A 71,377-nucleotide genomic window follows, 5' to 3' on the forward strand; every position below is an offset into this window, starting at 1 on the left:
CTTTCTCTCTCTCTCTTCCTTCCTTCCTTCCTTTCTCTCTCTCTCTCTTTCTTTCTGTTTCCTTCCTTCCTTCTTTCCTTTCTTCCTCTCTCTCCTTCCTTTCTCCCTTCCTTCCATTCCTTCTCTCCCTCCCTCTTTCCTTTCTCTCTCTCTTTCTTTCTCTTTCCTTCTCCTTCCTTCCTTCTTTCATTTCTTTCTGTCTCCTTCCTCCCTCCCTCCCTTCCTTCCATTCCCTCCCTTGCTCCCTCTTTTCTTTCTCTCTTTCTTTCTTTCTTTCTTGATGGAGTCTCATTCTGTCACTCTTTCTTTCTTCGAGATGGAGTCTCATTCTGTCACCCAGGCTGGAGTGCAGTGGCACAATCTCGGCTCACTGCAACCTCCGCCTCCTGGGTTCAAGTGATTCTCCTGCCTCAGCCTCCCGAGTAGCTGGGATTACAGCCATGCGCCATCATTCCTGGCTATTTTTTTCTATATTTTTAATAGAGATAGGGTTTCACTATGTTGGACAGGTTGGTCTTGAACTCCTGACTTCAAGTGATCTGCCCATCTCAGCCTCTCAAAGTGCTGGGATTACAGGCATGAGCTATCATGACTGGCCCCAATCTCTTCTGATGTCCAATCAGTCATACTGGATGAGGCTGCACCCTAAAGACCTCATTTTAACTTAATTATTATTTTAAAGTTCTAATCTCCAAATACAGTCCCATTCTCAGGTACTGGGGGTTGGGCTTTCAACATATGAATTTTGGCGGGACATAGTGCATCCCATAACTGGAAGAGAAAGGCAGGCAGTGTGGCTGGAGGTAAAGGGGATTAGGAGGGATGCCAAGGAGAGGTTTAGAGAGATTGGCAGAGGATTCAGGGCCACAGGAAAAACTTGGTTTATTTGCATGAAATGAAAAGGCACAGGCTGGCTGAGCATGGTGGATCACGCCTGTAATCCCAGCACTCTGGGAGGCCGAAGCAGGAGGATTGAGCCCAGGAGTTTGACAAGAGCCTGGGCAACATAGTGGGACCTCATCTGTATAAAAAAATTTAAAAAATAGCTGGTTGTGGTAGTACACACCTGTAGTCCCAGCTACTCCAGAGGCTGAGGTGAGAGGATTACTTAAGCCCAGAAGTTCAAGGTTACAGTCAGCTATGACTGAGCCACTGCACTCTAGCCTGGGTAACAGAATGAGACGCTGTTTCAGAAAAGAAAAGGAAAGAAAAGAAAAGAAAAGAAAAAAAAGAAAAGAAAAGAAAGGAAAGGAAAGGAAAAGAAAAGAAAAGAAAGGAAAGGAAAGGAAAAGAAAAGAAAAGAAAGAAAAGAAAAGAAGGAAGGAAGGAAGGAATGAGGGAAGGAAGGAAGACAGGAATGAGGGAAGGAAGGCAGGCAGGCAGGCAAGCCACTAGGATGTTCTTAGAAGGGAATAACATGTTCTATGTTTTGCAAAAGCCCTATGCATACAAGGGTCTTCTAAGAAGGTGACCGGGACACCAAGGAGGAGGCGCCTTCAGTCATTCTGATCCCTGGGCTGGGATCAGAAGGATAGAGAGAGGTGGATGACTCTGGGGGCATTGAGAAGGAAAGGACTTGTGAATCGGTGTGCAAAACAGATATGAACCAGTCGAAAGTTCGTGATGGAAGAAACATGTCTATACAAGCGAAGTGACGAATCTACCTTCTCAAATTAAACCCTTCAAGGAGGATCTGGTGGGCAGAGACGTCATTTTTTTTTCTTTTCTTTTGAGACAAGATCTTGCTCTGTTGCCCAGGCTGCAGTGCAGTGGCACGATCACGGCTCACTGCAGCCTCGAACTCCTGGGCTCAAGGGATCTTCCCACCTCTGCTAAGTAGCTGGGACTAAGGTGCCACCACACTTGGCTATTTTTTCTTTTTTTGAGACAGAGTCTTGCTCTGTCACCCAGGCTGGAGTGCAGTGATGTGATCTCGGCTCACTGCAACCTCCACCTCCTGGGTTTAAGCAATTCTTGTGCCTCAGCCTCCCGAGTAGCTGGGATTACAGACAGCTGTCACCAAGCCTGGTTAATTTTTGTATTTTTAGTAGAGACGGGGTTTCACCATGTTGGCCAGGCTGGTTTCGAACTCCTGACCTCAGGTGATCCATCTGCCTCGGCCTCCCACAGTGCTGGGATTATAGGAGTGAGTCACTGCGCCCTGCCGAATTTTTTTGGATTTTTAGTAGAGATGAGGTCTGGCTGTGTTTCCCAGGCTGGTCTTGAACTCCTGAGTGCAAGTGATCCTCCCACCTTTGCCAAGTGGCTGGGACTAAGGTGCCACCATACTTGGCTAGTCTTTTTGATTTTTAGTGAGATGAGATCTGGCTATGCTGCCCAGGCTGGTCTTGAACTCCTGAGCTCAAGCAATCCTCTCGCCTCAACCTTTCAAAGTGCTGGCATTAAAGGCGTGAGCCACCATGCCATTTCTTGTTTGCTGTGGTTTCCTTAGATTTTGGCGCAGTGCTGGGCACATAGTGGGTGATCAATGAATGTTTGTGGGATCAATGTATGAATGACTTAAATCAGAATTGAAGAAATCGGGGACCTGGGAGGCTGAGGGAAGAGGAAATTGGGGAACTGGGAGGCTGAGGCGAGAGGATCACTTGAGCTCAGGAGTTCAAGACCAGCCTGGGCAACACAGCCAGATCTCATGTCTACTAAAAATCAAAAAGATTAGCCAAGCATGGTGGCAGACCCTGGGGGTGTGTGTGGGCATGGAGGGGGCGGTGGTAGGGGTCTTGAGTTCTTGGTGCTCAGGGTTAGGGGCGGGTGGCAGGTGGAGGCTTACCTATCAGTCATAGGAGGAGGTGAGATTTCTAACAACAGCTTTGAGGTAGTGAGCTCCCCATCTCTGGGAGTGTGTAAATGGGAAGAGCACTTGTCCAGAGGGTTGTAGAGGAAAATTCTGCCCCAGGGAAGGTCTGGAGCTGAGGAAACAGGGAACCTTAGTCTGGTCTAAATGAGGATTCATTGGGTTTCCTAGGAGCCCAGGGGTGACAGGGTTTCTGCATCTCCCTCACTTTCTGTGGCATCTGAGACTCAGCCTGTCTCACATACCTTCTGTGCCTTGTGGCTGGAGCTTGGAGTGGGTCTCACTTGGGGTCTGGGTGTCTGGCTTGCTCCAGGCATCATCGTTCTGAATTCCATGCCCTTGAGCTTGGAGGTGCTGCCCCCTGGTGTGGAGGAGAAGAAAGGTCTCCTCAACATCCCACAACCTCCTGGTAGGGGATTCTGTCCATTCCATAAGTTGAGTCTACCTTGGGGAGAGCCCGGCTGGGTCAGAGGGAGTCCAACCCTGAATATTTGTGACCTGGGGATCTTGGCCTGTCAGTGGGGGCCCCTCACCCCCGAGCTGAGGATCTCACACTAACCCAGGGTGAGCCTGGAGCCACAGCCTAGTCTCCAGGACACAGTGGGACAGAGTGGACACAGTGGGACAGGGTGGGTGGGGAGTGTCCCACGGCTGACTTGGAGGGTAGGTGAGGTCGCCTCACTGCTCCACAAATAAATGCATTTCCACTCTGGAAAATTCCATCCATAAGCGTGGTTCTTGCAGGTGAGTGAATCAGACGGAGAGGGAGAGAGAGAGAGAGAGAGAGAGAGAGAGATAGAGACAGAGACACACACACTGGTTTAGGGAGAAAGAAACACATCAAGTGAGGCCAGGTGTGGTGGCTCACGCCTGGAATCCCAGCACTTTGGAAGGCAGGGGTGGATGGATAGCTTGAGCCCAGGAATTGGAGACCAGCCTGAGCAACATGGTGAAACCCCATCTCTACTAAAAATACAAAAAATTAGCCAGATGTGGTGGCATGCACCTGTAGTCCCAGCTATTCGGGAAGCTGAGGTGGGAGGATCACCTGAGCTGGGGGAGGCTGAGGCTGCAGCGAGTCATGATCGTGTGTCTGCACTCCAGATGGGGTGACAGAGCGAGACCCTGTCTCAAAAACAAACAAACAAACAAACAAACACAGCAACTGAGCACAAAACTCCTGAAAAGTTAGCAATGCACAGAAAGACATAGCAGGAGCCTACAGAGCCTGTGAGTGGTGCTCCCTAAATAGTGATCGGCTGAAAGAATGAATGAATGAGTGAATGAATGATTTCTTGGGCTGAGCAAAAAGAGGACTTGACACAGACATGGATAACCTCCAGCAGCTCCTGTCCACTGTGTTGATAAACTGAGGTTTGTGTCCAGACTTCTGGCTGGAGGTCCAGATGTCCTTCGGGCTGGGCTAGGGGGCATGGAGACAGAGGGTCCTACCTCCAGAGGGGACCCAGGGTGCTCCTCATCCTGAGAGGCTGGATTCCCCCTCCCGACCCTGGCAGGGACAGGGTGGGGTGGGAGAGGCCTCCTTGAGCATCCTCAGTGCACAACCTGGGGAAAGTTCATGGGGACTCAGAGGAACAGGCTGAGAGATGGACTTTTAATGGAATGGAGGGAGATGGGGATGCATAGCCTGGGACACATGGGCCCTGGGTGCCTGTGCTGGGGCGAGTGAGAGAGCCAGTGTCCAGGTGAAGCTCCTTGCCTGGGGTATCTGCCCCAGGGCTGCAGTGGACTGGGAAGCCCTTAGGAGTGTCACTACCCACTGTTGTCCAAGTCTTGCTTGATAGTATGGTGTCCAGGGAATGGTCTTGGGGAGTGGGTTCCGGAGAGCCTGTGAGAGTTCCAGGGTGGAGTGTCCATCATGGGGTGCCTGGGAGGGTATCTTTGGCGGAGTCTGTGGAGGAGGGAGTTGGGAGGTGTTGGAACACAGAGGAGGGCCTAGGGTCTAGTGGGGTCGTTATAGGATGCTCTTGGGGACCCGAGCATGACACTTGGGAGGCTGGCTCTTTCTTGGGAGGAGCTGGGGGCTGAGGAAGAGGGTCAGGAAGTGTCCTGTGAGAGAGAACATTTGGGAGTATTTCGGGCGAAGACGCAGTGCAAGAAAGTGGTCTTAGAGCAACAGGGGTCCACCTTGGGGTTTCGGGGGTGGATCTCAGATTGATGTGTTTTGGGAGGATGGATGGGGGATGGGTGATGGGAGCACCTGGTCGGCGGAGGTGGGGCCAAGGGAGGTCTGGGGGAAAAATCCTGAGGGGAGGGGAGAGTTCTGCGGGGATGATGGATGCCAGGGGCATCCCATGGTGGGACCATTGTAGGAGAGACCCTTGAAAGTCAGAATTCAGGTCTCTGTGATGGATCTGGGGGGTCAGCACTTGTGGGGGGCATCCTAGGGGAAACCAATGAAGAGGTGGATTTGGGGTGCTCAGAACCAGGGGTATCTTTACAAGTGGAATCTTGACAAGTGGAATTTAAGAGTGTGTTTTGGGGGGATTAGAAATAAGGGGAAGATTATGGGGGTGCACCTAGGGGTTGGAGCACTCATGGGAAGATTCTGGGAGGAGGTTGGAGCATTCCCAGGTAGAGAGTGGGTTGGGGGGTCCCTGAGGAGCATATTAAGGGGGGTGGAAGTTTGGAGGGTTTGGAGCCTAGGGGTATTTTGGGGTGCTATATCAAAAGCAATAGATAATGGGGTGAGACTAGGGAGTCAGTATTTGAGGATGTCTTGGGCACATAGTGGGTAATTAATGAATGTATGTGGGATCAATGCATGAATCACTTAAACTAGAAATGGAAGGAATTGGGTATGTGGCTTGGGTATGTGGCAGACCCTAGGGGTGTGTGTGGGCATGGGGCGAGTGGTCAAAGCCTTTCATGTTCTTCATGCTTGGGGTTGGGGGCAGGTGCCAGGTGGAGGCTTATCCATGACTCACAGGAGGAGGTGATATTTCTAACAATAGCCTTGAGGTAGTGAGCTCCCCATCTCTGGGAGTGTGTAAATGGGAAGGGCACTTGTCAGAGGTGGTCTGGGGAGGGGGTGTCCCAACCCAAGGGTGCCTGAGGAGGGGCACAGATCACAGGAGGATGGGCTAACAGGATTAGAACTTAGTGGTCTGTTGGGAGTTGTTCATGGGGAAGGTGGGTTTAGGGGGTCAGGACTGGGATGTCTCAGGGCACGCATCACAGGAGGTGAGTTAGGTCAGCCTGTGGGGCGAGGTGTCCGGGAGTGGATGGGGCAGGCCCTGGAGGAAGGACAGGACAGAGCCGGCTGTAGCAGAGGCTTTACTGCCCCCACGCCCTCCCCAGCTCTGCCCTGGTCAGTAGCATTTGCGGTACACAATATAGGGACCCTGTTCCTCGTACTGCTCCCGCAGGACCCAGCAGGACTGGAAGGCGCGCAGGGAGGCCAGGATGGAGCCCCCGATCCACACGGAGAAATTCCTGGTGGGCTGGGCAGCCACCACCACGTCGGTCTCGGCTGGCAGAGCGCGCAGCAGCTCTGCCCGGAAGCGACCCTCGAAGCCGGCGAAGAGTGAGGACCCCCCGCAGAGAAGCACGTTCTGGGCCAAGTCCGCGCGCATCTCCAGGGACAACTTGCGGAGGCTCTGCTTGGCCATGGTGCAGAGGCCGACAGGGGACAGCCCCGGGACCTCTGGGGGGTTGAACAGCAGCTCCGGACACTGGAACAGCTCCTTGCCCAGGGTGACCGTGCGCCCGTCGGGCAGCTTCAGAGTCCGCTTGTACTCCTGCTCCGGCCGGGCCTGCTCCTTCTGGAAGTCAGAGGCCACGTAGCAATAGTGGTGCTTAATGTTCTCCACTAGGTCCAGGTCCTGCTGTCCCAGGGGCAGGCCGGCCTGGAGCAGCATCTCCGCCAGGAAGGCGGTCAGGTGGTTGCCCGCCAGGTCCAGACGCTCCGTGGCGTGGAGCAGGTTGTAGCCCTGGAAGACGGGCACTGTGTAGGAGACCCCATGTCCCGTGTCCACCACCAGCCCGCTGACACGCCCATGGGCGTAGACAGACAGCACCGACTGCGATGCCACGTACATGGCTGGGGAGCGCAGTGACTCGAAGGCCACCTCCACTAGCTTCTCGCGGTTGGTGGCCGGGCTGAAGGGTGGGTCGGAGAACAGCAGCGGGTGGTCGTGGGTGGCCACTCGGAGGTCGTGCTCCAGCAGGTGGCGCCAGATGAGCTCTGCGGCATCCCAGTCCACGACGATGCCGCTGCGCAGGGGTTGCACCAGCGTCAGCTCCGGGCGCACGCGGGCTGCCTCGCCGATGAACGTCTGCAGCCCGGACTGCCCCGAGGTGGCGAGTTTCTTAGGCTGGCAGCCCAGGATGGTGGCCACGATGTAGGTGGGGCTGGCCTGCCCAGCAAAACCTACCTTACAGGTGCCTGTGCCCATGTCAATAACCACCGCGCTGGTCTTTGGTGGCAGCCTGTCGGCCACCATGCCAGGGGAGTCCCGCTGCAGGAGCTTGTTCACTACGTTGGGACTGGGGTTTGGGCCGGGCCTGGGGGCCTCCAGGGAGGACTGGGATTCCGAGGGCTTGGGGAGACTTACATCCATGGTTGCAGGACGCCAGGTGAGGGGGCTTTTCCTCTGGGGTTGGGGTTGTGGGGAGAAGAGGTTGAGGCCCGGCCAGTGGGGAGGGCAGGCAGAGAGGGGGAGGGGGCGGGCCCGCAATCTATGACGTCACGGTGCACCCTCAGTCTTCTTAAGACATCACAATGCAGCCAAGAGAATGGGTCCTTGCCTAGCCCTGCCTGCCCCAAGGCTGTCATCTCTTCTCCGAAGAGCCAAATTTGGAGGAGGAGATGAGCGTCTCAGAGCAGGGCCCTCTTAACACATTTCTGCCGGATGCGCTAGAAGCTAATATGGTGGCACCTGGTTTTTGAGAAAAGACAAGCTTTTTGTTGCAAATCGACCCACTGGGAGCTAGGAATCCAGCTCAAGTCTGTTTCTCGGCTGGCTTTAAGGCAGTAATTTTATTAGAAAAGTTTTGGGGCCGGGTGCTGTGGCTCACACCTGTAATCCCAGCACTTTGGGAGGCTGAGGCAGGCGGATCACCTGAGGTCAGGGGTTCGAGACCAGCCTGACCAATATGGAGAAAGCCCATCTCTACTAAAAATACAAAAATTAGCCAGGCGTGGTGGCGCATGCCTGTATTCCCAGCTACTCGGAAGGCTGAAACAGGAGAATCGCTTGAACCTGGGAGGCGGAGGTTGTGGTGAGCTGAGATCACACCATTGCACTCCAGCCTGGGCAACAAGAGTGAAACTCCATCTCAAAAGAAAGAAAGAAAGAAAAGGTTTGGGTGGGGGTGGATTCTGGGATTAGCAGGTGATTGGTGGAAGGAAAGGGAAAGTCTGGGAAGTCCTGGAGCATGCACAGGTGTCTTCATAGGCCGCATGTGCAAATTTACACAGAGTGAAACATGCAGGGGAAATTCATGGTGTGATGTCAGCAAGCTCTTTCTGCATCGACTCCAGTTGGCTATATTGGTTCCAGCAGATTTCTGCCAGTTAAAACCTCACAAGTGGGGCCGGGCATGGTGGCTCACACCTGTAATCCCAGCACTTTGGGAGACTGAAGTGGGAGATCACCTGAGGTCAAGAGTTCGAGACCAGCCTGGCCAACATGGTGAAACCCGTCTCTACCAAAAAATACAAAAATTAGCCTGGCATGGTAATGCATGCCTGTGGTCCCAGCTACTGGGGAGGCTGAGGCAGGAGAATCACTTGAACCCAGGAGGTGGAGGTTGAAGTGAGCCAAGATCATGCCACTGCACTCCAGCCTGGGGGATGGAGTGAGACTCTGTCTCAAAAGAAAAATAAAATAAAAGAAAAAAAATTAGCCAGGCATGGTGGCACATGCCTGTAGTCCCAGCTACTAGGGAGGCTGAGGCAGGAGACTCTCTTGAATCCGGGAGGTGGAGGTTGCAGTGAGCCAAGATCACGCCACTGCACTCCAGCTTGTGTGACAGAGCGAGACTTGTCTCAAGACAAACAAACAAACAAAGAAACAAACAAAAAACCCTCATAAGTGGAAGGTGTTTCAGCAAGTTGTTTCTTTTTTGATCTGCCATTCTGCAAACTCAAACATTTCTTTCAGGCATGGTTTCGGTAAAGCCATGCAAAACTGGTTTCTGTAACTCTTTGGGCCATGCTTTCAGGAAGACCCAGGAATCCTCCTCTGGGTACCTCGCCATGAAGCTATTTACAGTGTAGTGGCAGAGAGCTTGCCACAGGCCTCCCTACAATATTAGAATATTCCTCCTCAGAATATTAATCAGAAGGCGGCAGGCTAGCATGACTTCCTGGTTTCCAAATGGAGACAGAAGCCAGCCTTGTTTGGGAATGGAGAGAGGCAGGGAGAGAGAGACAGGAACACCCCTGTCCTGGATTCTTTGCTTCCTCTGCTATGTTTACTGCCTGGATCATTCTCCCTGTCCCATTCCTGCCAAGAAGGAATTTGCCTCTTCAAATCTCAGTCTGATGCCACCTCCTCCTGGAAGCCAACCCTGATTTCTACTCTGTACTCCAACTAGATGGGGGATGGGGGAAGTCTGCCTTCTCTCCAGGGGTTCTTTTCTGCTTCCTCCTGGCAGGAGAGGGGCTCAGTGAGATACAAGAAGGGGCTTTCACTATAGATAAAAGGGGAGAGGGTGGATTTGGGAGGAAGGAATTGTCTCAACAATAAATAGCACGCTTCAAAATGCATTAGGAGAGTTGCTTCAAGACCGTGGCTGTTTTTGGTGGTATGTATCGGGTATCACCTGTTAGTTAAAGCAAATAAAAACGTTTTTCTCAGTGTATGTTCATGCATGTGGTGTTAGAAATCACCAGGAATAGTGCTAGTGAAAGTCTTATGGACATCTAAATGAAAGAGGTTTAATTTTCTAGTTGTGCCTAGATTTATTACTCTGCCAGATTGGGGTTTATTGAGCATTTTAATTAATTATTGATTTAGTTAATTACTGGTATGTGTGGTCTAGTCCATGCTTTTGGAAATACTTACTCAACTATTTATTGAGTGGCTGTTTTTTGGACTGTTCGCAACAACCAGAAATACACTAAGTGATAACACTTTATTGTTTTGAATTTTTTTTTGAGACTGGGTCTTGCTGTATTGTCCAGGCTGGAGTGCAGTGGTGCAATCACTGCTCACTGCAGCCTCCTCAACCTCATGGTCTCAAGCAATCCTCCCACTTCAGCCTCCAAGGTAGCTGGGACTATAGGCATGTGCTACTATCCCCGGATATGTCTTTAATTTTTTGTAGAAATGAGGTCTTGCTATGTTGCCCAGGCTGATCTTGAACTCCTGGGCTCAAGCGATCCTCCTGCCTTAACCTCCCAAAGTGCTGGGATGACAGGTGTGAGCCACCATGCCTGGCCTTTCTTCATTTTCTAATTTTAAAACGTGGCAACTTCTTACGGCAACTTTATGACTTAGGAATGGGTACTATGTCTATTTTTTTTTGATGGAAAATAAGCTCAGAGAGGCCAAGTGATGGTCCAAAGTCACAACTGGCATGAGACAGAGGCAGGAGTTGAGCCTACATCTTTGACTTACTTCAGTGGCTGACTGTGAGTCTGGGAAATTGTGAAATCTAAGATCCACCCAAAACAGCCAGGCATGGTGGCTCACATCTGTAGTCCGAGATACTAGGGATGCTGAGGTGGGAGGATCACTTGAGCCCAGGAGTTGGAGGCTGCAGTGAGCCAAGATCACACCACTGCACCCAGCCTGGGTGACAGAGCGAGATCCTGTCTCAAGGAACAAACAAACATACAAACAAACAAGAAAAACCCACTAAAAATAGAACAGAAGCAAAGGTTGGGTCTCTCTGAGCCTCCATTTCCTCTCCTCTTGGATAAAATGAGGATACCGTGTCTGGCACTTAATAGATGCTAGCTTCTGAGATACTGAAGCAACAATACAGGAAAATATCGTGATTATAGGCAACAAAGCCATGATGTGCCTAAGGCCACAGATCCGGGGCCAGGCTTCTGGAATTTAAGCCCTGATTCCTCTGCTTAATAGCTGAGGCAAACTACTAACTGTGCCTCAGTCTCCCCATTTGCAAAATGAGAGTAATAATAGTGCCGCCTTCAAAGTGTAGCTATGAGGATGGACAAGTTATTATTTTCAAGTGTTTAGGTCAGTGGTTCACACATAGTAAGTGGTATGTGAGGGTTTGTTACATCACTGATAAGTACTGGCTGGACGCGGTGGCTCACGCCTGTAATCCCAGCACTTTGGGAGGCTGCGGTGGGTGGATCACCTGGAGGTCGGGAGTTGGAGACCAGTCTGACCATCATGGAGAAACCCCGTCTCTACTAAAAATACAAAAATTAGCTGGGCGTGGTGGCACATGCCTGTAATCCCGGCTACTCATGAGGCTGAGGCAGGATAATTGCTTGAATGCGGGAGGCGGAGGTTGCAGTGAGCCAAGATCGTGCCACTGCACTCCAGCCTGGGCAACCAGAATGAAACTCCATCTCAGAAAAAAGAAAAAAAAAAAAAAGAAAAAAGATAAGTACTGTGGTCTTTGTGTGTGTGAATGTCTGACAACTGGAACATCTGAGCAATTTGAAATGGAGTCGGGAATTTAAATGGGCATTTATCTAGCAACGGCATCTCTTGCACACACATCAGGCAGATTTCAGATACATGCAGTTGATTTACTTGAAGGCTGCATAGGCCAGATGATTTTTTCATCCAGTCTGGGATCTCCGAGAGGTAAGAGGTACAGTCTCCTGCCTGCCAGCAGGGAGTAACCAAGACCCCATCTCTACAAAAAATAATAATACCAAAAAAACAAAAAAGAAAGAAAAATTAGCTGGACATAGTGGTGCACATCTGTAATCCCAGCTACTCAAGAGGCTGAGGCTGGAGGATTCTTGATCCCAGGAGGTCGAGGCTGCAGTGAGCTATGATTGCACCACTGCACTCCAGCCTGGGCAACAGAGCGAGGAACTGTCTTAAAAAGAAATCTTCCGGCCGGGTGCAGTGGCTCACGCCTGTAATCCCAGCACTTTGGGAGGCTGAGGCGGGTGGATTACGAGCTCAGGAGATCGAGACCATCCTGGCTAACACGGTGAAACCCCATCTCTACTAAAAAAAAAAAAATACAAAAAATTAGCCAGGCGTGGTGGCGGGTGCCTGTAATTCCAGCTACTCGGGAGGCTGAGGCAGGAGAATGGCATCAACCCTGGAGGCGGAGCTTGCAGTGGGCCGAGATCGCGCCACTGCACTCCAGCCTGGGCGACAGAGCGAGATTCCGTCTCGAAAAAAAAAAAAATCTTCCTAGGTCAGCCTGCTGTGCATTTAGTGCCGAGAACCACCGATTTCTTGAGCAGTCTTGCCACAAACCCTGGAGAACAAAAAGGAATTCTGTATTCATCGTCTTTTTATTCTGTTCTTTCGAGGCAAAAGAAATGCTGTATTCACCTTCTTTTTATTCTGTTCTTTCGAGGCTGGGGCATTTTGGAGCCTTGCTGAGCCTTGCAGAGACTGCTCCTCCTGACTACCCAATGCTTAGAGATAGTCAATAATTTGATTACAACTTCAGCTTTCCTGTGCAAACAAACAAATCCAGAGCCCATACTCCCCACCCATCTCCTCTGTCAGGCTCTTGCACTCCACTCCACTCTCCTCTTGCCCCAGTCACCCCAGATAACCAGGGACAGCTCCCACACCCCAGAGCCTACTGAAATGATTCATATTAGCCAATTCTAAGCCCGCTCACCCTGCCTTGCCTGTTCCTTCCTGGGGAAACCACAATAAAATCTCTTGCCCACAGTTTCTCTCACTCACTTTGCTTCCTGACCACCTATGGTGCTTTCCCCGTGTCCCGCCCCCGCCACCCACCCCCCACACACTGCCCCCGGCCCTATGGCATGGTGTGCCTCCTCCTCTTAGAAACTGTAGTAAGTTATCTTTCAATTGCAATCATCTCCCAGTCTGTTGGCCTTGCCATATCTGCATAATAATAAAACCTACATTTAATTTTTTTTTTTTTAAGACAGAGTCTCTCTCGTCACCCAGGCTGGAGTGCAGTGGCGTGATCTCGGCTCACTGCAACCTCTGCCTCCTGGATTCAAGCAATTCTCATGCCTCAGCCTCCCAGGTAGCTGAGATTACAGACACCCGCCACCACGCCCAGCTAATTTTCATATTTTTGGTAGAGATAGGATTTCTCCATGTTGGCCAGGCTGGTCTTGAACTCCTGACCTCAGGTGATCTGCTCACCTCAGCCCCCAAAGTGCTGGGATTACAGACACACGCCACCATGCCCAGCCTAATTTTTGTATTTTTAGTAGAGACGGGGTTTCTCCATGTTGGCCAGGCTGGTCTCGAACTCCTGGCCTCAAGCGATCCACCTGCCTTGGCCTCCTAAAGTGCTGGGATTACAGGCATGAGCCACCGCGCCCCACCAAAACCTACATTTAAAACAGAAGCCTTCACTCATTCTTCTTACTTGAAATGCTCAGCGATGTTTAATTATCCAACACTTCTTGGATATTCTCGGCAAACCTCCTTCCTTCATTCCTGCTGTTGATTAAAACCGAAACTAACAGTTTTCTCATGCTCTCCTGGGGCCAATTTTAGATATAGAGCACCTGACTCCCACTGCAATTAATTTTTTTCTCTGCAGTTGAAACGGGAGGTTGGAAGAGGATTTGAATGTAATGCCTTTATCCCTTGACAGTAGCTCAATACTGCTTGAGTGAAGATGGTGCTAGTGGGTTAAGCACTTGGAAACAGTTCTTATCTCAGACATGCAACCACAAGCCCTCATCGTTTGTGCCTTCCAGCTCCTGTTTTGTCTGGGTTTACAAAAGTGATTTTAGGCCGGGCGCGGTGGCTCATGCCTGTAATCCCAGTACTTTGGGAGGCTGAGGCAGGCAGATCACTTGAGGTCAGGAGTTTGAGACCAGCCTGACCAACATGGTGAAACCCCGTCTCTACTAAAAATACAAAAAAATTAGCTGGATGTGGTGGTGCCTGCCTGTAGTCCCAGCTACTCCAGAGGTTGAGGCAGGAGAATGGCTTGAACCTGGGAGGCGGAGGTTGCAGTGAGCTGAGATCATGCCACTGCACTACAGCCTGGGCAACAGAGTGAGACTTTGTCCTGAATAAAACACACACAAAACAAACAAACAACAAAAAAAGTGATTTTATCCTGGTGTTCCCTGAAAGGGCTAAATATGCAAAGTGGGCCCCGAATGCTGAAAGACCTGAGAACCAAAGAATGAGGCAGACAAATCCAGTCTGTAGGTAAAGATTGTTTGATTGGGGAAAATTACAGACAGAAGCGTGGTCTTGCGTGGCTGCAAGACAGGTAGGTCTCTGCACTGTTACTCCTGAGACCCAAGGTTAATACCATAGAGAAAGACTATATCTGCTCAAGCAAGACAAAGAAAGGCAGCCCTCCAAAAAAGGCAGGAGAACTACATGCATCATAGCTTATAATTTGTGCTATAGTGACATCAAAGTTGACATGTTCTTACACAAAGGACAGTATTAAATGAAGTTCTGATGGGTGTCTCTCACTGAGTATGCTCATGGGAATGCCTTGGTGGGCTCAGAACAAGGTCAGGAAAGACATGTGACTTTTACTTTTGTGCAAAAAAACAGGATATGTAGGACTGTGCAATGCTGGAGGCTGTCTTCCCAGACTACGGATAAAATACCTGGGAATTTCACAGTATCATTCTTTTTTTTTTTTTTTTTTCGTTTTTGAGACAGAGTCTCACTCTGTCACCCAGGCTGGAGTGCAGCGGCACCATCTTGGTTCACTGCAACGTCTGCCTCCCGGGTTCAAGCGATGATCATGCCTCAGCCTCCCGAGTAGCTGGATTACAGGCACCTGCCAGCACGCCCGGCTAATTTTTGTATTTTTAGTAGAGAACAGGTTTCGCCATGTTAACCAGGCTGGTCTCAAACTCCTGACCTCAGGAGATCCGCGCCCAGCCTTCACAGTATCTCTCGACCTCAAGTCCACAGCAGTGTGTATTTTGGGGAAAGGCAGGGATTCAGACGTGATACAGACAGTTCCACCCTCATGTGTGTGTCCTCCTATCACCTGTGTTCAGGTGTTGTTGGTATCAGCAGTGAGTTTTGGATAGTTGTGTTGGTAAGAGACTGAATCTTTTTCTCCCCAAAGCAGCATTCTCGGTTGGTGTGTGGAAGTTGCAGATACCAGATGTGGAGACAAAAGTGATTCTATCTCGGTTGATAATCTGCTGGGTTGACTTCTGATTAGCCTCAGTTCCATGAATGCTTCCTGCTCCCTACCTTCTTTCTTTATTTATTTTGAGAGAGAATCTTGCTCTTGTCACCTAGGCTGGAGTGCAATGGCACAATCCTGGCTCAGTGCAACCTCTGCCTCCTGGGTTGAAGCGATTCCCCTGCCTCAGCCACCTGAGCACCTGGGATTACAGTTGCCTGCCCCCGCGTCTGGCTAATTTTTGTATTTTTAGTAGAGACACGGTTTTGCCATGTTGGCCAGGCTGGTCTTGAACTCCTGGCCTCAAGTGATCCACACGCCTCGGCTTCCCAAATTGTTGGGATTACAGGCATGAGTCACCGTGCCCTGCCTCTACTTTATTTAATACTGTCCTTAGTGTAAGAACATGTCAACCTTGATGTCACTATAGCACAAATTATAAGCTATGACACATGTAGTTCTCTTGCCTTTTTTGGAGGGCTGCCTTTCTTTGTCTTGCTTGAGCAGATATAGTCTTTCTCTATGGTATATAAACCTTGAGTCTGGGGAATAACAGTGCAGAGACCTACCTGTCTTGCAGCCGCGCAAGACCACGCTTCTGTCTGTAATTTCCCCCAATCAAACAATCTTTACCTACAGACTGGATTTGTCTGCCTCATTCTTTGGTTCTCAGGTCTTTCAGCATTCGGGGCCCACTTTGCATATTTAGCCCTTTCAGGGAACACCAGGATAAAATCACTTTTGTTAGACACAGAAAAAATAGGCCCCGGAAGACACCAAAGAGGAGGGCTTGTGGTTGCATGTCTGAGATAAGAACTGTTTCCAATAATTTCTAAAAACCCCACAAGAAATTTCTTCCTGTCCTTCACACATCACCTGCATTGCAGACTTGCATGTTTTACATGTATGCATATATTTCTATGACAACATTTATCACCAGGCATTCTTTAGGAGTGTAGTAATTCAGAGAAGGTGCTCTTGGAAGGACGTTTGCCCGGTAATGGCATCTCCACTAACGAACTGATAACAACTCTGGCTTTGAGCCTCTGGAACCAATCAACTCTGTTTCCAAGCAGCTTACAAGAACTTCTCCCTTTTCGCCTATAAGACCTTTCCTTTACCCTTCCCTCACTGGGAAGGGTATATATATATATATATATGAGAAGCTCATATATATATATGTGAGAAGCTCATATATATATATGTGAGAAGCTCATATATATATGTGAGAAGCTCATATATATATATGAGAAATTCATATATATGAGAAACTATATATTATGTATATATAGCTGTAACTATATCATATATATTATGTAATACATATTATATTATACATATTATTATATATTATTCTTATATACTTATATATAATATAATATATACAGTTATATATAATATATATGAGAAACTATATATTACATTATATATAATATATAGTTACATGGTTATTTATATAGTTTCTCATATATAGTTTACTTTTATATATAGTTTTCATATACATGTTTAGATACAACCATGTATAGTTTCTTATATAAACTATGTATATATATATAAGGTTATATCTATACATACATTATATATGTGAAAAGTATCTCCAAATATGTTGAATTTATTCAGGAATGGAAAAAGAGGATTATAATCCAGCGTGTCTATTTATATATCTTATATTTATATATGAGAAACTATATATAAATATATATTTATATGAGAAAAATAATATATATTTATATACATGAAACATGATATATATTTGAAATATGATACATGATATATATTTTTTATTATTATACTTCAAGTTCTAGGGTACATGTGCACAACATGCAAGTTTGTTACATATGTATACATGTGCCATGTTGGTGTGCTGCACCCATTAACTCGTCATTTACACCAGGTATATCTCCCAGTGCTATCCCTCTCCCCTCCCCCCACCACATGACAGGCCCTGGTGTGTGGTGCTCCCTACCCTGTGTCCAAGTGTTCTCATTGTTCAGTTCCCACCTATGAGTGAGAACATACGGTGTTTGGTTTTCTGTCCTTGAGATAGTTTGCTCAGAATGATGGTTTCCAGCTCCATCCATGTCCCTACAAAAGACATGAACTCATCCTCTCTTATGGCTGCATAGTATTCCATGACGTATATGTGCCACATTTTCTTAATCCAGTGTATCATTGATGGACATTTGGGTTGGTTCCAAGTCTTTGCTATTGTGAATAGTGCTGCAATAAACATACGTGTACATGTGTCTTTATAGCAGCATGATTTATAATCCTTTGGGTATATACCCAGCAATGGGATGGCTGGGTGAAATGGTATTTCTAGTTCTAGATCCTTGAGGAATCGCCACACTGTTGTCCACAATGGTTGAACTAGTTTACAGTCCCACCAACAGTGTAAAAGTGTTCCTATTTCTCCACATCCTCTCCAGCACCTGTTGTTTCCTGACTTTTTAATGATTGCCATTCTAACTGGTGTGTGAGATGGTATCTCATCGTGGTTTTGATTTGCATTTCTCTGATGGCCAGTGATGATGAGCATTTTTTCATGTGTCTGTTGGCTGCATAAATGTATTCTTTTGAGAAGTATCTGCTCATATCCTTTGCCTACTTTTGATGGGGTTGTTTGTTTTTTTCTTGTAAATTTGTTTAAGTTCTTTGTAGATTCTGGATATTAGCCCTTTGTCAGATGGGTAGATTGCAAAAATTTTCTCCCATTCTGTAGGTTGCCCGTTTACTCTGATGGTAGTTTCTTTTGCTGTGCAGAAGCTCTTTAGTTTAATTAGATCCCATTTCTCAATTTTGGCTTTTGTTGCCGTTGCTTTTGGTGTTTTAGACATGAAGTCCTTGCCCATGCCTACGTCCTGAATGGTATTGCCTAGGTTTTCTTCTAGGGTTTTTATGGTTTTAGATGTGACATTTAAGTGTTTAATTCATCTTGAATTAATTTTTGTATAAGGTGTAAGGAAGGGATCCAGTTTCAGCTTTCTACATATGGCTAGCCAGTTTAAATATATATATCAGTTTAAATATAAATAATATATTTTATATACATGAAATATGATATATATTTGATATATGATACATGATATATATTTGATATACGAGATTATTTACATATATGAGAAATGATATATATTATATTTAATGTATAAGCTTATGTGTTTATATATTTATATAACAATACAAATATATATAATATAAATATATATTGAATATATTCTTGAATATAGTCCTATTTCTCATATATATGAGAAACTCTATCTATCTATCTATAAGGTTATATATATATATATTAAGTTGCAAAGTGTTAAAGAACAGGGCATGGGGATCCATTCTTGGTCAGGTCGTCGTCATGGAGAAATAACTAATCACATTAACCTTCTTTTGACCTCTTCTTTCACTAGAGTGTTAGGATTTGGGCATTGTTAGGTTATTCGGAGCCCTGGTTTGAATTCCTAAACCCCAGAATTGTGTTTCCCGCTAACGCAGGGGTTGGATCATCCGTATATGGAGCCATTAACCACACACAACAGCTAGGGATGGTGAGAGAGCCCCAGCTTTCCTCACCCTGTTGAAGGAAGCATGTCTTGGAGTTGTTCATCTCTTCTGCACCTTTGCTTCTCTTTCCAGGACTTGATATCTGCCTTTAACAGGTTCCTGCCCTTTCAGGTTAAATGCCGATTCCTGGGACTTAACCCCAGGATATATTGGCTGATTTGGCTTGACGCTTAGCACTTCTGGGTATGAATAGCACCGTGGGTGACATTGGAAAGCAGCAGAGGCTTTCTCAGCCCTGAGATCAACTTCAGTTCTGACCTGCTTGGGAAAAGGGTATGAGATGCTGCAGTAAAAGAGAAACATCTTCCTCAAAAGATAAGCTGAAGTTGGCCAGGTGCCGTGGCTCATGCCTGTAATCCCATCACTTTGGGAGGCTGAGGCGGGCGGATTACCTGAGGTCAGGAGTTTGAGACTGGCCTGGCCAATGTGGGGAAACCCCCGTCTGTACTAAAAATACAAAAATAAGCCTGGCATGGTGACACATGCCTGTAATCCCAGCTACTCGGGAGGCTGAGGCAGGAGAATCGCTCGAACCTGGGAGGTGGAGGTTGCAGTGAGCCGAGATCACGCCACTGCACTCCAGCCTGGGAGACAAGAGTGAGACTCCGACTCAAAAAAAAAAAAAAAAAAAAAAAAGATAAGCTGAAGTCAAAACCACAATGAGATGCCACCTTATCCTCATTAGGATGTCTACTGTAAAAAACTCCCCCAAACCAAAAAAAAACAAGTGCTGGCAAATATGTGGAGAAATGGAAACCCTTGTGCATATTGGTGGAAATAGAAAATGCTGCAAATATGATGGAAAATGTATGGTGGTTTCTCAAAAATTTAAAAATAGAATTACCATATGATCCAGCAATTTCACTTCTGGGTATATACCCAAAAGAATTGGAAGCAGGATCTTAAGGAGATGTTTGTTTACCTATGTTCATAACAGCATTATTCACAGTAGCCAAAGTGTGGAAGAAACCCAAATGTCCACTGATAGATAAAAGAATAAAGAGGCGGGGCACAGTGGCTCACGCCTGTAATCCCAGCACTTTGAGAGGCCAAGGCGGGCAAATCACCTGAGGTCAGGAGTTTGATACCAGCCTGGCCAACATGGTGAAACTCTGTCTGTACTAAAAATACAAAAATTAGCTGGGTGTGGTGGCGGGTGCCTGTAATCCCAGCTACTCGGGAGGCTGACGCAGGAGAATGGCTTGAACCCGGGAGATGGGGATTGCAGTGAGCCAAGATTGGCCATTGCACTCCAGCCTGGGTGACAGAGTGAGACTTTCTCAAAAAAAAAAAAAAAAGGATAAAGAAATGTGCCATACTTATACAGTGAAATATTATTCAGCCTTAAAAAAGAAGGAAATTCTGCTCATGCAAAGCCATTGAATAAATCTTGAGGACGTCATGCAAACTGAAATAAGCTAGTCACAAAAAGTCAAATACTGTATGATTCCACTTATATGAGTTATCTACACTTATACGAGTTTTATGAGGTCAAACTCATAAAACAGAATGTTGAATAGGAGGTGCCAGAGGCTGGAGTTGGGGAGGTGAATAGGGAGTTATTTAATGAGTACAGAGTTTCAGTTTTGCAAGATGGAAAAGTTCCGGAGATTTGTGGCTCAACAACATAAATATAGTTAATATTACTGAACTGCACATTTACAGATGGTTATGATGGTAAATTTTATGTTTGTGTACTTTACTATTTGAAAAATAATCTGAGAAAGAAGAAAATGTTAACAGGCCAGAGGCAAGGTAGAAGTGGATTGCTTACAAGCCTCACAGATAATGACAGTAGCAGGGTATGGTGGTGTGCACCTGTAGTCCTAGCTACTCAGGAAGCTAAGGTTGAAGGACCGCTTGATCCCAGCAGTTTGAATCCAGACTGGGCAACATAGCAAGACCCCATCTCTAAAAAAAGATAGTGATAATATCAAACACTGTTACAGCCTCAATGTTCCTAGTTACTTTCTGAGTGGGTTACAACTGTTAGCCCATTTAATCTTTATTCTCACATTACAGGGGAGGAAAACCAGGCACAGAGGTATTAAGCAGCTTGCCTGGAATCTAATAGCTTATGAGGGGTAGAATCAAATTTTCAACCCAAGAAGTCTGCTCCCAAGTCTGCATTCTTGACAAGTATGCTACACTTCCAGATACACACAATTGCAACATAAACCAAGTTGAACATTAATGGATTCTTTAAACAAGGTCAGGTGAATCTGTCAGGAAGAGTGTCAGGTGGGAGAAACTGGGATGGTCTTCGCTGAGAAGGTGGCATTGCAGGTAGTCTTTGATGGGCAGGCCCCATTTTGAAAGGTGCTGGCGATGGTGGGGTGGGTGAGTGGTAGAAGAAGAAGGTGTGAAGGAAGAGAAAGGAACTTTATTGCGTGTCTGTGATATTCAAGGCCCTTGAGGCTGTTATTTCTGCAAATACTTATGCTTTGGTGACACAATGGGGGTGTCCAAGATAAAAGACCTATAGTTTTCTTAAAGTGTCTTTTTCTGGTTGTAGTGTCAGGTAATTCTGGCTTTGTAAAATGAGTTTGGAAGTGTTCGCTCCTCTTCATTTTCTTTTTTAAAATAAGAGTTTGAGAAGGACTGACATTAATTCTTCTGTACATTTGTTTGGTAGAATTCATCAATAAAGCCATTTGGTCCTGGGCTTTTCTTGGTTATAAGGTTTTTGGTTACTGATTCAATCTCCTTACTAGTCATGTATCTATTCAGATTTTCTGCATCTTCATGATTCAGTCTTGGCAGGTCATGCATTTCCAGAAATTTATCCATTTCTCCTAGGTAATCCAATTTGTTGTCATATAATTGTTCATAGTATTCTCTTATGACACTTTTTATTTCTGTGACATCAGCTGTAATGTCTCTTCTTTCATTTCTGATTTTATTTATTAGCATCTTCTATCTTTTTTTTAGGTAGTCTAGCCAAAGTTTTGCCAGTTTTGTCCATCTTTTCAAAAAGCAACTTTTAGTTTCATTAATTTTTCTATTGTTTTTCTCTGTTTTATTTACTTCTTTTTTTTTTTTTTTGAGACGGAGTCTCACTTTGTCACACAGGCTGGAGTGCAGTGGCACAACCTCACCTCACTGCAATCTCCACCTCCTGGGTTCAAACCATTCTCGTGACTCAGCCTCCCGAGCAACTGGCATTACAGGCAGGTGCCTGCCACCACGCCCGGCTAATTTTTGTATTTTTAGTAGAGACAGGATTTTGCCATGGTGGTCAGGCTGGTCTTGAACTCCTGACCTCAGGTGATCTGCCTGCCTCGACCTCCCAAAGTGCTGGGATTACAGGCGTCAGCCACCGTGCTCATCCAGATTTTTTTTTTAAACCCCGGGCCGCACAGTGTGAGGAGGAACTGAGAGCGGCAGCCGTGCCTCCAGCCATCTCTGGCTGCATATCTAATTTATTTCTGCTCCAATCTCCATAATTTCCTTTCTTCTGCTAACTTTTGGCTTGTTTTTCTTTTTCTAGTTCTAGTTCCTTGAGGCTAAAGTTAGGTCATTTATTTGAGATTTTCCCTCATTTTTAAGGTAGGAATTTATCACTCTAAACTTTCTTCTTCATCTGCTTTTGTCATATTCCATAAATTTTAGTATTTTGTGTTCTCATTTTCATTGTCTCAAGATATTTTCTATGTTCCCTTTTGATTTATTCTCTCTTTTTTTTCTTTTTTGAGATGGAGTTTTGCTCTTGTTGCCCAGGCTGGAGTGCAGTGGCATGACCTCGGCTCACTGCAACCTCCCTCTCCTGGGTTCAAGTGATTCTTATGCCTCATCCTCCCAAGCAGCTGGGACTACAGGCACCCACCACCACACCCAACTAACTTTTTTTGTATTTAGTAGAGACGTGGTTTCACCATGTTGGTCAGGCTAGTCTCAAACTCCTGACCTCAGGTGATCCACCCACCTCAGCCTCCCAAAGTGCTGGGATTACAGGCATGAGCCACCTCACTCGGCCCTTTTTGGTTTATTCTTTGACCCATTGGTTTTTCGAAGGCGTATTGTTTAACTTCCACATATTTGTGAAATGTTCAGTTTTCTTTCTGCTACTGACTTCTAGTTTCATTGCATTGAGGTTGCAAAGGATACTTGATAATGATTTCCACCTTCTTAAATGTGTTACCTTGTGTTTTGTGAGATAACATCTGATCTATGCTGGAGAATGTCTCATGTGTACCTAAGAAGAATGTGTATCCTGCTATTGTTGGAGAGAATGTTCTGTATATGTCTGTTAGGTCCATTTGCTCTTTAGTATTGTTCAAGTGCTTTGTTTCCGTATTGATCTTTTGTCTGAATGTTCTATCCATTATTGAAAATGGAATGCTGAAATTCCCTACTCTTATTGTGTTGCTTTCTATTTATCTTTTCAGTTCTGTCAATGTTTGCTTCATATATTTGGGTGGTCTGGTGTTGAGTGCATATATATTTATACCTGTTATATCTTCTTGGATGAAGTGATGCTTTTATCATTATACAATGTTCTTGATTTTTCATTTAAAGTCTATTTTGTCTGATGCAAGTATGGCTATCTTTGCTGTGTCTTGGTTACTGTTTGCATGGAATATTTTTTTCTATCCTTTCATTTTCAGCCTATTGTGTTTCTTTAAAGCTAAAGTGGGTCTCTTGTAGACAGCAATACTTGAGTCTTAAAAAAATATGCTCAGCTACTGTATGTCTTTTGGTTGAAGAGTTTAATCCACTTACATTTAAAGTAACTATTGATAGGGAAGGACTTACTAGGGCAATTTTGTTCATTGTTTTCTGTCTTGTAGTTTTTCATCTCTTTTCCTCTCTTGCTTTCTTTGTATTTCATTGATTTTTTTTTATGGTAACATGTTTTTATTTTTTTTTCTCATTTTCTTTTGTGTATCTACTATAAGTATTTTCTTTGTGGCTAAAATGAAACTCCTATAAATATATTTATAACAACCTATTTTAGGCTGATAACTTCAATCACATATAAAAACTCTATACTTTTACTCCCCCCATATTTTATGTTATTGATGTTAAAAATTCCATCTTTTCTATATTGCATATTCATTAATATATTTTTGAAGTTATAGTTTTTTTTATATTTTTGTCTTAAGACTTCTATGCCAGAATGAATAGTGATTTAAACACTACTGTTGTAGCATTTTCACCTGATGGACCTTTTAGCATTTCTTGTAAGGTGGAACTAGTGGTAATGAACTCCCTCAACTTTTGATTATCTAGAAAAGTCTTCATCTATTCATTTTTGAAGGGTAGCTTTGCCAGATATAAGATTCTTGGTTGGCATTTTTTCTTTTAATCCTTTGAATATATCATCCTACTCCTTTCTGGGTTGCAAGATTTCTGCAGAGAAATCCTCTAATAGTTTTATGCAGATTCCCTTGTATGAAATGAGTTGCCTTTCTCTCACTGCTTTCAAAACTCTCTCGGTCTTTAGCTTTTGATAATTTGATTAGGTGTCTTGGTGTGGATTTCTTTGAGTTTATCCTAGTTGAAGTCTATTAGGCTACTTGAATCTGGATGTCCATGCCCTTTCTCAGGTTTGGAAAGTTTTTAGCCATTATTTCTTTAAAGAAACTATCTGCTATTTTTCTCTCTTTTTTCTAATACTCTCATGATGTGTATATTGTTCGGCGTGATGGTGTCGCATAATTCCCTTAAGGTTTCTTCACTCTTTTTCATTTTTTTTCCTTTTTGTTCCTCTGATTGGATACCTTCAAATGACCTGATTATTTCTTCTGCTTGATCAAGTCTACTATTGAACCCCTCTATTGAATTTTTTAGTTCAGTTAGTATATTCTTCAGCCCCATAAATACTATTTGGTTTAAAATATGTTTAAATCTCTTTATTGATATTTTAATTTTGTTCATGCATCATTTTCTTGAGCTCATAGAACACCTTTATGATGGCTATTTTGAACTCTTTTTCAGGTAATTTACATACCTCAATTCTTTAGAATTGGTTTCTGGAGATTTAGTTTTCTTTTTAGGGGACAATCTTTCCTTTTTTATTTGTGTTTCCTGACACTGTGTTGGTTTCTGTGCATTTGAGAAAGTTATGTCTTATAGTCTTTGCAGACTAGCTTCTTATAGAGCAAGAACTTCACCAATCAATCTATCTCTAGTCTGGGGACCTTTCAAGCCCTTTCTGTGGATGTGTCTTCTCTAGATGTGTGTGTGTAAATTCTCAGTGAAAGGTCACAAAGATCATACATTGTATGATTCTGTTTGCATGAAATATCCAGAATAGGTAAATTTATACTTAGAGAAATCAGACTGATGGTTGCCAGAGGCTGAGAGGGAAGGAATGGGGAATGAATGCTTAATGGATACAGAGGTTTCTTTGGTGATAAAAATGTTTTCAAGCTAGATAGAGTTGATGATTGTACAACATAGTGAATGTACTAAATGCCACTGAATTATAACCTTTAAAATAGCTAACTTTTATGTTATGCAAATTTCCTTATTATTTGTTTATTTTTTTTGAGATGGAGTCTCGCTCTGTCACCCAGGCTGGAGTACAGTGGTGCAATCTCGGCTCACTGCAACCTCTGCCTCCTGGGTTCAAGTGATTCTCCCATCTCAGCTTCCCAAGTAGCTGGGATTACAGGCACCCACCATCATGCAGGGCTAATTTTTGTATTTTTGTAGAGACGGGGTTTCACCATGTTGGCCAGGCTGGTCTTGAACTCCTGACCTCAGGTGATCTGCCTGCCTTGGCCTCCCAAAGTGCTGGGATTACAGGTGTGAGCCACCGTGCCCAGCCTGTGAATTTCATCTGAAAAAAATAATGTGTGTATTCACATGTATATAAAGAGATACAGCGATGGGCAAAAGACTAATAATTGCTGGAGGGTATGTGGGTGTTCATTCAACTCTTCTTTTAGTCTAAAATATTTTAAGTATGAGTTAGAAAAATGGAGATAAGACTTGGTGTTTAATTTTTTAGCCATTTCCATCATTTTCTGTTTATCTCTTCCGAAGGCAGAAAGTGATGGCTTATAAATTGTATAATGTCAGCATAAAAGATGAAATTAAGTCAATTCTTAAAAAAAACAACTAAAAGTGAGTAATTATAAAAATGCAGGTATCTTTCTGGTTAACTTTTTCCAGTAGAATGCCAAATCTCTTGGTGTTAATGCACAAAGTTTACAAAATGTGTGTTTCTTTGAATATAATGTTCTCTGGCCTATGGTTTTATGGGAAACGTTTATATTTACATCTAAATAAATACAAGATTGTTTTTTGAGACAGAGTCTCACTCTGTCACCTGGGCTGGAGGCGGCGATCATAGCTTACTGGAATCTTGAACTCCTGAGCTCAAGCAATCTTTGCCTCCCAATAAATACAAGATTTTAAGTCAAAGGATGTGAAGAAAAAGTGTCCCAAGTGATAACAAATGAGAGTGTGTGTCTCAGATATTGCTGGTGCTAAGACATGTTATCATAATGTCACACTCAGTGTGAAGCATTCTGTTTTTTTGAGTCAGAGTCTCCCTCTGTCACCCAGCCTGGAGCGCAGTGGTGTGATCTTAGCTCACTGCAACTTCTTTTTCCCAAGTTCAAGCGATTCTCCTGTCTCAGCCTCCTGAGTAGCTGGGATTACAGGTGCACACCACCACGCCCAACTAATTTTTGTATTTTCAGTAGAGACGGGGTTTCACCATGTTGGCCAGGCTGATCTTGAACTTCTGACTCCAAATGATCCACCCCGCCTCGGCCTTCCAAAGTGCTGGGATTGCAGGGGTGAGCTACCACTCCTGGCCCAGTGTGAAGCATTCTATACTGTTGTGCTCTTGTCCTGAGTTTATTTCCCCAAGGCTTTCTATATTTTGGCAAAAGCAAAGGTTAATGTTCTGCAATGAGTTTTCCAAAAGCTGAGAGAGTGAAAGAAGATCTTGGAAAAGGAAGCCATGAAAAGAAATATGACCTCATTTCAAGCCAATCATTTCATTTTTTGGTTAACAGGAAGCAGTATTTTAAATATTTCATATCCTAACATGATAGTTTGTTACGGATTACTGATACATAAGCCTTTTACTAGTTTCAGCTATATTCCAGGAAATTATTTGAGAATTTTGGGTTGATGTACAATACAGCCTTTTCACATTTGAAATAATAGAATATAGAGTCCCAGTGGACAATTTTGTGAGCATCTGCCTTTCAGAAACGGATAATTGACATTAAGCAGGAGTTACCTCTATCAAGACAATGAGTGTGGATGGCACACAGCAATGGCAAAAAATGGAGCTGAAATGCAGAGGATTAACATTAATCCTTTATTACTACTAATAATTTGTTAATATTTGAGGCACATGTCTAGAGTATTAACATGTTTTCTCTGTCATGTTTTCTCTTCCCTTGTTCTTTATAATGACATGGTGTAGTCAAAAACAGTTTTCATGGTTTGTCCTATCTATTTCTATACTGTTTCATCCATCATCAATTCATCCTCCACCCCTCCATCCCTTCACTCATTCCTCTACCTATCCATCCATCCATCATCCATCCCTCTAGCCATTTATCTGTCTGTCCATCCATCCATCCATCCATCAATCCATCCATCCTTGGTGCCAGTCAATTTGTGCTAAGCGTTGAGCATCCAAATCCCACTGCTCATTTCTCCATATCTTGATTTCTTTTTCTAAACTCCTGTTTCATCCCTTCCTGTTTAGTAAACATTGATGTGTCCATGTCCCTTGGGCACCAGTTATACATAAATGAATAATTGCCGGCTCTTTCCATTGAGGAACTCATGGTCTATGGCAGTGCCACTCAAAGTGTGGTCCATGAACTGTTACTGACCCTTGTGAAGAAATTAATCTTGGAACAGGCTATAAATGAATGATATCACCAAGCTTTATTTCAACTGACATTTTTTCCATAGCAAGACTTTATAAAGGAAGGAAACAGTGTATTGAATTACTTTCTGGTGTGAGATTTTTTTTTATCTCCATGAAGAATGCTACAGCTGCTTTGCATACCAGTGTAGAATCTGCTTGGAAAGTAGACTTCATAATGAATGTCAAATCCAATCTGTGAGGTCTGGCTGTATGGAGTGCAGGATTAAGAAGCTCCATACAGGCTTCGAAGTAGAAAGTAATGGGATCAATTACTAATGTCTGCCAGGGCTTGGAGGTAGAGTGGTGGCATGGCACAAGGAATTTGCTGATAGCCACAGGAACTTAACACTTCTATTACTGTGTTGACCTGGTTCTACCTTATTGCCACCTGTCTGACTCAGCTTTGTTTTGAGAAGCAGTCTTGGTAACTCAGTCGCCCTCTGATCTCTGCCCTTTCTCCTGGCTCTGGTCATGGACACAATAAGTTCATGGGCACTAGAACCATCTGTCTCTATTGATTTTTATTTACAGACAGGGTCTCACTCTGCCACCCAGGCTGGATTGGAGTGGTACGATCATAGCTCACTGCAGCCTCAAACTCCTGGACTAAAGCAATTCTTTAACCTCCGCCTCCCAAGTATCTAGGAATATGGTACGACAGGTGTGTGCCACCATGCCCAGCTAATCTTTAAAAAATGTTTTTGTAGAGGCAGGGTCTCTCTATGATCTAACTGTCTCTAGACCATTGCTTCACCTGAGTTTTGGAAGCCCCTCAAGGATGGAGCTCAGTGGAAGAAATGTCCTGACCAGGGAATCTGCCTCTTGGCTGTGCCACCACCATCGCTGCCCCAGTATTTAATGCAGAAAAAAATCTCCTGGACATCAGATTTCCTTTGGAACATGAGAGTCCCTTTGTAGTAATGGATTCCCTCGTCTCCTTTCTCTTCTTAGATCCAAACAAAAGGACTTGGATATCTGCCATATCCAATTATCTGCATCAGTGCTGCCCATTTTCCCCATGGTTAATTGAGAGATGAGTAAATGTTTTTCCACAATCCTCCAGGGACAATCCAAGTATCGTGGGCTCTAGGCTCCCACTGAAACTAATTTTTTTTCCTAACAGAAAGGGAGACCCAGAGGGGTTCTGATGCAAAAGCTGTCCCTGGAGCCTCGATCCCCAGACAAGGATGTCTATCTTTGCATAGACCAAGGTGGCACTGATTAAACCCAAGATGCTGGAATCTGGGGAGGTTTTTTCAGGAGCTGTCTTGGAATGAAGGGAGTTGACATGCTTATGGGGCATTGAGAGGGATCCATCACCCTGTCTGCACACAGACCTTGGTGAGTGGGGGTGAGAGTTTGGAACCCAGCCCTGTGGAGATCTTGGGGGTCTGGGCATAATTTAGAGACTAGTATTAGTGGCAAGATGGGCCCCCAGAACTGCTGGTGTTGTGTTTCAGAAGCTCATTGGGTTGAGCTTGTACAGGTATTTGGATGGAAAAATGAATTTTTGTCTACCTCTTGGACATTTGCCAACCTGCAGGCTGGATGCATCTTCCCTTGTCTGTTATCACTGCTGTGAACCCAAGCAGGCTGGATCTCTAGAAAGCAGAAGGACACCCATGTTGACGTTCATTCCCAACTTTCCATAACATGTGCTGGAAGCAGCAAGGGGTGGGCACCACACCTTGGCCGTGGGGCCGGGACTAGAACAACCTATCTGGCATGGGCTAGAAGCACCTTCAGCTCACTTTCTGGAGACTGTGACCATCCTACAACAGTGATGACCTGGAGGAATTCTCAGCTCAGAATTCCAGGGAAGATGAGTTGAGTGTTAAGTCCAAGAAAGAGGCAGTGTCCAGAATAGAGACAGCTCAGGATTTGAAATCAAACTGGGTTCAAATCCCAGTCTACCCTCTTCTTAGCTGTGTGACTTTAGGTAAGTCACTTACCCTCTCTGAGCCCATTTGTCTTTAACATTAGTTCCAACAATCATATTATTTCCCTTGCAGGATGTATTCATTTAACAACTATTTATTGAGCAGGCTCTGCTGTGGATCCTTGAGATGTGAGAATGTGAGAAATAAATAAATAATATAAGTGAATTAAATTATTTTATTAAGTAAATTATATATATTAAATTAAGTAAATAATATAAGTGAATATAATAAAAGAGAATGTGAGAATTTAATAAATAATATAAGTGACAGTTTGTCCTGCAAACTGTCATGTGATCATTTGGCTACTAAAGTGACCAAGAGTCCAGATCATGCCTGGTCATAATGGACTGATGTGAGTTTTATTAGCAACAAGAAGATAAATAATGTGGCTCCTTTCTTCTGGTCACTCAGTGTCAGCAAAAGGACCACTCTAGACCCACATTTTGGCATCCCTGAGGAAAATGGGAAAAGGGACAGGTAAAACCACAGCTTTAAAACTTGTCAAAGGGACTCTCCTCCCACCCAAAGAAGGACTGATTTAGGAATCACTGTGAGATGTTCCAGCCCAGATTAGAGTAAGTCATGGCTACTTTTTCCAGCTCTGCCTGTCTGACTGTGGGGCAGGGAGTGAGGGAGGTTGGATGGGTGGAAAATATTTTTCTGAAAGAGATTTCAGGCGGAAACAGTGTGCCAAAAGCTCAGGACATAATCCCAGCACTTTGGGATGCCAAGGTGAGGGATTGCTTAAAGCCAAGATTATGGAACCAGCCTGGGAAGCAATGCACCTCTACCGAAAAAAAAAATAAAAAAAAAAAATAAATAAATAAAAATTAGCCAGGTGTGGTGGTGCACACCTGGAGTCCCAGCTACTCGGGAGGCTGAGGCAAGAAGACTGCATGAGCCCAGGAGTTGGAGACTGCAGTGAGCTATGATTGCGCTACTGTACTCCAGCCTGGGTGACAGAGCGAGGCTCTGTTCCTTCCACCAAAAAAAGCTCAGGACACAAAGGCATTACAATGGAATTAGAGGAACTGCTAGAGATCCCCAAAACCAGGGGTTTTTATTTTTTTCAGATGCATCAAAGACAGTGGGACCACCTGGGCACCCTGAAAGGAAAGGTGAGTTTGGGGGCACACAAGAGTGTTGCCTGGGTTTCTGCCTGCAATAGTGTTTTATGTCTTACTCTTGGGTGCATTCTATTATCCACCAGTCCATACAGCCCGGATGCTCTATTACTTCTGCCTGGAATAAGCTTCCCTCCTCTAGCTCTCTGGAAACCTTCCCTCCTCTAACTGGCCTTCAAAACTTCAATGACTTTTTCTCTGTGAAGCCTTCCGTGATCCCATCCCAGGCAGAGTTTCATCCCCTAAGTACCCAAATCATCATGGATGTATTTTTATTACATTGCTTATCAGACTATGCTGAAATGAGTTGCACAATGTTCGTGTTCTCTCTCCAACTCTAAATTCTGTAACTGCAGGGCTAAATTATCTGACTCCCGTACATCTTGATTGACTCTGGAAAATGCCACCAATGAGGCACCCCATTTCATTTTTGGTTGGATTTTACACATACAGTGTGTGTGTGTGTGTGTGTGTGTGTGTGTGTAACCAGATAAGGGTCTGTGAAGACAGAAGAAGAATTAGAGAAACCAGTGGTGGGGCGATGACACTGTTCTAGACCCAAATGTCAACCTGGGTTGTTTCTTCCCAAGAGCGCTCTGCAGTTTCAAGGCAGGTCCTGCAGAGTTGTTGGTGCAGAAGCCTTCCCCACCATCCCAAAGGGCCACAATGCCTGAAACCAGGGGAAACGCCAGTCCTAGGACAGATCTAGGGTGGACCATTGGCCCTGAGGGTTGGTGAGTGTGGCTTCTCTACCAGACCAGGGTGGGACATGATCGCCCATTAGCCAGAAATCATAACTTAGTGGTGAAGGGGAGTCTGTGTGTGTGTGTGTGTGTGTGTGTGTGAAGCAAATCTTGAATATCTATTACAGTGTTTGGAGATGTGTGAAATGCCAATGCAAAAACAAGGACTTTGGAATTAAATCTCATTTTGTTAGAATCTTGACTTGGTTACCTTCTTGCTGGTTCATCCTGGACGAGGCACTGCACTTCTCAAATCTCTGTCTTCTCATCCCCAAAATTCATAGAGGTATTAATACCTATGGTCATTTTTTTTTAATTGAGAGAGGGTCTCGCTCTGTGTTCTGTTGCCCAGGCTGGAGTGCAGTAGTGTGATCACAGCTCACTGCAGCCTCTACCTCCTGGGCTCAAGTGAGCCTCCCACCTCAGTCTCCCAAGTAGCCGGGACTATAAGCACGTGCCACCATGCCTGGCTAATTTTTCTATTCCTTGTAGAATCGAGATCTTGCCATGTTGCTCAGGCTGGTCCCAAACTCCTGGGCTGGCCCCAGCCTCCCAAAATGCTAGGATTACAGACGTGAGCCACCACACCCAGCCTAATGGTGTGGTTATTGTTATTGTCATTGTCATCAAGGGCTTGTTGAATATTTCTATAACAGCTTCCCCAGCCACCTCCATTCCCGCCATCCTCACTTCTCTTCCCAAAAACTTAGATTTGAGTTTCATTCTTTCATTTTTTCCATTTCTGGGGCTTAGGGGTTGATGAAAGACAGATGCTCGACCACCCAATTATCCACTGACAGACTCCTCTTCATTAGTGAGAATGGAGTACAGAAAGCGTGTCCTTGGGTAGGAGGTGATAGGGCTTGGAGCTCTCAGGAAGCTCTCCTTGCTTCCAAAATGAAGCTGGAGGAGTGGGTGTGAAAACTATTTTCTGGGCTTCTGCCTGCAAGCCTATTTTATGTCTTATTCCAGGGTGCATTTTCTTAACCACCAGTCCATAGAGCTCAGATACTCTATTTTTTCTGTCTGGAACAACCTTCCCTCCTCTAGCTGTCTGGAAAATTCCTACCTGACCTTCATAACTCAGATCCAATGCCTCCTTCTCTGTGAAGGCTTCCTGGATCCCATCCTAGGTGGAGTTTCATCTCCTGGGTACCAAAAATCATCATGCATGTGTTTTATTAAATTGCTCATCAGACTATGCTGAAATGAGTTCAACAATGCTCATGTTCCCGGTCAAACTCTAACTGTAAATTCTATAACTGCAGGACTAAATTATCTAATTCCCATACATCTTTTTTTTTTTCTTTTTTGAGCTGGAGTCTCGCTCTGTTGTCCAGGCTGGAATACAGTAGCGTGATCTCGGCTCACTGCAACCTCTGCCTCCTGGGTTTAAGCAATTCTCCTGCCTCAGCCTTCTGAGTTGCTGGGATTACAGGCCCCCACCACCACACCTGGCTAATTTTTGTATTTTTTGTACACACAGGGTTTCACCTTGTTGGCTGGGCTGGTCTTGAAATCCCAACCTCAAATGATCTGCCCACCTCAGCCTCCCAAAGCATTGGGATTACAGACGTGAGCCACTGCGCCCAGCCAAACTCCCATACATCTTTGATTGACTCTGGAAAATGCTACCAATGAGGCACTCCATTCCATTTTTGGTTAGATTTCACTGTTAGAAAGTTCTTTGCTAGGTTGAACCACACAGCTGCCCTCATTAACATCCACCTTCCAGTAGTATAAAGCAGGCAATTCTACTCTTCCCCTCATGAAGGTCTTCAGAGAGCAAGGTCAGTGTATTAGTCTATTCTTGCATTGCTTTAAAGAATTATCTGAGATGATTGGGTAATTTATAAAGAAAAGATGTTTCACTGGCGATGGTTCTGCAGGCTGTATAATGGTTCTGAAGGCTGTATACAGGACGTATAATGGCTTCTGCTTCTGGGAAGGTCTCAGGGAACTTACAATCATGGTGGAAGGTGAGGGAGAAGCAGATGTCTTACATGGCAGGAGTAGAGGCAGAGGGAGGTGCTACACACTTTTTTTTTGGTGAGGGGGGGACAGAGTCTCGCTCTGTGCCCAGGCTGGAATGCAGTGGCATAGTCTCGGCTCACTGCAGCCTCCGCCTCCTGGGTTCAAGCGATTCTCCTGCCTCAGCCTCCTGAGTAGCTCGGATTACAATCACCTGCCACCATGCCTGGCTAATTTTTTGTATTTTTAGTAGAGATGGGGTTTCACCATGTTGACCAGGCTGGTTGCAAACTCCTGACCTCGTGATCGGCCCACCTCGGCCTCCCAAAGTGCTGGGACTACAGTTATGAGCCATTGTGCCCGGCCGGTGCTACACACTTTTAATGACCAGATCTCGTAAGAACTCACTCACTATCATGACCAAGGGGGATGGTGTTAAATCATTCATGAGAAACCACCACCATGATCCAATCACCTCCCAGCAGGCCCCACCTCCAACATTAAGGATTACAATTCAACATGAGATGTGGGTGGGGACACAGGTCCAAACCATATCAGGCAGCTCTCACCTGTCTCAAGAGGCTTCCCTGACCACATCTTGTAGTGTCCCTAGCTATTGCCTACAGGGCATTCTGACCACTTCACCCCTGCACTTTCCCCTATCACAAAGGTCTTGTGCATTTATCTTCTTGTTGGTCATTGGTCTCCTGATGGAGATGGTGGAGTCCAGTGAACCGGGGATCTTGCCTGGATGATTCACCTCTGAATGTTTTATGCCCATTCCAGGGCATGACACATTTTGTTGAATGCATGGATGAATGGTAGAGAGGAGCTTAGATGGGATAAGAAAAATCAGGATGGCATATAACTAAGAGACAGCCTTGCAGGCCATCATCTGAGTGAGGAATAACTCCACAGGCAGCTTCATGACAAAGAGCTCCAGGGAGGCCTTCAGTAGAATCTACTTGCTCTTAAATGATCAGTCTTGCTGCTTTTTTTCTTTTTTTAAATTTAACCCCATGCACTCTTATTTATCTTTTTCTTAAAATTCCTTTTTCCTTTTGAAACAGGGTCTTGCTCAGTCTCTCAGGCTGAAGTATAACGGCGTGATTATGCAGCCTCAACCTGCTGGGCTCAAGCAATCCTCTTGCCTCAGTCCCCCAAGTACCTGGGATGACAGGTTTGTATCACCCCGCCCAGCTAACTTTTGTAATTTTTTGTACAGACGGAGGCACCCTATGTTGCCTAGGCTGGTCTCAAACTCCTGGGCGCAAGCGATCTTCCCACTGCAGCCTCCCAAAGTGCTGGGATTACAGACGTGAGTCAGTGCAGCCGGCCTTCAGTGCACTCTTAATGCCATGAAGCAGCCACTTCGGGCAGCTTTTTGTGTTATCTGAGAGACACTCTTCCTCAGCCTCCGGGCACCTCTGTTGAAAACTCTTCCTGGCTGTCTGGCATGCTGGGAATCAGCTCTATTTGTTTTGCCCTGAAGATGTGTTTTATTCATAACTCACTCTGACTCCTTAGAAAACAATTCAATAAAAACTCAGACGAGTTAATGGGTGCAGCACACCAACACGGCACATGTATACGTATGTAACAAACCTGCACATTGTACACATGTACCCTAAAACTTAAAGTATAATAATAATAATAAAAAAAACAACTCAGCTGAGGATGGGCACAGTGGCTTACGCCTGTAATCTCAGCACTTTGGGAGGCCAAGGCGAGGTGATCACTTGAGGTCAGGAGTTCGAGACCAGCCTGGCCAACATGGTGAAACCCTGTCTCTATTAAAAATACAAAAATTAGCCGGGTGTGATGGCATGTGCCTGTAATCCAAGCTACTTGGGAAGCTGAGGCAGGAGAATCGCTTGAACCGGGGAGGCGGAGGTTGCAGTGAGCCAAGATCACACCACTGTACTCCAGCCTGGGTCACAGAGCAAGACTCTGTCTCAACCAAAACAAAACCAAACCAAACAAACAAAAAGAAAACACCTCAATTGGGTTGAGCAGGGATGAGGATGCTATCTTCCACTCACCCTGAGCAGGAATGAGGAATAATATCTTATTTTATAAAACATACGAATAATAAAACAGCCCTGGTCATATAGCCCAGAGTGGATAAATACTGGCTTAAAGCAAAAGTGTTAGCTCAGACCATTTCTCCGAGAGAACCACTCCTGTCCTCTTTGCTTTTTCTTTTCCTTTGTAGCATGCTTCTTAACCACCCACGGTGGGAAAGAACATTCACCAGGTCCTGCATTTTCCATTGCTGGAGTTGTGGGCACTGCATGGTCTTTCAGAATAATCTGGCTTTGTCCGGGAGCTTGGAGGTTGCCGAAGAGAGGAAGTATTCCTGATTTAAGTGTGCAGCTCTTCCTGGTCCTTGGCCATCCTTCTTGTTCACCTCATTCACTCAGGCAAGAGAGACATAAAATCTTCTAGAGCTAGTGTCACATAGTAGTCCTTGAAATTGAGTCAGACTACCCACAGGCTGCTGCTCTCGCATCCAATGCAGTGAAGCCACCAGTAATAGCTGAGCTCAGCAGCAACTGCCCCTCCCCAGGCCATTCAACCTCCTCCTGCTGTCATTGTGCCTCTATGGTTCCCTCTCTTTAGATTTATACCCTAAATGTTTTTCTTCCGTTAAATAGATTTGGGGGTACATATGCAAGGTGTGTTACATGGATATATTGCATGATGCTGATTTGGGTTTCAATCAAAACTGTCACCCAAACTGCAAACATAGTACCCAATAGGTAGTTTTTTTTTTTTTTTTTTATATGGAGAAAAGATATACATATATTTAGAATTAGCCAGCTGGATTCAGTTTAGATGATCCCAGTTTTGTTGGCAACATCCAAATCATCATAATCAGGAGCCAGTCGAACATATATGCCTTCTTCTCTTCATCAGGCCGAATCAGGGTGTTGACCTTGGCCACATCCATGTCACAGGGCTTCTTCACAGGCTGTCTGATCTGGTGCTTGTTGGCTTTAACTTCCACAATGAACACAAGTGTGTCGTTGTCTTCTATTTTCTTCATGGTGGACTCAGTGGTCAGCGGCAACGTGATGATCGCAGAGTGGCCAAGCTTGTTTCTCCTGGGGGCGCTCTTCTGAGGATATTTGGGCTGCCTCAGATATTTGTGGCTGTGGACACCTTTCAACACTGCCTTCTTGGCCTTTAAAGCCTTCGCTTTGGCTTTGGCTTTAGGAGGGGCAGGAGCTTCCTTCTTCGCTTTTGGCGCCATCTTGTGAAAAGCGCCCAATAGGTAGTTTTTTTTTTTTTTTTTTTTTTTTTGAGACGGAGTCTCGCTCTTGTCGCCCAGGCTGGAGTGCAGTGGCGCGATCTCCGCTCATTGCAAGCTCCGCCTCCTGGGTTCACGCCATTCTCCTGCCTCAGCCTCCCGAGTAGCTGGGACTACAGGCGCCCGCCACCACGCCCGGCCAATCTTTTTTGTATTTTTAGTAGAGATGGGGTTTCACCATGTTCTCCAGGATGGTCTCCATCTCCTGACCTCGTGATCCGCCCGCCTCGGCCTCCCAAAGTGCTGGGATTACAGGCGTGAGCCACCGCGCCTGGCCCCCAGATAGGTAGTTTTTAAACCCTTGCCTCCCTCTGAAGTCCCCAGTGCCTGTTGTTCCCCTATTTATACCCCTGTGTACCCAATGATTAGCTTCCACTGATAAGTGAGAACATGTGGTATTTGGTTTTTTGCTGCCTTAATTCACTTAGGCTAATGAGCTCCAGCTGCCTCCATGCCACTGCAATGAACTGATTTTTTTTTTTTTTTTTTTTTTTTGAGACGGTGTCTTGCTCTGTCGCCCAGGCTGGAGTGCAGTGGTGCAATCTCGGCTCACTGCAAGCTTCGCCTCCTGGGTTCACGCCATTCTCCTGCCACAGACTCCGGAATAGCTGGGAATACAGGTGCCCGCCACCACGCCCAGCTAAGTTTTTGGAGACAGGGTCTTGCTCTGTTGCTGAGGCTGGAGTGCAGTGGTGAGATCATAGCTCACTGCAGCCTCGACCTCCCATGCCTTAGACTCCCCAGTAGCTGAGACTACAGGCAGTCACTACCAAGTCTGACTTTAAATTTTTTGTAGAGATTTTTTTTTGTTTTTTGTTTGTTTGTTTTTTTGAGATGGAGTTTTGCTCTTGTTGCCCAGGCTAGAGTACAATGGTGCGATCTTGGCTCAGCGCAACCTCCGCCTCCCAGGTTCAAGCGATTCTCCTGCCTCAGCCCCTGAGTAGTTGGGATTACAGGCATATATCACCATGCCAAGCTAATTTTGTATTTTTAGTAGAGATGGGGTTTCTCCATGTTGGTTAGGCTGGTCTCGAACTCCCGACCTCAGATAATCAACCCGCCTCCACCTCCCAAAGTGCTGGGATTACAGGCGTGAGCCACCGCCCACGGCCGCCGAGATGGGGTCTTGTCATGTCACCGAGGCTGGTCTTGAACTCCTGGGCTGAAGTGATCCTCCCGCCTTGGCTTCTCAAGGTGCTAGGATTACAGGCATGAGCCACTGTGCCCAGCCAACTGTATTCTTTTTTATGGCTGCATAGCAATCCATGGTGTCTATATACTACATTTAAAAAAATCCAGTCCACCATTGATGGGCACCTAGGTTGATTCAATTTCTTTGTTATTGTGAATAGTGCTGTGATAAATGTGCTCATTTGGTGGGATGATTTATTTTCCTTGGGCATTCCCTCAATTTGATTCCAGTGCTGGCTCATCACAGATTTCTCTTTGCTTCAGATTCTCATCCAGGCATTTAGACCCAAGCAAACCCTTCTCTCTGGTTTCTTACTTAGCTTGTTGCTTCAGTTTCATCATCCCCTGTTTCACCTCCCAGCCTTATTCGTATCTGACCTCAGCTTTGGTTAAGGACCCCTGGGATGAGGGGTATTGAAGCATTCCACCATCTATGTGGCTGTCTTTAACTTGAACCGCATTTTTTTTTTTGAGATGGAGTCTCGCTCTGTTGCCCAGGCTGGAGTGCAGTGGCATATTCTCGGCTCACTGCAACCTCCACCACCCGGGTTCAAGCAATTCTCCTGTCTCAGCCTCCTAAGTAGCTGGGATTACAGGCATGTGCCACCACGCCCAGCTGATTTTTGTACTTTTAGTAGAGACGAGGTTTCACCATATTGGTCAGGCTGGTCTCGAACTCCTGACCTCATGATCCACCTGCCTTGGCCTCCCAAAGTGCTGGGATTACAGGCGTGAGGCACCACATCCGGCTGAACCTCAAATTTTTCACTATAGAGAGCAGTGGTTAGCTCTTCACTGGAGTGTGGCCAAGCGTCTCATTCAGAGATGCCAGCTGCTTCTTTCCCATCCCATGCCTTGGATAGACACTAACTGATCAAGTTTTCTCCCTCCAGCCTACCAATTCTAGCTGCAGCCTCATCACTCTTCTCAAGACACCATCCCAGGAAGCCACTACCAATCAATGACAATTGGCATGTGAGATGAAAATTATTTGCCATCCCATGCAGACTTCTTGCCATAGTTCAGCTGTTCTTCCTGCAGCTAAAGTGCATTGTGTAAAACATGGGGGATGTGAATCATCGGTGGCCTCAGACTTCATTCTGGTGGGCCTCTTCAGTCACTCAGGATCACTCCAGCTCCTCTTCTCCCCGGTGGCTGTCATGTTTGTCATAGGTCTTCTGGGCAACACCGTTCTCTTCTTGATCTGCATGGACTCCTGGCTCCACACGCCCATGTGCTTCCTGCTCAGCCAGCTCTCCCTGTTTGACATTGGCTGTCCCATGGTCACCATCCCCAAGATGGCACCAGACTTTCTGCGGGGAGAAGGTGCCATCTCCTATGGAGGTTGTGCAGCTCAAATATTCTTCCTCACACTGATGGGTGTGGCTGAGGGCATCCTGTTGGTCATGTCTCATGACCGTTATGTCGCTGTGTGCCAGCCCCTGCAGTATCCTGTACTTATGAGACGCCAGGTGTGTCTGCTGATGGTGGGCTCCTCCTGGGTGGTAGGTGTGCTCAATGCCTCCATCCAGACCTCCATCACCCTGCATTTTCCCTACTGTGCCTCCCGTATTGTGGATCACTTCTTCTGTGAGGTGCCAGTGCTACTGAAGCTCTCCTGTGCAGATACCTCTGCCTATGAGATGGCGCTGTCCACCTCGGGGGTGCTGATCCTAATGCTCCCTCTTTCCCTCATCGCCACCTCCTACGGCCACATGTTGCAGGCTGTTCTAAGCATGCGCTCAGAGGAGGCCAGACACAAGGCTGTCACCACCTGCTCCTTGCACATCACGGTAGTGGAGCTGTTTTATGATGCGGCCGTGTTCATGTACATGGTGCCTGGCGCCTACCACAGTCCACAGCAGGATAACGTGGTTTCCCTCTTCTATAGCCTTGTCACCCCTACACTCAACCCCCTTATCTACAGTCTGAGGAACCGGAAGGTGTGGATGGCTTTGGTCAAAGTGCTTAGCAGAGCTGGACTCAGGCAAATGTGCTGACTACATAGAAACTGCTGGTGAGATTCCAGCGGTCCTCGATCCCACCCACCTTCCCAAAGTATGCATTTGGCATTCAATTGCTAATTTGTGCAACTGGCCAAATATCCAGCCATTGCACAAGGTGCAACTTTTTCAGAAAATGTCTGCCTTTTAAATTGAGGCAGAATATATGTAACATAAAATGAGCCACTTTGAAATGAAAATTCAGCTGCTAAGTTCTTATGTCCAAGGCTAAGTGTCTGCCCAGTTCCCCCCTGCTCATGCCCAGTTCCTCCCTGCTGATGACTAGCTGGGTTCATGTTTTCCCTCATGGACTTGTGGAAAGCAATGGTAATCATCCCAATCACATTCAGCATATTGTTTGTCTCTCTTTTTTTCTTTTTGTAACAGGGTCTCACTCTGTCGCCCAGGCTGGAGTGCTGTGACATGGTCATAGCTCACTGCAGACTAGAACTCCTAGGCTCAAGGGGTCCTCCTGCCTCAGCCTCTTGAGTATCTGGGACTATAGGCATGTGCCACCACGCCCAGCTAATTTTGTTCATTTTTTGTAGAGATGAGGTCTCACGATGTTGCCCAGGCTGGTCTTGAATTCCTGGACTGAAGCAATCCTCCCATCTCAGCCTCCCAAAGTGCTGGGATTACAGATGTGAGCCATTGTGCCCAGACAGTATACTATTTCTGTAACAACATACCCCCCCATTTTTTTTTGAGATGGAGTCTCATTCTGTCATCTAGGCTGGAGTGCAGTGGTACAATCTCGGCTCACTGCAACCTCCACCTCCCGGGTTCAAGCAATCTTCCTGCCTCAACCTCTCAAGTAGCTAGGATTACAAGTGTGCGTCACCATGCCTAACTAATTTTTGTATTTTTAGTATGGATGGGGTTTCACCATGTTGACCAGGCTGGCCTCAAACTCCTGGCTTCAAGTAATCTGTCCTCCTTGGCCTCCCAAAGTGCTGGGATTACAGGTGTGAGCCACCACACCTGGCCAGAAATATCAATATATTATAAAGCTAATATTTAAACATTATGAAGCTAACAAAACTCTGAAGAAGTGTCAGCGCCAAAGCTGGCCCTGAGAAGAAAACAGAAAATAAATCAGGTGCAACTTAAATATTTTATTAAAATATGTGTATTTAGTGTCTATCAGGTGATAAGTAAAATACACAAATTAATTAAAAATATACGAGGAGCTTCAATAACTCAGTAGGACAAAATCTTTTTTTTTTTTTTTTGAGAGAGAGTCTCACTCTCTTGCCCAGGCTGGAGTGCAGTGGCTCGATCTCGGCTCACCAAAACCTCCACCTCCCAGGTTCAAGCAATTCTCCTACCTCAGCCTCCTGAGTAGCTGGGATTACAGGTGCCTGCCACCACCCCTGGCTAATTTGTGTATTTTTAGTAGAGATGGGGTTACACCATATTGGCCAGGCTGGTCTCGAACTCCTGACCTCATGTGATCCGCCCACCTGGGCCTCCCAGAGTGCTGGGATTATAGGCGTGAACCACCACGAATCCTCACCCTGAATCCCCACAAATTCACTCCACCTCCTCACCTTTCATTCAAGGTCACAGACTCGTTATCCACTTCCTGTGAGACCTGCTCCCAATCTGTCCTAACTCCCAGCTGTTCTTGTTTTCACCCCATCTACTAAACCATGTGGTGATTTAGTGGCTCATCACTATAGTCCCAGCACTTTGGGAGCCAAGATGGGCATATCACTTGAGGTCAAGAGTTCGAGACCAGCCTGCTCAACATAGTGAAACTCCATCTCTACAAAAAGTAAAACAAACAAACAAACAAAAAGTCCAGGCTGTGGTGGCATGCACCTGTAGTCCTAGCTGCTTGGGAGGCTAAGGCAGGAGAATCACTTGAGCCCAGGAAGCAGAGGTTGCAGTGAGCCAAGATTACACCACTGCATTCCAGCCTGGGTGACAGAGTGAGACCTTGTCTCGGAAAAAAACAAAAGAAAAGAAAAGCAAAAAAGAAAGATATCTGCTACCATGTAGATGAACCTTGAAAATATTATACTAAATGAAAGAAGTCTGACACAGTAGATAGCATGTGGTATAAATTCATTTATATAAAATATCTAGAATAGTTAAATCCATAGAAAAAGAAAGCAGATTGATGATGGCCGGTTGTGGTGGCTCATGCCTGTAATCTCAGCACTTTGGGCGACTGAGGTGGGTGGATCACCTGAGGTCAGGGGTTCGAGACCAGCCTGGCCAACATGGTGAAACCTTGTCTCTCCTAAAAATATAAAAATACAAAAATTAGCCAGGCGTGGTGATGCATGCCTGTACTCCCAGCTACTGAGGAATCTCAATAGAATCACTTGAACCGGGAGGCAGAGGTTGCAGTGAGCCGAGATCGCGCCATTGCACTGCAGCCTGGGTGACAGAGCCAGACTCTGGCTAAAAAAAAGAAAGAAAGCAGATTGATGGCTGCTTGATCTTAGAGGTGGGTGCAGAGGGGAATTGGCGTTGATTGCTTAATGGATAAGAGTCTGATTTTGGGTGGCAAAAATGACTTGGAACTAGAGAGAGGTGACAGCTGGGGCATCACTTATGAATGTACCAGATGCTGCTGATTTATTAAATTTAATATTTATTTATTAAATATTTAAAATAATTAATTTTTTATTATGTCAATTCCACCTCGATACAAAAGATTATTCTCAATTTGATATCAGAAAAAGAAAACTTAGAGCAAAAACAATAACACAAAGCAGTAAGTCGAGGGAGGAAAATTTGTTTTTAGAACCATTTCTGTCCTGAAAACCTAGTGTGTGATAAAGATAGAATTTCTTTCTTTCTTTTTTTGTTTTTTTTTTTTGAGATGGAGTTTTACTCTTGTTGCGCAGGCTGGGGTGCAGTGGCGCGATCTCGGCTCACCACAAGTTCTGCCTCCCAGGTTCAAGTGATTCTCCTGCCTTAGCCTCCCTAGTAACTGGGATTACAAGCATGTGCCACCATGCCTGGCTAATTTTGTATTTATAGTAGAGACGGGGTTTCTCCATGTTGGCCAGGCTGGTCTCGAACTCCCGACCTCAGGTGATTCGCCCGCCTGGGCCTCCCAAAGTGCTGGGATTACAGGCATGAGCCACCACGCCCCGCCAATAAAGATAGAATTTCAAAACAGTTCAACAATGATGATTTAATAAGAGGCTTGCCGACAATACATTACACGTGTGTAAAAGAATTTTGCTTGACTAACTTTTGAATTTAGGAAAACTCCTAAATATATTAGGAATATTAATATATCATCAAGCTAATATTTAAACATTATAAAGCTAACAAAACTCTGAGGAAGCAAGAAGAAAACAGAAACTAAATCATGGGTAACTTAGATATTTATCAAAATATGCACATTTAGCGTGTCTATCAGGTGATAAGTAAAATATAGAAATTAATTCAAAATACAGAAGGAGCTCAAACAACTCAATAGGACACAATCTTTTTTTTTTTTTTCTGAGACAGAGTCTGTTGCCCAGTCTGGAGTGCAGTGGAACAATCTCGGCTCACCCCAACCTCTACCTCCCAGGTTCAAGCAATTCTCCGGCCTCAGCCTCCCGAGTAGCTGGCACTACAGGCACCTGCCACCATGCCTGGCTAATTTATGTATTTGTAGTAGAGACAGGATTTCACCATATTGGCCAGGCTGGTCTCAAATGCCTGACCTCAGGTAATCTTCCCACCTCAGCCTCTCAAAGTGCTGGCATTACAGGCGTGAGACACCCTACTTGGCCCAATAGGACAAAATCTAATAATTTGATTTTGAAAATGGGCAAAAGACATGAATAGATTTTTTTTTTGAGATGGAGTCTCACTCTGTCACCCAGACTGGAGTGCAATGGCATGATCTCAGTTCACTGCAACCTCCGCCTCCCAGGTACAAGAGATTCTCCTGCCTCAGCCTCCCAAGTAGATGGGATTACAGGCCTCTGCCACCAAGCCTAGCTAATTTTTGTACTTTTAGTAGACACAGGGTTTCACCATGATGGCCAGGCTGGTCTCAAACTCCTGACCTCAGGTGATCCGCCCACCTCGGCCTCCCAAAGTGCTGGGATTACAGGCATGAGCCACCACGCCTGGCTTCTGAATAGACATTTTTCAAAAGAAGATATACAAATGGCAAACAGGCATATGAAAAGGTGCTCAACATCATTGATCATCAGAGAAAAGCAAGTCAAAACTATGATGAGATATCATCTTACCCCAGTTAGCTTACATCCAAAAGACAGGCAATAATGCATGCTGGCAAGGATGTGGATAAAGGGAATGCTTGTACAGTGTTGGTTAGTTCAACCACTATGGAGAGCAGTAAGGGCCACATAGTGAGACCCTGTCTCTTAAAAAAAATTACAAAAACAGGCCTGGTGCGGTGGCTCACACCTGTAATCCCAGCACTTTGGGAGGCCCAGGCAGGCAGATCCTCTGAGCTCAAGAGTTCAAAACCAGCCTGGGCAACTTGGCGAAACTGCATCTCCACTAAAAACACAAAAATTAGCTAGGTGTGGTGGAGCAGGCCTGCAATCCCAACTATGTGGGTGGCTGAGGCATGAGAATCGCTTGAGCCTGGGAAACAGAGGTTATACAGAGTCAAGATCGCACAACTGCACTCCAGCCTGGGTGACAGAGTGAGACTGTGCCAAAAAAAAAAAAAAAATTGGTGAACAGAAGAATAATTGAATAACTGCCTCAGACATTTATACAGTTCTCATCTCATTCTAGGCACACAGAAGACCGTGTTGGACTCATCTCCTTGATTTTTAAAACAGTCATTCTAAAATCAAGGAGACTAGATGTATCACTTCTAGGTGAAATCTTGAAAGAAAATGTGTAAGAGTTTCATGTGCTCTTAATCTCTGCGATCAGAATTGAGGAAGGCACGAGTTGTAGATGCTGCATCACCAACATCGTGGTGATTCCATTATCATTCCCCTTGTAACTTGTGAGCATCCTTACTGCCAGCAATGAGTATTAGATATCAAATCTGAGATAGGAGTTAATATTTGCTGTATTACTATCTTGGTCTGGGAGTGGTGGCTCATGCCTGTAATCCCAGTGCTTTGGGAGGCAGAGGGAGAAGGCTTGCTTGAGCCCGGGAGTTCAAGACAAGCCAGGACAACATAGTGAGACACCCATGTATCCAAAAAATTTAAAAATCAGCCGAGTGTGATGGTAGGTGCCTGTAGTCTCAGCTATTTGGGAGGCTGAAGTGGGAGGATCGCTTGAGCCCGGGATGTCAAGGCTACAGAGAGCCGAGATGGTGCCACTGAACTTCAGCCTGGGCAACAGAGCAAAACTGTGCCTCAAAAATAAAATGTTTTTTTCCTTTAGGCTTAAATTCTAACCCGGAAACCTCCAATGTGAAGGTTTTAGGAGGTTGGGCCCTTGGGAGATGATGAGGTTATGAAAGTGGAACCCTCGTAGATGGGATTAGTGCCCTTCTGAAAGTCACAGAAGAGAGCTCGCCAGCACCTTCGACGTGAGGAGACAGGGAGGATATGACACTCTCCAACCTGGAAGAAGGTCCTCACCAGACCCTCATCATGCTGGCACCCTCAACTTGGACTTCCAGCCTCCAGAACTGTGATAAACAAATGTCTGTTCTTAAAGAAAAAAAAAGTGTGGAAAGCAATGTTAATGTTCCCAATCACTTTTAGTACATTCTTTTCCTTAACTATGGCTTAATGCATAGTTGTGTTGGATGGCCTAGTTTGTAATGTTAGAATACGGATGTGAGCGAATTAATAAATACAGCAGTAAAGAATACTGTTCGGGTTGGGAATGGTGGCTCACGCCTGTAATCCCAGCACAATGGGAGGCCAAGGCGGGTGAATCAACTGAGGTCGGGAGTTCGAGATCAGCCTGAAAACCATGGAGAAACCCCGACTCTACTAAAAATACAAATCAGCCTGTCATAGTGGCACATGCCTTTAGTCCCAGCTACTCGGGAGGCTGCAGCAGGAGAATCATTTGAACCTAGGAGGCAGAGGTTGTGGTGAGCCGAGATCGTGCCATTGCCCTCCAGCCTGTGCAACAAAAGCTAAACTCGATCTCAAAAACTTAAAAAAAAAAAAAAAAGAAAAGAAAAGAAAAGAAAAGAATGCTGTTTGTTGACCATTTGATGGGCTAGTCTTGGTGCTTCCTGGTGGGCGAGGAGAGCCCTGCCCCATTCCTACCTATTCCAGTAGACATGGCATGAGAGTGATTCTCACTTTCTGCTATAGCCTCTTTATCCATTGGCTGAAGTGATTCTTTTTTAACGTGTCTTATAAATGCTTCCATACTACAAAAAAAAAAAAAAAAAATGAATTGACTCTTATAGTGACTCTTTTGGGAATTCTTACCCATAATTCCATAATTTGTTTGAACTCCTAAAAAATGGAAGTATGCCGAGCCCAGTGGAGATTCCTTCTCAAAACAAGGAAAAAAAAAAAAAAAAAAGGAAAGAAAAGGAAGTAAAGGGAATTATACAAATAGACAAGGTGTTATGAGAGAGTTGCTAAATGTGATTCCCCCGAATTGTCCAAAGAGACCACCTCTGGGGGTCTATTCACAAAAGACTCCTTAGAAGTGCAGACTCACGCATTTGAGAATCACTCAGAGAAATCTGAAGATGACCCGTGGTGGGGGTATAAATGGATTCGTAAATGTGTCTTGTGATTGTGTGAGAGTGTGTCTGTGTGTTTGTGTGTGTGCTGTCATCTGTGGAGTGGGGGATACTCTTTTGCCTTGAGGAAGCTCATCTCTATCCCCTTACTGTGGGCTCTACCGTCTGTGCCTTGTATCCAGTAGAAATAAAACAATTTGCTGTAGAAATGGAGTTTTATTTTATTTCACTTTATTTTGTATTATTATTATACTTAGACCGGGTCTCACTCTGTGACTCAGGCTGGAGTGCAATGGCACGATCTCAGATGACTGCAACCTCTGCCTCCTGCACTGAAGCCATCCTCCCGCCTCAGCGTCTGGAGTGGGGAGATCCCACACCCGTGTAATTTTTGCGTTTTTTTCTAGAGATGGGGTTTCCTCATGCTGCCCAGGCTGGTTTCCAAACCCTGGGCTCAAGTGATCCACCCGCCTCAGCCTCCCAAAGTGCTGGGATTACAGGTGGGAGCTACTGTGACCGGCCAGAAATGGAGATTTTTTTTTTCTTTCGGTTTTTGAGACGGAATCTCGCACTGTCGCCCAGGCTGGAGTGCAGTGGAGTGACCTCGGCTCACTGCAAGCTGTGCCTCCTGGGTTCACGCCATTCTCCTGCCTCAGCCTCCCAGACAGCTGGGACTACAGGCGCCCGACACCATGCCCAGCTAACTTTTTTTGTATTTTTCTTTGAGTAGAGACGGGGTTTCACCGTGTTAGCCAGGACGGTCTCGATCTCCTGCCCTCGTGACCCACCCGCCTCAGCCTCCCGAAGTGCTCGGATTACAGGCATGAGCCACCATGCACGGCCCAGAAATGGAGATTTTTCGGCAAACACATTAAAGAAAATAAACACAAAGAGACGAAACTCATTTTAACGCTTTTATTTAACCCAAGGAATACAGATAGAATCAACACCAATACAATTTATGTCACAATGATGAATAAGATACATGCTACAATCCTTCATTCTCAGATGCAAAATCTAGTATGTGTTTTACAGCAAACCTCAATGGGAAACTGAATGTCGATCACACATGCTTGATGTGCACGTCAATTTCATAAGAGTTACAATCTCAGGATAAGTCTCACGTAGCTTGAGAGTCCAAACATACCTTCAAGTGTTCCAACAAGTTATTCAGTACTCATTCTTAGAACCGAATTTACAAACAAAAATCCCAGCCTGTTCATTGCTGAATTGCGTCCCATTGAAAGAATGGGTCACAGTTCCTGTTTCCAGACACTGTTGAATGACATTAAAGTCCCTTCCATCTTTTGGCGATGCTGAGGACAGGTGCTAGAAGCCTCTGCCCTCAGCCTTGTCCACCTGAGATCTAATTCCTTTAGAGCAACTATCTCAGGGTGGGAAAGATGGTTCCAATGCTAAGTGCCTATTGCATTGATTATGAATCAATGAAACTCTTTCTCCCTGGGGGTTGTCCCAGTTGGATTCCAAGCAGCACTGTCAGAGCGTTCCAGCTTCTCCACATGCTCCGCAGCCCTTGGAGCATGTGGTGAGTCATTGTCATGGTGGCTTCTGTAAGAGCTTCTTGGTTGTATTTCAAGGTGTATTGGACGTGCATTTTCCCGGGGAAGGGGGGAGGGGGGATAGTGAACCCTTTTTGAAGTGGTTCTTTCCATCCCCTTTGAGGAAATGTCTGTTCAAGTCTCTTGCTGGGTTTTGAACAGAATCATTTGTTTGTTCCATTGGAGTCTCGACAACTCTGTGTATTCTGAGTATGAGCAGTCCTTGCCTGTATATGAGATTCGCAAATATTTTGTGCCCCAGTCTGAAGGTTGCTCTTTTATACAAATCAAGAGCATCTGAGGCAGAGCAAAGGTTCGGGTGAGAGGACGGAGCATTTCTCCACCTATCCAGCAGGCGCAGCATCTCTCTCCTCCGAGGTGCAGAGACATCTGTGCAGAGACACACCATGAAAAAGGAGGTGTGCTTCATTCTGAATAGAGCATCTCTGATTCCCGTCTGGTGCCTGAGGGTTCATGGCCCATCAGCCGTAGAAGAGACGTCCTCAGGCCTTGCACATTGGCCTCCATAGAACCTTGTGGCACATTCTGGGCTCCGGACTGGGTGAGGGGGGTAGAGGTCTGAGGGCAGAGCTGGGCAGGGGCTCCAGGCCACGGAGATCCAAGCTGAATTCTTCAGGCAGAGCCTGTCTCCAGGAACTAGGCTTGGGCATTTGGGATGAGCCCTGGGGGACGGCCGCTCTGTAGTCAGGTTGGAGGTAGAGGACACGCCAGGAAGAAGGGCTGATTCCATGCACGAGGCTTGCTGGGGGTCCCATCAGGGGCAGGAAGCCTTGGGGAGCCTCACCCTCTTTTACTGAAGGCGCCACACACACCTTCTCTGCTCTCTGGGCTCTCACAGATCCATTTTCAATGTCAATCTCCCAGACAGTCTCTGTACTCGTGAGCAGGAGCCAGCGGGCACGGGCAGGGAACAAGAGATCCTTCAAGGACATCAAGACTTGCTCAGGGACCACCAGGAGGAGCACATTGAGGAGGCTGAGTCGCAGGGCTCCCTGTGGGTCCAGCCCCAGGACCTCCTCTCCCAGGCGCAGGTGCAGGACCATTCCTGGTTCCAAGACCACGATGATCAGCTTCCTCTGGGGAAGCTGTGGGCCCTGGGGGAGAAAAGCCATGGGTCAGGCCTTGTCCTCTGAGGGAGACTCAAACAGGGAGAGACCAAGGCAGGGAGCTGCCAGGAACTTCCCCAGGCATCAATTAAACCCCGCAGGGACACCCAGAATTTGCACTTGTATTGACGCCCCTTGGGACGGTGATTTCCTGGAAGTCCCCTAGGGCCTGGAGCTCCGGCAGACCTGTCTCACCCACGCCCACCTAGGTGGTGTGACCTTACCTGGGGCAGCTCCAGGGGCAGCTGTGCAGGGTGGTGGGGACCTGGCTGTGCTGGAGCTGGTTCTGCACCTGTGGAGAGAACAGAGTGTGCAGGTGAGAGCCCTTGTCATGCAGGATGCCCTTGAGGGTTAAAGGTGCCACCGTGAGAAAGACCAAATACGGAAGAAGCCAGGTACAGGACACCCGCCCACGGAGCTGCAGGAGGAAGCTCCCGACACTCTGGACAGCACAGCTGCTCGTCTCATGATGTGGTGGGACACCGGCTTCCTAGCAGGGGACTCACGAGGAAAAAGAGAAGATGCCTCACCTGGCTGAGGACCCAGCTCCTCCACTTTCTGGCGTTTTGGGGCATTTGATTGCGTGCTGCTGGAGCTGTAGGACAGAGAGACACAGTCAGATTTCGGGCAGTTACCTACGTCCAATTCCCTGAATCCCCACAAGTTCACTCCACTTCCCTGCCTTTCATTCAAGGTCACAGACTCGTCATCCACTTCCTGGGAGACCTGCTCCCAATCTGTCCTAACTGCCAGCTGTTCTTGTTCTCACCCTATCTACCTGAGCTTCCCTGGGTGAGGAAAAGGCAGGGAAGGAGGGTCGCTGCCCACAGGGAGCAGTTTACCCTTTCAGGAGCTCATGCAGATGAGAGTTAGAAACCTCTCCTTGGGTGTGAGGACCCGGAGAAAGATGTTGAGATGTCGGAAAGGTGACACCTCTGTCTAGACAGGTAACATAGGAATGGGATCTTAGGATTCGAATGAAAGCAAGAAAAAAGGAAGGAATTTGTCGGGCATGATGGCATGCCCCTGTAATCCCAGCACTTTGGGAGGCCAAGGTAGGAGGATTGCTTGAGTCCAGGAGTTTGAGAGCAGCCCGGGCAACATGGTGAAACCTAGTCTCCACTAAAAATAGAAAACCTGAGTGGGTCACGGTGGTGCACGCCTGTGGTCTCACCTACTCAGGAGGCTCAGGCGGGAGGATCACCTGAGACTCAGAGGTGGAGCCAGCAGTCAGCTAAAATCACGCCACTGCACTCCAGTGTGGACCATCGGAGTGAGACGCTGTCTCAATAAAACAACTAAGTAAATAAGACAAATATAAAAATTACAGATTAAAAAAGGAAGAAACTGTGTTTTTTTTTTCCTACTAGATCTTGAAACTCACACACCATGTCCTACAGTCTCCCTTCTTGCAGAACACAGGACCCATTCCCTGTGGAGCTGGTTGGGTGGATTGAAAGAGGGGCTGCCCTGAGATATGTGTGTGGTTGGGTTGTAGAAGCCTTCCCAGCACCTTGTGGTGACTTACGGGCACCTCACTTCCCTCTTGCCCCAAATTCAAAACATCTAATCTCATGACAGGTTCACGCATCTCTTTTCCCTTCCCCTCTCTCCAACACACACCCACACAGCCCGCAGGCAGGTCACCCTGCAGGCGTCCCCAGCACATAGCAAAGCTTACCCGCTCTCTCCTGCGTGGTCGCTCTTGGATTCTGTGCAGGAATCACGGGGATTCTTGGGCGCCGGGAACCTTTCATGGTGAAAATTTCCAGGTCTCTCCAAGTCAGCCACTGCCAGTGTTTGTCTGTGTCCTGCAAAGATTTCTTCTTGGCTCCTGGATCTTTTACTTCCTTTGAGAGAGGGGTGTCAGCCCCAAAGCAGCTCCCGAAGGCTTGGGTTGCGTAGCGACGGGGCTGCGGCCAGCGGCAGGTGGAGCAGGCTCTGGCAACTGAGCTCTTGGGGGAATCTTTTATACTGTCAGCAGGGGGTGGAGCCAGGGGATTTGTCAGCAGGAACTGATTGCTTGGCTGTTCCTGCTATGACAATGGGAGGGGCCCTCCAGGAGGATTTGGGCATAACTCAATCGACAGGTGACCAATCAACAGAACCTGCCTAAACCCATCAAGAGCTAACCTGTTTCCTGCCCCCTCCCATCCTCTAGCTCTTGCCTAATAATGATAGACACTTTCTGTCATACCCAGTTCATCCATCGCTGAAATAGTTTTTAATGTGTGCCTTTTATATTTTCACGCAATAAAAATGTGTTAATTTTCACAGTGGCTATCCTGGGGAATGTTATGTATACCAAATGAAGTGTCAAAGGAGCAGGAGCAGAAGGAAATTCAGAAGCTTCTCTGAGTGTCCCTGCTTGAATTCCTGCCATGTTTTCTAAATATGCTGGCTTCTGTCTTCCTATCCAAGTAGGAAGGTGCTTCAGAAGTTCAATCATAGGGCATTTGACAAACACTGCTGAGAATTTCAGGATGACACGAAGGAACCCTTGATTGGATTTGTGGATGTGCCTATGAAAGCGTGTGTGTCTGTGTGTGTGTGTGTGTGTGTGTGTGTGTGTGTGTGTGTGCGTGTGTGTAGTCAGGATGAATTGGCTGTTCCTGGGGTGGAGACCCTTCTTTGTCTTGAGAAATTTCTTTGTTGTTCAATCATTGTGGGGTTTGGAGACATTTTCTGTCTCTCTCTCGTTCTTTCTTTCTTTCTTTCAGACATTTTCTTCTTTCTCCCTCCCTTGCTCCCACCCTCCCTCCGTCCCTCCCTACTTTGCTCCCTCCCTCCCTCCCTCTTTCCATCCTTCCTCCCTCCCTTCCTTCTTTCCTTCCTTCCTGCCTTCTTCCCTTCCCCTTCCCCTTCCCCTTCCCCTCTTCCTTCCGTCCTTCCTTCCTGTGTGTAAAAAATAAATTGGTGAATAGAAGAATAATTGAATAACTGCCTCAGACATTTATATGGTTCTCATCTCATCCTGGGCACACAGAAGACCGTGTTGGACTCATCTCCTTGATCTTTAAAGCAGTCATTCTAAAATCAAGGAGACTAGATGTATCACTTGTAGGTGAAATCTTGAAAGAAAATGTGTAAGAGTTTCACGTGCTCTTAATCTCTGTGATCAGAATTGAAGAAGGCATGAGTTGTAGATGCTGCATCACCAAGATCGTGGTGATTCCATTAGCATTCCCCTCGTAACTTGTGAGCCTCCTTACTGCCAGCAATGACTATTAGATATCAAATCTGAGATAGGAGTTAATATTTCCAGTATTACTATCTTGGTCTGGGAGTGGTGGCTCATGCCTGTAATCCCAGTGCTTTGGGAGGGAGAGGCAGGAGGCTCGCTTGAGCCCCGGAGTTCGAGACAAGCCAGGACAACATAGCGAGACCCCCATGTCTACAAAAAATTTAAAAATCAGCCAAGTGTGGTGGTAGGTGCCTGTAGTCTCAGCTATTTGGGAGGCTGAAGTGGGAGGATCGCTTGAGCCCGGGATGTCAAGGCTACAGAGAGCCGAGATGGTGCCACTGAACTTCAGCCTGGGAAATAGAGCAAGACTGTGTCTCAAAAATAAAATGCTTTTTCCTGTAGGCTTATATTCTAACCCTGAAACCTCCAATGTGAAGGTTTTAGGAGGTGGGGCCCTTGGGAGATGATGAGGTTATGAAAGTGGAACCCTTGTAGATGGGATTAGTGCCCTTCTGAAAGTCACAGAAGAGAGCTCGCCAGCACCTTCCGCGTGAGGAGACTGGGAGGATATGGCAGTCTCCAACCTGGAAGAGGGTCCTCACCAGATCCTGATCATGCTGGCACCCTCAACTTGGACTTCCAGCCTCCAGAAGTGTGATAAACAAATGTCTGTTCTTAAAGAAAAAAAAAAGTGTGGAAGACAATGTTAATGTTCCCAATCACTTTTAGTACATTCTTTTCCTTAACTATGGCTTAATGCATAGTTGTGTTGGATGGCCTAGTTTGCAATGTTAGAATATGGATGTGAGCGAATTAATAAATACAGCAGTAAAGAATACTGTTCGGGTTGGGAATGGTGGCTCACGCCTGTAATCCCAGCACAATGGGAGGCCAAGGCGGGTGAATCAACTGAGGTCGGGAGTTCGAGATCAGCCTGAAAACCATGGAGAAACCCCGACTCTACTAAAAATACAAATCAGCCTGTCATAGTGGCACATGCCTTTAATCCCAGCTACTCGGGAGGCTGCGGCAGGAGAATCACTTGAACCTAGGAGGCAGAGGTTGTGGTGAGCCGAGATCGTGCCATTGCCCTCCAGCCTGTGCAACAAAAGCTAAACTCGATCTCAAAAACTTAAAAAAAAAAAAAGAAAAGAAAAGAAAAGAATGCTGTTTGTTGACCATTTGATTTGCTAGTCTTGGTGCTTCCTGGTGGGCGAGGAGAGCCCTGCCCCATTCCTACCTATTCCAGTAGACATGGCATGAGAGTGATTCTCACTTTCTGCTATAGCCTCTTTATCCATTGGCTGAAGTGATTCTTTTTTAACGTGTCTTATAAATGCTTCCATACTAAAAAAAAAAAAAAAAAAAAAATGAATTGACTCTTATAGTGACTCTTTTGGGAATTCTTACCCATAATTCCATAATTTGTTTGAACTCCTAAAAAATGGAAGTATGCCGAGCCCAGTGGAGATTCCGTCTCAAAAAAAGGAAAAAAAAAAAAAAAGAAAGAAAAGGAAGTAAAGGGAATTATACAAATAGACAAGGTGTTATGAGAGAGTTGCTAAATGTGATTCCCCCGAATTGTCCAAAGAGACCACCTCTGGGGGTCTATTCACAAAAGACTCCTTAGAAGTGCAGACTCACGCATTTGAGAATCACTCAGGGAAATCTGAAGATGACCCGTGGTGGGGGTATAAATGGATTCGTAAATGTGTCTTGTGATTGTGTGAGAGTGTGTCTGTGTGTTTGTGTGTGTGCTGTCATCTGTGGAGTGGGGGATACTCTTTTGCCTTGAGGAAGCTCATCTCTATCCCCTTACTGTGGGCTCTACCGTCTGTGCCTTGTATCCAGTAGAAATAAAACAATTTGCTGTAGAAATGGAGTTTTATTTTATTTCACTTTATTTTGTATTATTATTATACTTAGACCGGGTCTCACTCTGTGACTCAGGCTGGAGTGCAATGGCACGATCTCAGATGACTGCAACCTCTGCCTCCTGCACTGAAGCCATCCTCCCGCCTCAGCGTCTGGAGTGGGGAGATCCCACACCCGTGTAATTTTTGCGTTTTTTTCTAGAGATGGGGTTTCCTCATGCTGCCCAGGCTGGTTTCCAAACCCTGGGCTCAAGTGATCCACCCGCCTCAGCCTCCCAAAGTGCTGGGATTACAGGTGGGAGCTACTGTGACCGGCCAGAAATGGAGATTTTTTTTTTCTTTCGGTTTTTGAGACGGAATCTCGCACTGTCGCCCAGGCTGGAGTGCAGTGGAGTGACCTCGGCTCACTGCAAGCTGTGCCTCCTGGGTTCACGCCATTCTCCTGCCTCAGCCTCCCAGACAGCTGGGACTACAGGCGCCCGACACCATGCCCAGCTAACTTTTTTTGTATTTTTCTTTGAATAGAGACGGGGTTTCACCGTGTTAGCCAGGACGGTCTCGATCTCCTGCCCTCGTGACCCACCGCCTCAGCCTCCCGAAGTGCTCGGATTACAGGCATGAGCCACCATGCACGGCCCAGAAATGGAGATTTTTCGGCAAACACATTAAAGAAAATAAACACAAAGAGACGAAACTCATTTTAACGCTTTTATTTAACCCAAGGAATACAGATAGAATCAACACCAATACAATTTATGTCACAATGATGAATAAGATACATGCTACAATCCTTCATTCTCAGATGCAAAATCTAGTATGTGTTTTACAGCAAACCTCAATGGGAAACTGAATGTCGATCACACATGCTTGATGTGCACGTCAATTTCATAAGAGTTACAATCTCAGGATAAGTCTCACGTAGCCTGAGAGTCCAAACATACCTTCAAGTGTTCCAACAAGTTATTCAGTACTCATTCTTAGAACTGAATTTACAAACAAAAATCCCAGCCTGTTCATTGCTGAATTGCGTCCCATTGAAAGAATGGGTCACAGTTCCTGTTTCCAGACACTGTTGAATGACATTAAAGTCCCTTCCATCTTTTGGCGATGCTGAGGACAGGTGCTAGAAGCCTCTGCCCTCAGCCTTGTCCACCTGAGATCTAATTCCTTTAGAACAACTATCTCAGGGTGGGAAAGATGGTTCCACTGCTAAGTGCCTATTGCATTGATTATGAATCAATGAAACTCTTTCTCCCTGGGGGTTGTCCCAGTTGGATTCCAAGCAGCACTGTCAGAGCGTTCCAGCTTCTCCACATGCTCCGCAGCCCTTGGAGCATGTGGTGAGTCATTGTCATGGTGGCTTCTGTAAGAGCTTCTTGGTTGTATTTCAAGGTGTATTGGACGTGCATTTTCCCGGGGAAGGGGGGAGGGGGGATAGTGAACCCTTTTTGAAGTGGTTCTTTCCATCCCCTTTGAGGAAATGTCTGTTCAAGTCTCTTGCTGGGTTTTGAACAGAATCATTTGTTTGTTCCATTGGAGTCTCGACAACTCTGTGTATTCTGAGTATGAGCAGTCCTTGCCTGTATATGAGATTCGCAAATATTTTGTGCCCCAGTCTGAAGGTTGCTCTTTTATACAAATCAAGAGCATCTGAGGCAGAGCAAAGGTTCGGGTGAGAGGACGGAGCATTTCTCCACCTATCCAGCAGGCGCAGCGTCTCTCTCCTCCGAGGTGCAGAGACATCTGTGCAGAGAGACACCATGAAAAAGCAGGTGTGCTTCATTCTGAATAGAGCATCTCTGATTCCCGTCTGGTGCCTGAGGGTTCATGGCCCATCAGCCGTAGAAGAGACGTCTTCGGGCCTTGCACATTGGCCTCCATAGAACCTTGTGGCAAATTCTGGGCTCCGGACTGGGTGAGGGGGGTAGAGGTCTGAGGGCAGAGCTGGGCAGGGGCTCCAGGCCACGGAGATCCAAGCTGAATTCTTCAGGCAGAGCCTGTCTCCAGGAACTAGGCTTGGGCATTTGGGATGAGCCCTGGGGGACGGCCGCTCTGTAGTCAGGTTGGAGGTAGAGGACACGCCAGGAAGAAGGGCTGATTCCATGCACGAGGCTTGCTGGGGGTCCCATCAGGGGCAGGAAGCCTTGGGGAGCCTCACCCTCTTTTACTGAAGGCGCCACACACACCTTCTCTGCTCTCTGGGCTCTCACAGATCCATTTTCAATGTCAATCTCCCAGACAGTCTCTGTACTCGTGAGCAGGAGCCAGCGGGCGCGGGCAGGGAACAAGAGATCCTTCAAGGACATCAAGACTTGCTCAGGGACCACCAGGAGGAGCACATTGAGGAGGCTGAGTCGCAGGGCTCCCTGTGGGTCCAGCCCCAGGACCTCCTCTCCCAGGCGCAGGTGCAGGACCATTCCTGGTTCCAAGACCACGATGATCAGCTTCCTCTGGGGAAGCTGTGGGCCCTGGGGGAGAAAAGCCATGGGTCAGGCCTTGTCCTCTGAGGGAGGCTCAAACAGGGAGAGACCAAGGCAGGGAGCTGCCAGGAACTTCCCCAGGCATCAATTAAACCCCGCAGGGACACCCAGAATTTGCACTTGTATTGACGCCCCTTGGGACGGTGATTTCCTGGAAGTCCCCTAGGGCCTGGAGCTCCGGCAGACCTGTCTCACCCACGCCCACCTAGGTGGTGTGACCTTACCTGGGGCAGCTCCAGGGGCAGCTGTGCAGGGTGGTGGGGACCTGGCTGTGCTGGAGCTGGTTCTGCACCTGTGGAGAGAACAGAGTGTGCAGGTGAGAGCCCTTGTCATGCAGGATGCCCTTGAGGGTTAAAGGTGCCACCGTGAGAAAGACCAAATACGGAAGAAGCCAGGTACAGGACACCCGCCCACGGAGCTGCAGGAGGAAGCTCCCGACACTCTGGACAGCACAGCTGCTCGTCTCATGATGTGGTGGGACACCGGCTTCCTAGCAGGGGACTCACGAGGAAAAAGAGAAGATGCCTCACCTGGCTGAGGACCCAGCTCCTCCACTTTCTGGCGTTTTGGGGCATTTGATTGCGTGCTGCTGGAGCTGTAGGACAGAGAGACACAGTCAGATTTCGGGCAGTTACCTACGTCCAATTCCCTGAATCCCCACAAATTCACTCCACTTCCCTGCCTTTCATTCAAGGTCACAGACTCGTCATCCACTTCCTGGGAGACCTGCTCCCAATCTGTCCTAACTGCCAGCTGTTCTTGTTCTCACCCTATCTACCTGAGCTTCCCTGGGTGAGGAAAAGGCAGGGAAGGAGGGTCGCTGCCCACAGGGAGCAGTTTACCCTTTCAGGAGCTCATGCAGATGAGAGTTAGAAACCTCTCCTTGGGTGTGAGGACCCGGAGAAAGATGTTGAGATGTCGGAAAGGTGACACCTCTGTCTAGACAGGTAACATAGGAATGGGGTCTTAGGATTCGAATGAAAGCAAGAAAAAAGGAAGGAATTTGTCGGGCATGATGGCATGCCCCTGTAATCCCAGCACTTTGGGAGGCCAAGGTAGGAGGATTGCTTGAGTCCAGGAGTTTGAGAGCAGCCCGGGCAACATGGTGAAACCTAGTCTCCACTAAAAATAGAAAACCTGAGTGGGTCACGGGGGTGCACGCCTGTGGTCTCACCTACTCAGGAGGCTCAGGCGGGAGGATCACCTGAGACTCAGAGGTGGAGCCAGCAGTCAGCTAAAATCACGCCACTGCACTCCAGTGTGGACCATCGGAGTGAGACGCTGTCTCAATAAAACAACTAAGTAAATAAGACAAATATAAAAATTAAAGATTAGAAAAGGAAGAAACTGTGTTTTTTTTTTTTCTTACTAGATCTTGAAACTCACACACCATGTCCTACAGTCTCCCTTCTTGCAGAACACAGGACCCATTCCCTGTGGAGCTGGTTGGGTGGATTGAAAGAGGGGCTGCCCTGAGATATGTGTGTGGTTGGGTTGTAGAAGCCTTCCCAGCACCTTGTGGTGACTTACGGGCACCTCACTTCCCTCTTGCCCCAAATTCAAAACATCTAATCTCATGGCAGGTTCACGCATCTCTTTTCCCTTCCCCTCTCTCCAACACACACCCACACAGCCCGCAGGCAGGTCACCCTGCAGGCGTCCCCGGCACATAGCAAAGCTTACCCGCTCTCTCCTGCGCGGTCGCTCTTGGATTCTGTGCAGGAATCACTGGGGCTTCTTGGGCGCCGGGAACCTTTCATGGTGAAAATTTCCAGGTCTCTCCAAGTCAGCCACTGCCAGTGTTTGTCTGTGTCCTGCAAAGATTTCTTCTTGGCTCCTGGATCTTTTACTTCCTTTGAGAGAGGGGTGTCAGCCCCAAAGCAGCTCCCGAAGGCTTGGGTTGCGTAGCGACGGGGCTGCGGCCAGCGGCAGGTGGAGCAGGCTCTGGCAACTGAGCTCTTGGGGGAATCTTTTATACTGTCAGCAGGGGGTGGAGCCAGGGGATTTGTCAGCAGGAACTGATGTGATTGGCTGTTCCTGCTATGACAATGGGAGGGGCCCTCCAGGAGGATTTGGGCATAACTCAATCGACAGGTGACCAATCAACAGAACCTGCCTAATCCCATCAAGAGCTAACCTGTTTCCTGCCCCCTCCCATCCTCTTGCTCTTGCCTAATAATGATAGACACTTTCTGTCATACCCAGTTCATCCATCGCTGAAATAGTTTTTAATGTGTGCCTTTTATATTTTCACGCAATAAAAATGTGTTAATTTTCACAGTGGCTATCCTGGGGAATGTTATGTATACCAAATGAAGTGTCAAAGGAGCAGGAGCAGAAGGAAATTCAGAAGCTTCTCTGAGTGTCCCTGCTTGAATTCCTGCCATGTTTTCTAAATATGCTGGCTTCTGTCTTCCTATCCAAGTAGGAAGGTGCTTCAGAAGTTCAATCATAGGGCATTTGACAAACACTGCTGAGAATTTCAGGATGACACGAAGGAACCCTTGATTGGATTTGTGGATGTGCCTATGAAAGCGTGTGTGTCTGTGTGTGTGTGTGTGTGTGTGTGTGTGTGTGTGTGTGTGCGCCCGTGTGTGTAGTCAGGATGAATTGGCTGTTCCTGGGGTGGAGACCCTTCTTTGTCTTGAGAAATTTCTTTGTTGTTCAATCATTGTGGGGTTTGGAGACATTTTCTGTCTCTCTCTCGTTCGTTCTTTCTTTCTTTCAGACATTTTCTTCTTTCTCCCTCCCTCGCTCCCACCCTCCCTCCGTCCCTCCCTCCTTCACTCCCTCCCTCCCTCCCTCTTTCCATCCTTCCTCCCTCCCTTCCTTCTTTCCTTCCTTCCTGCCTTCTTCCCTTCCCCTTCCCCTTCCCCTTCCCCTCTTCCTTCCGTCCTTCCTTCCTGTGTGTAAAAAATAAATTGGTGAATAGAAGAATAATTGAATAACTGCCTCAGACATTTATATGGTTCTCATCTCATCCTGGGCACACAGAAGACCGTGTTGGACTCATCTCCTTGATCTTTAAAACAGTCATTCTAAAATCAAGGAGACTAGATGTATCACTTGTAGGTGAAATCTTGAAAGAAAATGTGTAAGAGTTTCACGTGCTCTTAATCTCTGTGATCAGAATTGAAGAAGGCATGAGTTGTAGATGCTGCATCACCAAGATCATGGTGATTCCATTAGCATTCCCCTCGTAACTTGTGAGCCTCCTTACTGCCAGCAATGACTATTAGATATCAAATCTGAGATAGGAGTTAATATTTCCTGTATTACTATCTTGGTCTGGGAGTGGTGGCTCATGCCTGTAATCCCAGTGCTTTGGGAGGGAGAGGCAGGAGGCTCGCTTGAGCCCCGGAGTTCGAGACAAGCCAGGACAACATAGCGAGACCCCCATGTCTACAAAAAATTTAGAAATCAGCCAAGTGTGGTGGTAGGTGCCTGTAGTCTCAGCTATTTGGGAGGCTGAAGTGGGAGGATCGCTTGAGCCCGGGATGTCAAGGCTACAGAGAGCCGAGATGGTGCCACTGAACTTCAGCCTGGGAAACAGAGCAAGACTGTGTCTCAAAAATAAAATGTTTTTTCCTGTAGGCTTATATTCTAACCCTGAAACCTCCAATGTGAAGGTTTTAGGAGGTGGGGCCCTTGGGAGATGATGAGGTTATGAAAGTGGAACCCTCGTAGATGGGATTAGTGCCCTTCTGAAAGTCACAGAAGAGAGCTCGCCAGCACCTTCCACGTGAGGAGACAGGGAGGATATGGCAGTCTCCAACCTGGAAGAGGGTCCTCACCAGATCCTGATCATGCTGGCACCCTCAACTTGGACTTCCAGCCTCCAGAAGTGTGATAAACAAATGTCTGTTCTCAAAGAAAAAAAAAAGTGTGGAAAACAATGTTAATGTTCCCAATCACTTTTAGTACATTCTTTTCCTTAACTATGGCTTAATGCATAGTTGTGTTGGATGGCCTAGTTTGCAATGTTAGAATATGGATGTGAGCGAATTAATAAATACAGCAGTAAAGAATACTGTTCGGGTTGGGAATGGTGGCTCACGCCTGTAATCCCAGCACAATGGGAGGCCAAGGCGGGTGAATCAACTGAGGTCGGGAGTTCGAGATCAGCCTGAAAACCATGGAGAAACCCCGACTCTACTAAAAATACAAATCAGCCTGTCATAGTGGCACATGCCTTTAATCCCAGCTACTCGGGAGGCTGCGGCAGGAGAATCACTTGAACCTAGGAGGCAGAGGTTGTGGTGAGCCGAGATCGTGCCATTGCCCTCCAGCCTGTGCAACAAAAGCTAAACTCGATCTCAAAAACTTAAAAAAAAAAAAAAAAGAAAAGAAAAGAAAAGAAAAGAATGCTGTTTGTTGACCATTTGATGGGCTAGTCTTGGTGCTTCCTGGTGGTCGAGGAGAGCCCTGCCCCATTCCTACCTATTCCAGTAGACATGGCATGAGAGTGATTCTCACTTTCTGCTATAGCCTCTTTATCCATTGGCTGAAGTGATTCTTTTTTAACGTGTCTTATAAATGCTTCCATACTACAAAAAAAAAAAAATGAATTGACTCTTATAGTGACTCTTTTGGGAATTCTTACCCATAATTCCATAATTTGTTTGAACTCCTAAAAAATGGAAGTATGCCGAGCCCAGTGGAGATTCCGTCTCAAAACAAGGAAAAAAAAAAAAAAAGGAAAGAAAAGGAAGTAAAGGGAATTATACAAATAGACAAGGTGTTATGAGAGAGTTGCTAAATGTGATTCCCCCGAATTGTCCAAAGAGACCACCTCTGGGGGTCTATTCACAAAAGACTCCTTAGAAGTGCAGACTCACGCATTTGAGAATCACTCAGGGAAATCTGAAGATGACCCGTGGTGGGGGTATAAATGGATTCGTAAATGTGTCTTGTGATTGTGTGAGAGTGTGTCTGTGTGTTTGTGTGTGTGCTGTCATCTGTGGAGTGGGGGATACTCTTTTGCCTTGAGGAAGCTCATCTCTATCCCCTTACTGTGGGCTCTACCGTCTGTGCCTTGTATCCAGTAGAAATAAAACAATTTGCTGTAGAAATGGAGTTTTATTTTATTTCACTTTATTTTGTGAGGCACAGCTTGCAGTGAGCCGAGGTCACTCCACTGCACTCCAGCCTGGGCGACAGTGCGAGATTCCGTCTCAAAAACCGAAAGAAAAAAAAAATCTCCATTTCTGGCCGGTCACAGTAGCTCCCACCTGTAATCCCAGCACTTTGGGAGGCTGAGGCGGGTGGATCACTTGAGCCCAGGGTTTGGAAACCAGCCTGGGCAGCATGAGGAAACCCCATCTCTAGAAAAAAACGCAAAAATTACACGGGTGTGTAATTTTATTATACTTAGACCGGGTCTCACTCTGTGACTCAGGCTGGAGTGCAATGGCACGATCTCAGATGACTGCAACCTCTGCCTCCTGCACTGAAGCCATCCTCCCGCCTCAGCGTCTGGAGTGGGGAGATCCCACACCCGTGTAATTTTTGCGTTTTTTTCTAGGGATGGGGTTTCCTCATGCTGCCCAGGCTGGTTTCCAAACCCTGGGCTCAAGTGATCCACCCGCCTCAGCCTCCCAAAGTGCTGGGATTACAGGTGGGAGCTACTGTGACCGGCCAGAAATGGAGATTTTTTTTTTCTTTCGGTTTTTGAGACGGAATCTCGCACTGTCGCCCAGGCTGGAGTGCAGTGGAGTGACCTCGGCTCACTGCAAGCTGTGCCTCCTGGGTTCACGCCATTCTCCTGCCTCAGCCTCCCAGACAGCTGGGACTACAGGCGCCCGACACCATGTCCAGCTAACTTTTTTTGTATTTTTCTTTGAGTAGAGACGGGGTTTCACCGTGTTAGCCAGGACGGTCTCGATCTCCTGCCCTCGTGACCCACCCGCCTCAGCCTCCCGAAGTGCTCAGATTACAGGCATGAGCCACCCTGCACGGCCCAGAAATGCAGATTTTTCGGCAAACACATTAAAGAAAATAAACACAAAGAGACGAAACTCATTTTAACGTTTTTATTTAACCCAAGGAATACAGATAGAATCAACACCAATACAATTTATGTCACAATGATGAATAAGATACATGCTACAATCCTTCATTCTCAGATGCACAATCTAGTATGTGTTTTACAGCAAACCTCAATGGGAAACTGAATGTCGATCACACATGCTTGATGTGCACATCAATTTCATAAGAGTTACAATCTCAGGATAAGTCTCACGTAGCCTGAGAGTCCAAACATACCTTCAAGTGTTCCAACAAGTTATTCACTACTCATTCTTAGAACCGAATTTACAAACAAAAATCCCAGCCTGTTCATTGCTGAATTGCGTCCCATTGAAAGAATGGGTCACAGTTCCTGTTTCCAGACACTGTTGAATGACATTAAAGTCATTTCCATCTTTTGGCGATGCTGAGGACAGGTGCTAGAAGCCTCTGCCCTCAGCCTTGTCCACCTGAGATCTAATTCCTTTAGAACAACTATCTCAGGGTGGGAAAGATGGTTCCACTGCTAAGTGCCTATTGCATTGATTATGAATCAATGAAACTCTTTCTCCCTGGGGGTTGTCCCAGTTGGATTCCAAGCAGCACTGTCAGAGCGTTCCAGCTTCTCCACATGCTCCGCAGCCCTTGGAGCATGTGGTGAGTCATTGTCATGGTGGCTTCTGTAAGAGCTTCTTGGTTGTATTTCAAGGTGTATTGGACGTGCATTTTCCCGGGGAAGGGGGGAGGGGGGATAGTGAACCCTTTTTGAAGTGGTTCTTTCCATCCCCTTTGAGGAAATGTCTGTTCAAGTCTCTTGCTGGGTTTTGAACAGAATCATTTGTTTGTTCCATTGGAGTCTCGACAACTCTGTGTATTCTGAGTATGAGCAGTCCTTGCCTGTATATGAGATTCGCAAATATTTTGTGCCCCAGTCTGAAGGTTGCTCTTTTATACAAATCAAGAGCATCTGAGGCAGAGCAAAGGTTCGGGTGAGAGGACGGAGCATTTCTCCACCTATCCAGCAGGCGCAGCGTCTCTCTCCTCCGAGGTGCAGAGACATCTGTGCAGAGAGACACCATGAAAAAGCAGGTGTGCTTCATTCTGAATAGAGCATCTCTGATTCCCGTCTGGTGCCTGAGGGTTCATGGCCCATCAGCCGTAGAAGAGACGTCTTCGGGCCTTGCACATTGGCCTCCATAGAACCTTGTGGCAAATTCTGGGCTCCGGACTGGGTGAGGGGGGTAGAGGTCTGAGGGCAGAGCTGGGCAGGGGCTCCAGGCCACGGAGATCCAAGCTGAATTCTTCAGGCAGAGCCTGTCTCCAGGAACTAGGCTTGGGCATTTGGGATGAGCCCTGGGGGACGGCCGCTCTGTAGTCAGGTTGGAGGTAGAGGACACGCCAGGAAGAAGGGCTGATTCCATGCACGAGGCTTGCTGGGGGTCCCATCAGGGGCAGGAAGCCTTGGGGAGCCTCACCCTCTTTTACTGAAGGCGCCACACACACCTTCTCTGCTCTCTGGGCTCTCACAGATCCATTTTCAATGTCAATCTCCCAGACAGTCTCTGTACTCGTGAGCAGGAGCCAGCGGGCGCGGGCAGGGAACAAGAGATCCTTCAAGGACATCAAGACTTGCTCAGGGACCACCAGGAGGAGCACATTGAGGAGGCTGAGTCGCAGGGCTCCCTGTGGGTCCAGCCCCAGGACCTCCTCTCCCAGGCGCAGGTGCAGGACCATTCCTGGTTCCAAGACCACGATGATCAGCTTCCTCTGGGGAAGCTGTGGGCCCTGGGGGAGAAAAGCCATGGGTCAGGCCTTGTCCTCTGAGGGAGGCTCAAACAGGGAGAGACCAAGGCAGGGAGCTGCCAGGAACTTCCCCAGGCATCAATTAAACCCCGCAGGGACACCCAGAATTTGCACTTGTATTGACGCCCCTTGGGACGGTGATTTCCTGGAAGTCCCCTAGGGCCTGGAGCTCCGGCAGACCTGTCTCACCCACGCCCACCTAGGTGGTGTGACCTTACCTGGGGCAGCTCCAGGGGCAGCTGTGCAGGGTGGTGGGGACCTGGCTGTGCTGGAGCTGGTTCTGCACCTGTGGAGAGAACAGAGTGTGCAGGTGAGAGCCCTTGTCATGCAGGATGCCCTTGAGGGTTAAAGGTGCCACCGTGAGAAAGACCAAATACGGAAGAAGCCAGGTACAGGACACCCGCCCACGGAGCTGCAGGAGGAAGCTCCCGACACTCTGGACAGCACAGCTGCTCGTCTCATGATGTGGTGGGACACCGGCTTCCTAGCAGGGGACTCACGAGGAAAAAGAGAAGATGCCTCACCTGGCTGAGGACCCAGCTCCTCCACTTTCTGGCGTTTTGGGGCATTTGATTGCGTGCTGCTGGAGCTGTAGGACAGAGAGACACAGTCAGATTTCGGGCAGTTACCTACGTCCAATTCCCTGAATCCCCACAAATTCACTCCACTTCCCTGCCTTTCATTCAAGGTCACAGACTCGTCATCCACTTCCTGGGAGACCTGCTCCCAATCTGTCCTAACTGCCAGCTGTTCTTGTTCTCACCCTATCTACCTGAGCTTCCCTGGGTGAGGAAAAGGCAGGGAAGGAGGGTCGCTGCCCACAGGGAGCAGTTTACCCTTTCAGGAGCTCATGCAGATGAGAGTTAGAAACCTCTCCTTGGGTGTGAGGACCCGGAGAAAGATGTTGAGATGTCGGAAAGGTGACACCTCTGTCTAGACAGGTAACATAGGAATGGGGTCTTAGGATTCGAATGAAAGCAAGAAAAAAGGAAGGAATTTGTCGGGCATGATGGCATGCCCCTGTAATCCCAGCACTTTGGGAGGCCAAGGTAGGAGGATTGCTTGAGTCCAGGAATTTGAGAGCAGCCCGGGCAACATGGTGAAACCTAGTCTCCACTAAAAATAGAAAACCTGAGTGGGTCACGGGGGTGCACGCCTGTGGTCTCACCTACTCAGGAGGCTCAGGCGGGAGGATCACCTGAGACTCAGAGGTGGAGCCAGCAGTCAGCTAAAATCACGCCACTGCACTCCAGTGTGGACCATCGGAGTGAGACGCTGTCTCAATAAAACAACTAAGTAAATAAGACAAATATAAAAATTAAAGATTAAAAAAGGAAGAAACTGTGTTTTTTTTTTTTCTTACTAGATCTTGAAACTCACACACCATGTCCTACAGTCTCCCTTCTTGCAGAACACAGGACCCATTCCCTGTGGAGCTGGTTGGGTGGATTGAAAGAGGGGCTGCCCTGAGATATGTGTGTGGTTGGGTTGTAGAAGCCTTCCCAGCACCTTGTGGTGACTTACGGGCACCTCACTTCCCTCTTGCCCCAAATTCAAAACATCTAATCTCATGGCAGGTTCACGCATCTCTTTTCCCTTCCCCTCTCTCCAACACACACCCACACAGCCCGCAGGCAGGTCACCCTGCAGGCGTCCCCGGCACATAGCAAAGCTTACCCGCTCTCTCCTGCGCGGTCGCTCTTGGATTCTGTGCAGGAATCACTGGGGCTTCTTGGGCGCCGGGAACCTTTCATGGTGAAAATTTCCAGGTCTCTCCAAGTCAGCCACTGCCAGTGTTTGTCTGTGTCCTGCAAAGATTTCTTCTTGGCTCCTGGATCTTTTACTTCCTTTGAGAGAGGGGTGTCAGCCCCAAAGCAGCTCCCGAAGGCTTGGGTTGCGTAGCGACGGGGCTGCGGCCAGCGGCAGGTGGAGCAGGCTCTGGCAACTGAGCTCTTGGGGGAATCTTTTATACTGTCAGCAGGGGGTGGAGCCAGGGGATTTGTCAGCAGGAACTGATGTGATTGGCTGTTCCTGCTATGACAATGGGAGGGGCCCTCCAGGAGGATTTGGGCATAACTCAATCGACAGGTGACCAATCAACAGAACCTGCCTAATCCCATCAAGAGCTAACCTGTTTCCTGCCCCCTCCCATCCTCTTGCTCTTGCCTAATAATGATAGACACTTTCTGTCATACCCAGTTCATCCATCGCTGAAATAGTTTTTAATGTGTGCCTTTTATATTTTCACGCAATAAAAATGTGTTAATTTTCACAGTGGCTATCCTGGGGAATGTTATGTATACCAAATGAAGTGTCAAAGGAGCAGGAGCAGAAGGAAATTCAGAAGCTTCTCTGAGTGTCCCTGCTTGAATTCCTGCCATGTTTTCTAAATATGCTGGCTTCTGTCTTCCTATCCAAGTAGGAAGGTGCTTCAGAAGTTCAGTCATAGGGCATTTGACAAACACTGCTGAGAATTTCAGGATGACACGAAGGAACCCTTGATTGGATTTGTGGATGTGCCTATGAAAGCGTGTGTGTCTGTGTGTGTGTGTGTGTGTGTGTGTGTGTGTGCGCGCGTGTGTGTAGTCAGGATGAATTGGCTGTTCCTGGGGTGGAGACCCTTCTTTGTCTTGAGAAATTTCTTTGTTGTTCAATCATTGTGGGGTTTGGAGACATTTTCTGTCTCTCTCTCGTTCTTTCTTTCTTTCTTTCAGACATTTTCTTCTTTCTCCCTCCCTCGCTCCCACCCTCCCTCCGTCCCTCCCTCCTTCACTCCCTCCCTCCCTCCCTCTTTCCATCCTTCCTCCCTCCCTTCCTTCTTTCCTTCCTTCCTGCCTTCTTCCCTTCCCCTTCCCCTTCCCCTTCCCCTCTTCCTTCCGTCCTTCCTTCCTGTGTGTAAAAAATAAATTGGTGAATAGAAGAATGATTGAATAACTGCCTCAGACATTTATGTGGTTCTCATCTCATCCTGGGCACACAGAAGACCGTGTTGGACTCATCTCCTTGATCTTTAAAACAGTCATTCTAGAATCAAGGAGACTAGATGTATCACTTGTAGGTGAAATCTTGAAAGAAAATGTGTAAGAGTTTCACGTGCTCTTAATCTCTGTGATCAGAATTGAAGAAGGCATGAGTTGTAGATGCTGCATCACCAAGATCGTGGTGATTCCATTAGCATTCCCCTTGTAACTTGTGAGCATCCTTACTGCCAGCAATGACTATTAGATATCAAATCTGAGATAGGAGTTAATATTTCCTGTATTACTATCTTGGTCTGGGAGTGGTGGCTCATGCCTGTAATCCCAGTGCTTTGGGAGGGAGAGGCAGGAGGCTCGCTTGAGCCCCGGAGTTCGAGACAAGCCAGGACAACATAGCGAGACCCCCATGTCTACAAAAAATTTAAAAATCAGCCAAGTGTGGTGGTAGGTGCCTGTAGTCTCACCTATTTGGGAGGCTGAAGTGGGAGGATCGCTTGAGCCCGGGATGTCAAGGCTACAGAGAGCCGAGATGGTGCCACTGAACTTCAGCCTGGGAAACAGAGCAAGACTGTGTCTCAAAAATAAAATGTTTTTTCCTGTAGGCTTATATTCTAACCCCGAAACCTCCAATGTGAAGGTTTTAGGAGATGGGGCCCTTGGGAGATGATGAGGTTATGAAAGTGGAACCCTCGTAGATGGGATTAGTGCCCTTCTGAAAGTCACAGAAGAGAGCTCGCCAGCACCTTCCACGTGAGGAGACAGGGAGGATATGGCAGTCTCCAACCTGGAAGAGGGTCCTCACCAGATCCTGATCATGCTGGCACCCTCAACTTGGACTTCCAGCCTCCAGAAGTGTGATAAACAAATGTCTGTTCTTAAAGAAAAAAAAAGTGTGGAAAACAATGTTAATGTTCCCAATCACTTTTAGTACATTCTTTTCCTTAACTATGGCTTAATGCATAGTTGTGTTGGATGGCCTAGTTTGCAATGTTAGAATATGGATGTGAGCGAATTAATAAATACAGCAGTAAAGAATACTGTTCGGGTTGGGAATGGTGGCTCACGCCTGTAATCCCAGCACAATGGGAGGCCAAGGCGGGTGAATCAACTGAGGTCGGGAGTTCGAGATCAGCCTGAAAACCATGGAGAAACCCCGACTCTACTAAAAATACAAATCAGCCTGTCATAGTGGCACATGCCTTTAATCCCAGCTACTCGGGAGGCTGCGGCAGGAGAATCACTTGAACCTAGGAGGCAGAGGTTGTGGTGAGCCGAGATCGTGCCATTGCCCTCCAGCCTGTGCAACAAAAGCTAAACTCGATCTCAAAAACTTAAAAAAAAAAGAAAAGAAAAGAAAAGAAAAGAATGCTGTTTGTTGACCATTTGATGGGCTAGACTTGGTGCTTCCTGGTGGGCGAGGAGAGCCCTGCCCCATTCCTACCTATTCCAGTAGACATGGCATGAGAGTGATTCTCACTTTCTGCTATAGCCTCTTTATCCATTGGCTGAAGTGATTCTTTTTTAACGTGTCTTATAAATGCTTCCATACTAAAAAAAAAAAAAAAAAAAAATGAATTGACTCTTATAGTGACTCTTTTGGGAATTCATACCCATAATTCCATAATTTGTTTGAACTCCTAAAAAATGGAAGTATGCCGAGCCCTGTGGAGATTCCGTCTCAAAAAAAGGAAAAAAAAAAAAAAAAAGAAAGAAAATGAAGTAAAGGGAATTATACAAATAGACAAGGTGTTATGAGAGAGTTGCTAAATGTGATTCCCCCGAATTGTCCAAAGAGACCACCTCTGGGGGTCTATTCACAAAAGACTCCTTAGAAGTGCAGACTCACGCATTTGAGAATCACTCAGGGAAATATGAAGATGACCCGTGGTGGGGGTATAAATGGATTCGTAAATGTGTCTTGTGATTGTGTGAGAGTGTGTCTGTGTGTTTGTGTGTGTGCTGTCATCTGTGGAGTGGGGGATACTCTTTTGCCTTGAGGAAGCTCATCTCTATCCCCTTACTGTGGGCTCTACCGTCTGTGCCTTGTATCCAGTAGAAATAAAACAATTTGCTGTAGAAATGGAGTTTTATTTTATTTCACTTTATTTTGTATTATTATTATACTTAGACCGGGTCTCACTCTGTGACTCAGGCTGGAGTGCAATGGCACGATCTCAGATGACTGCAACCTCTGCCTCCTGCACTGAAGCCATCCTCCCGCCTCAGCGTCTGGAGTGGGGAGATCCCACACCCGGGTAATTTTTGCGTTTTTTTCTAGAGATGGGGTTTCCTCATGCTGCCCAGGCTGGTTTCCAAACCCTGGGCTCAAGTGATCCACCCGCCTCAGCCTCCCAAAGTGCTGGGATTACAGGTGGGAGCTACTGTGACCGGCCAGAAATGGAGATTTTTTTTTTCTTTCGGTTTTTGAGACGGAATCTCGCACTGTCGCCCAGGCTGGAGTGCAGTGGAGTGACCTCGGCTCACTGCAAGCTGTGCCTCCTGGGTTCACGCCATTCTCCTGCCTCAGCCTCCCAGACAGCTGGGACTACAGGCGCCCGACACCATGCCCAGCTAACTTTTTTTGTATTTTTCTTTGAGTAGAGACGGGGTTTCACCGTGTTAGCCAGGACGGTCTCGATCTCCTGCCCTCGTGACCCACCCGCCTCAGCCTCCCGAAGTGCTCAGATTACAGGCATGAGCCACCCTGCACGGCCCAGAAATGCAGATTTTTCGGCAAACACATTAAAGAAAATAAACACAAAGAGACGAAACTCATTTTAACGTTTTTATTTAACCCAAGGAATACAGATAGAATCAACACCAATACAATTTATGTCACAATGATGAATAAGATACATGCTACAATCCTTCATTCTCAGATGCACAATCTAGTATGTGTTTTACAGCAAACCTCAATGGGAAACTGAATGTCGATCACACATGCTTGATGTGCACATCAATTTCATAAGAGTTACAATCTCAGGATAAGTCTCACGTAGCCTGAGAGTCCAAACATACCTTCAAGTGTTCCAACAAGTTATTCACTACTCATTCTTAGAACCGAATTTACAAACAAAAATCCCAGCCTGTTCATTGCTGAATTGCGTCCCATTGAAAGAATGGGTCACAGTTCCTGTTTCCAGACACTGTTGAATGACATTAAAGTCATTTCCATCTTTTGGCGATGCTGAGGACAGGTGCTAGAAGCCTCTGCCCTCAGCCTTGTCCACCTGAGATCTAATTCCTTTAGAACAACTATCTCAGGGTGGGAAAGATGGTTCCACTGCTAAGTGCCTATTGCATTGATTATGAATCAATGAAACTCTTTCTCCCTGGGGGTTGTCCCAGTTGGATTCCAAGCAGCACTGTCAGAGCGTTCCAGCTTCTCCACATGCTCCGCAGCCCTTGGAGCATGTGGTGAGTCATTGTCATGGTGGCTTCTGTAAGAGCTTCTTGGTTGTATTTCAAGGTGTATTGGACGTGCATTTTCCTGGGGAAGGGGGGAGGGGGGATAGTGAACCCTTTTTGAAGTGGTTCTTTCCATCCCCTTTGAGGAAATGTCTGTTCAAGTCTCTTGCTGGGTTTTGAACAGAATCATTTGTTTGTTCCATTGGAGTCTCGACAACTCTGTGTATTCTGAGTATGAGCAGTCCTTGCCTGTATATGAGATTCGCAAATATTTTGTGCCCCAGTCTGAAGGTTGCTCTTTTATACAAATCAAGAGCATCTGAGGCAGAGCAAAGGTTCGGGTGAGAGGACGGAGCATTTCTCCACCTATCCAGCAGGCGCAGCGTCTCTCTCCTCCGAGGTGCAGAGACATCTGTGCAGAGAGACACCATGAAAAAGCAGGTGTGCTTCATTCTGAATAGAGCATCTCTGATTCCCGTCTGGTGCCTGAGGGTTCATGGCCCATCAGCCGTAGAAGAGACGTCTTCGGGCCTTGCACATTGGCCTCCATAGAACCTTGTGGCAAATTCTGGGCTCCGGAC

The 71,377-nt window shown here is 46.6% G+C and overlaps 2 protein-coding genes and 1 pseudogene across 2 annotated transcripts; 1 reads left to right on the forward strand and 2 right to left on the reverse strand.

The window, feature by feature from the left end:
• Positions 1-6,096: 6,096 nt before the first annotated feature.
• Positions 6,097-8,647, reverse strand: ACTL9 (actin like 9). Its single transcript, XM_002828593.5, has one exon. It carries the CDS (start codon positions 7,396-7,398, stop codon positions 6,148-6,150), a length of 1,251 nt encoding a protein of 416 aa, XP_002828639.1. The 5' UTR covers positions 7,399-8,647; the 3' UTR covers positions 6,097-6,147.
• A 20,359-nt stretch (positions 8,648-29,006) lies between these two features.
• On the forward strand, positions 29,007-39,945 carry LOC129051729 (olfactory receptor 2Z1). Its single transcript, XM_054538633.2, has 3 exons — positions 29,007-29,415; positions 30,490-30,534; positions 38,652-39,945. Exon 3 carries the CDS (start codon positions 38,739-38,741, stop codon positions 39,756-39,758), a length of 1,020 nt encoding a protein of 339 aa, XP_054394608.2. The 5' UTR covers positions 29,007-29,415; positions 30,490-30,534; positions 38,652-38,738; the 3' UTR covers positions 39,759-39,945.
• On the reverse strand, positions 36,089-36,515 carry LOC100445044 (large ribosomal subunit protein uL23-like; annotated as a pseudogene).
• Positions 39,946-71,377: the final 31,432 nt, after the last annotated feature.

The sequence above is a fragment of the Pongo abelii genome, chromosome 20, assembly GCF_028885655.2.
Source record: "Pongo abelii isolate AG06213 chromosome 20, NHGRI_mPonAbe1-v2.0_pri, whole genome shotgun sequence".
NCBI lineage: Eukaryota > Metazoa > Chordata > Mammalia > Primates > Hominidae > Pongo > Pongo abelii.

Bases quoted from the DNA above. Each gene is read 5' to 3' on its own strand.
- ACTL9 (XM_002828593.5), bottom strand. From the start codon at position 7,398: ATGGATGTAAGTCTCCCCAAGCCCTCGGAATCCCAGTCCTCCCTGGAG.
- LOC129051729 (XM_054538633.2), top strand. From the start codon at position 38,739: ATGAAAATTATTTGCCATCCCATGCAGACTTCTTGCCATAGTTCAGCT.